Source organism: Tasmannia lanceolata, unplaced genomic scaffold (assembly GCF_043159265.1).
Source record: "Tasmannia lanceolata isolate RefF3 unplaced genomic scaffold, GAP_Taslan_0.1 ptg000011l, whole genome shotgun sequence".
Classification (NCBI taxonomy): Eukaryota; Viridiplantae; Streptophyta; class Magnoliopsida; order Canellales; family Winteraceae; genus Tasmannia; species Tasmannia lanceolata.
In genome coordinates, this window is record NW_027518688.1 from 17,654,361 (window position 1) to 17,726,449 (window position 72,089).

Genomic DNA, 72,089 nt, shown 5'->3' on the forward strand with positions numbered 1-72,089 from the left:
TCAACGGATCTGATCACATACACACGGACAAGAGGACCCAAAAACATACGAGAAAAGCGCCAAAATCTCTAGAGCTAACACAAGATGTTGGGTCCCAAGTAGAACTCTAAAATCTAACCCGATAGTACCCAAGTCCTTATAAGCCCTTCCACATCCCTTCACTTTTCCGATGTGAGATCATTGATTTCACATGGAACCCAACACAAGATGATGAAGTACACACCAGTAGGGATCAATTAGTCCACCACGCACTAGCATTGCGTTTCAAGCAAAACCAAGGTTTATCTCTCCGTGCTCAATGAGTAAAAACATTTGCTCTTGTTAGGGATATGATCCAAATTTTCAAGAAAAAAAATAAATTGGAATACAGTATCTATCTCAGACCATAGTTAGCAAAACGTGATTCTGCAAAAAAACCGGGACGGTAAAAAGCTGAGTTTAATACGGTATTGGTTAAAAAAAAACATTGTAAAAAAAACAGAAAAAACAAGAAAATGAGTTTAAAATTTTGTCATTTACCAAAAAAAGGTGGTGGTAAAATTGGAAAGTTCGCCAAAAAAGTGTTTAAAATGCGTTTTAAACATGCTTAAAACGTCGGCCTTAAAAATACGGAGTTTTTTTTTTTAAGTTTTAAACAGAGTATTAAACGGCACACCAATAAAATGCATTTTTTTCCAAAAAAACAAAAAACATAGTTTAAAACGGAGTTTTGCTAACTATGTAGTCTCTAACACGTCTCATCTCAGTTCTCAGTTCTCAGTTGCTCTCATTTTCTATATTAAAGTCAATTTCGTATAGGATTTGCCCGGGATGATTACTCAACAAATCACAAATGTGGAATAACGCTAATTCCAAAATCTTTTCTATCCATGAACAATTATCCTGTAATCAAATAGGCTCAAAGTGGTTAATTAGTTGGTAGAAAAGGATTAGTGAGTATCAAAAGTCATTGTCTAGTCAACCATGACCCATCCAATTTGGTTTGAAAAGATGGGCCCCACAACCTAAAAGGACATGGTACACTAGCATGTGCTGGTGGCCCACCACCCATTTCCTCAAGAAAATGAAGCAAGGGGAGGTGTAGTATAAGGAGCACCATATACTTTCCGACAGGAATTATTATGGTGTGTGCACATATTGGGAAAAGCTACACGTAGGCCCACATATTTAATGATCCAAAACATTCATCGAATTACCACCATAAGTGGGGGCCCATTGGATGAACGGTCAGATTTGGAACTCATGTACCAAGTGTACGATGTTAGATTCATTAACCCGACATAAGAACACCCATATTCTTTGGTTTGTTAGAGAAAGGAAAGAATCCTTCCTTTTCCCAAAGAAGATGAAAGTGCAAATCCCCCAATAGGGTTTTTTTCCTAAGTTAAGATCGAGTGACACTCTTGGTCATGGGTGTGGATATCAAAATCTTTCACTTCCAAAATAAGAAAAGATCTTTGTTCATAGATGATTATTCATCTATGAAGTGATATATTCACACCCTTTTCTTCCTAGTGCCACCTCTCTCAAGTGTTATTTACCACCATAGTTAGCAAAACGTGATTCGACAAGAAAACGGGACGGGAAAAATTCGAGTTTAATACGGTATTGGTTAAAAAAAACGTTGTAAAAAACGGAAACACAAGAATGCATTTAAAATTGTCATTTACAAAATATAGCGGGGTAAAGTTGGCCAGAAAAAACGTGTTTATCATTTACCTTAGTAAGGTATCCTAGTCATTAATCAAAACAAAACTTAAAAAATTATAATTTTAACTTGTGATTTGTGAATCCAGAGCAACAAGGAAAACACACCAGCATCGGGGGGCTTCCTAACAGCCATCCCTGTCATGCCACCTACGCAACAATAGATTAATGGCCCTTTTGGAATGACACAAGTAGCCCTACATCTTTGGCAAAATGATAAATATAATTCTGTTTGCTAGGTAAATATGCCAATAATAGGAGGTTGTTTGGAACATAGCCCTCTTGGTTGAGAGCACTTTACATATTCTAATAGCATGGTTCAAGACAAATACAATGTATAAGACTAAAATGAGCATACATTCCTATCCACAAGACTAAAATTAGCTTCCTACCAACCCAACTAGGGGTGTAAACCAGCCGAGCCGAGCTTGGCCAGGCTCGGCTCGGCTCGTTAAGCTCAAAAGCTCAGCTCGGGCTCGGCCAGGCTCGCGAGCCTTACCGAGCTCGGGTTATATTAAGTTCACACCCCTCATCTTCCCTGGACAGCCCTATCTAGTGTAATTTGACTACTTTTTTACACTTTGGGGGGGTGGTCCAACTAACAAATGGGGTTCCAAAAATGAAGTGACATATTTTGCCTCCCCCTTTGACTCCCTGGACAACCCTTTTAGTGTATATATTAATATATAATATATATATTTAAATATATTAAATTCTTAACGAGCCTTAACGAGCCGAGCCTGGCCTAAATCGGGCTTGGCTCATTAAGCTTAACGAGCCTGGCGAGCCGGCTCGGCTCGGCTCGGCTCGTTAAGGATTCGAGCCGAGCTCAAGCGAGCTTCCGAGCCCGAGCCAAAATTGACACCCTTAAACCCAACAATCCTACACTCCAGAGAAAGTAAAAAGCATTTGGGTGAGTGTAAAAGCACGTCTTCCTTTCAAGTCAAAAGCTTCAATTACAGCATATCCTAACCCCCCAAAAAATGATAATGATGTAGGTTGACATATCTCATGCTGTGTTTAAAGACTCAAACTCGGCCATGAGTCGATTCAACAGGTCAAACTGAGTTGATTTAGACAAACCTCTACCAAGGTTACATGAGTCGACTCAAGCAAGTCATTTGGCTAATGAGTTAGCTTGTGAAAGCTTGTAAATTCTAAAAATAGTGATTGCTTGTGAAAGCTAATGAGTTAGCCATTTGGCTAACAAATTTTCTATGGAAATAGAAAAGATTTCCCTATTTTCTAGGAAAGTTGCAACCCTATAGACCTTGGGATTATTTTTTCCACAGAATATTTTCCCCCATATCCAAACAACCTGTGGAAATTACCATGAGCTGCTTCTCATGCCTCCAAGTTCTAATCAGAATCCATATCCAATACGAATAGATTTATCCCTGACCAAACTATAAGAATCACAAAATATATCCAAATGTGTCCATATTTTTTATTCTGATGCTCTAAAGAATGGAAATGGAGTTTGGTGTAAGAATGCGGCCAAAGTTTCATTCCAAAAGCGTGTTTTAGGTGGAGTTTTGTGGTGCAAAAAGGAGTCGCCGCCACGACGATGGAATGATTTCGAGAATCCTACTATTCTCGCTCCATTGAAATGATTTTGAGAATGGTTACCAAACACGCCCACCACCTGTCTACGCTTAGAACACCACCAAAACCACCCTGAAATTTATAAAAAAATGCCCCACTTCAGTCCTATGAGGGTTAGAACACCACCAAAGCCACCCTGAAATTTATATAAAAAGTGCACCACTTATGTCCACTTTAGGAGGTCCAAAAAGGGTTATTGATTGCAACTTGTCTAGCTCAGGTGATTATGAAGGTTTGTGTTTCCCTTCTATGGGCCTCCCCTGGAGTCAATTGTGAGAGAACCATTTTAACAGAGGAAAGCACAGAAGCGAAAAATCAGTAAATGAATGATAGAATGTGTGCTTAGAAGTATATAACCGGAATTGAAATGTATGATTGAAAGTAAATGACAAAGATGAAACATAAATAACATATGGCATGTACATTGCGAGAATCTTCTATAAATGCCAGTATATGAATGTAATTAAAAGTAAAAGGGATAACAGACACCAGACTACCTGAGTACTCTGGGCGAAACTTAAAAGTAAATAAAGTTGAGGATGCCGAAGGAAAAGACAACATTACTGAAAAGACTAGATGAATGACCCAAAGATCGGGCGATCAAAGGATGTCCACGTTGTTCTGAGGACTGCTATTTGTAGGCCATACAGGGATGACCTGTAACACCCCACTATGCCTAGCATTCATGGCCTGTGAACAGTTAGGTCGATCGTGGAGTTGCGAGGTCTAAGGTGGAGGAGAGACGTAGAAAGCACTGATGTTGCTTCAACTGTTTCGTCCACACGGCAGCTACAAATAGGTAAGTCTTCTTTATCCTGATTTCGTACAACCAATACACGCCTCTAACAGTTGGCCCATCTCTATTCATCAAATCCACCTCAAATCACCATCGATGTTTCCGCAAAAAAAAAAAAATGTAAGAATCTAACAAGTGTGACATGTCTCGCCTTTCTCTGGATAAAAGCAGGAATGTAGTCCCCTAAAGAAGAGAGACCATAATCTGTGAGTACATTTGAAAATTCACACAAGCTTGGAAACTCAACAGAAACATCCAAGACTTGTAAGCTAGAAGAACTAAACTGATCACTGTGGATGAACAATATAACAGTATTAACAATTGTTAAGGTAAAACGAAGCAGGAAATTTGGGAAGAGACCACCCAAGTTGTGAAATTTGATGCAGAGAAGAGAAAGGGGCAAAGTAGAATAGGGGGAAAGGAATTCGTGAGGAGTGTTTTCAAACCTCACAACTCCCATAAAGGCTTCATTTATATACTTATATCAAATTACAATGATCCCATTAGGGTACGCACTATGATAGGTCAGATCCTAATTATCGACGAATACTGTGTATATATAAATAAAAGAATGCAAAAGGTAACAAAAATTACGACAAACACTCCCTTTTAAGTTGGAGCACAGGTATCATTCATACCCAGCTTGAAACAAATAATGCTAAATTGACTACAATCAAGTGCCTTCATGAAATTGTCAACTTATGTTTAGACCTTACACATGAAGTAGATATTTGTCTTATGGTAACCTTTTCACTAATTAAATGATAATCCACTTCAATGTGCATAATCCTCTCATGAAATATTAGATCAGTAAGACTATATGTACAGAAAAGTGTTCCTGCGCTCGAGTGCAAAAAAATCATGTGGGCCCACATTTTTTGGGTGATCCAAAGCATTCATTTGGAAAGCCCTTCCATAGATAGGGTATGTACCAAAAATCAGATCCATAGGATCATCCTAACCCATCCAAAAGTGGAGGGAAAATTGGACAGACTGTCCACAAATCTGCCCATTTTTTCCCCTCCACTTTTGGATGGGTTAGGATGATCCTATGGATCTGATTTTTTGTATACCCTATCTAGGTAAGGGCCTTCCAAATGAATGCTTTGGATCACCCCAAGATTATGGGCCCACCAGCTTATCTATGCTTGAGCGCAGGAACAGTAGGCCCATATATGTGATGGTCTGATTATTAAAAGTATCAGCTTGTAACTTCAAAATGCATTTTTCCGTGAGCCTTCAATCACATCAACTCACATCATGCAACTACATTATGCTTCTTGTACTAAGTAACCAGATTTCAAACAAAAGTACAATGCCCTAATATTAAAGGTCTGTTAGGAGGTGATACAACCCTACAATAGAAAAACTTCAGTCACAAGGTCTGTCATTCTTCTTAAAAATAATTCCTTCGATACGAAGAATCTGCATAGTTATTGTAGAACTTCCTCTTCTATTTATCATTGAAAGAAGAATAAGTTAATGATACACACTATCGCACAAAAAGATAGAGAACAACATAGTTTTTCATGTACAAGGAGAAAACCGTAAAGATTTGCTTAGCACAAAAGGTGTAAACACACACACACACACGCACACACACACACACACACAGAGAGAGAGAGAGAGAGAGAGCATTTTCCAGGGAAAAAAACACAGAAATTAGATCAAGCCACCATGGATCTTGGGTTTGATAACATGTTGACGAAAAAAGAAAAGAGAAGAAATCTTGAAGGAGACCACGCAAGTCATGGGATCTGACGCATAGAAAAAGAGAGAAGAATAGCAGAGGAGAAGTAGAAGAATAGGGTAAGGAATGTGCAAGGGGTGTTGCCAAACCTCGCCACTCTCATAAAATCTTTATATAAACTCACTTAAATAAAATTACAACAATGGCACTAGGAAAACCATCATGATGGGCCCATCCTAATTAGCATGAATACCATGAAGAAGAAAACAAAGTCATGCAAAAGGCTACTCAAAATATCAAATCTCTCAACAAAAGTAAATGGTTTTTTTTTTCCTGAATGCCCTAATAAAATTACTAGTGCATGAACAGATTAAGAAAACTCCATTCAATGATTTTGATGGACCACTTGTTAGATGGTGAATATTGGAGTAACAACATTCTCTTTCTTTTTTGTTCTTTTTCTCGTTCTAATTGGGTCTTGGAGAAACAAGCTTTCATTAAACTGAAAACGATAAAAACCTTCGAGATTAAAATCGATAAAAAAAATATTGAAGCAATAAACTGACCTAGTATGGGAGGAGGAATGGCGAACTCCATCAATTTTGAGCCACCACTATTTACAACTCCATATAACTATCAGGTTCTGAAATAGAATCACAGGGACCAACTTGATCGAAACATCAACGCCGGAATTCTAGTTTTATCATGTATCGCATATATGAGACCTGGCTGAAAGCTGAATCTTTTACCAAAACTAAACTTGAGAAAGGCTTCCAACTGAAAATTAACCCAAGACGAGGGACGTTGGATCATTCCACTAGTGCTCAAACCCCAACCTAGCTCATTCTCAGGTGTATCAGACAGAGAAACGCCCCACCGCAAATATCTAGAACTGGAATTCTGCAACTCAACCCAACCTCCAATTTTCATACTTTCATCAAGCTCTGACTCTAGCATCAGAGAAATGGATCCTTCCGAGACACTATCTGTTGCGTTCCTAAACTTCAAACTGGTTAGTGGTATGATAAGTGGGCCCACTCTGACCTGCTGAGCTGGCGATTTGGACATTTGATGAAGACCCAAGAGAGTGACTTTTGTTCCCTCTGACGGTCGATGAATAACTTGTACGAGGGTGCTCAAGCAATGCCTAATACCAACAGGCTCCATCCCCAGGCAAGAAACAAACTCCGCTAAATGAGCGGTATAATTTGATCCTTTCACCACTAGCCCAGCACCACAATCATGATATTGAGTGAAGAGTGGTGGCCCAAAAGAAGAAAAATCAGTAAGACCTTGACCCTGTAAAAAAAAGAAAATTGGGTTATGATGGGAAAATAAAAAATCTGCTGGTACAGAACCTGATCTTGATATAAATGCATGATCATAGTTTTAAATTTTAGCCGAAATCCGAAATTTCGGCCAAAATATTTCGGTTTGGACCGAAACCAAAATTACATTGAAACAGAATTTTACACGATTTCGCCGAAATCCGAAATTCTACTGAAATTTCGTTTTCAACCCTTATCTACAAAATTTCTCCATAAATTTTAAAGATTTCCCCCGAAATGGCCTAAATTTCCACCAAGATTTTATACAATTCAGTGGAAATTAAAAAAAAACGAATTCTTTGTCAAAATTTTAGATGATTTCAGCCGAAAATTCCAACGAAAACAACATTTAAAACCTTGTGCATGATTGAAGCTTAACCTGTAAACGATTTGAATTGATTGCAACATCTTTGCATTGAGCTCCCACGGGAATTGCAATCAAAGAAAGCCAGTCATTAATATTTGCCAAATACATCACTTTTGTTAGAGCAAGGGGACTCCCAAAAATGTCACCATGGTGGCTACCACTGTTTTGCCCAGCCACAAGCTCTGCTACTAGACTATCTTTCTGCCGGATAATTGTCTCAAAAATGAACTTTGAATTGACACCTGTCCTAATTCCTGCTCTACTCAATGCATCCAGTGTCTGTTGACCAATGTTCCGCACAAATAATAACGCTCCAACCACATCAACCTCTCCCTTCATATGTGTACTTGTTTCCCGAAATGGACTTCCCTGAATTGGTTTATATAAGGAAACTATGCGCTCAATTTTGTCCTGTCTGTCCCTTAATTTCATCAAATCTGAAAATGCTTCTCGTTGCAAACGCTTTAAGATCTCAATCTGAAAGCAGTATAATAGAAGAGTTACAATGCTCCAAAATAAGGCATACATTATTTGTTTTTCATGAGGCCAGCAAACATGTCAACATAATACTACAAAGTACAAGCCAAACTCTTTGATTAAGTGCCCTTATGAATATGTATTAGAAACCTTTGGAAAGTTTTAATTTACAAAGCATAGTGTTGAGGGTTTTCATGTGGATCAAATAATTTAGCGATTCCACATCCCCTACAGTCCTGACATTCCAAAAATTTGGGGATATTTTTATCATAGTAGTTTATAGACGCAGAAAGAAACTCATCACCAGTGCAGACAAAAACTACATATACAAAATCATTTAATTAAATGTGCCCTTTTAAACTTACAAAAATATTAAAGCTAGTCTGCCATACCATTCTACTGATTCTGGGATATGTTATCAAGAATTTTCGAAATCCTTTTTTCAGAATGGTAAAAGATTTCATCCCAAGAAAAAGAATGAGGCGGTCTATACAAGGAATCAGGAGAACAAAGTTTAGAAAAAATACAGATACTAGTAAGGAACCATAAGGAAAGACAGACAACGGGGGAGGAAATCAAATAACTCCACCTCCGCCCTTGCAACACCTCTCGAGCTAATCTATTGGCCACTTCATTGGCCGACTGCCGAACATGAAAGAAAGATACAGAAGGAGCCCAACCTATCGAAAATCTCATCAAAGAAAGCAGCAAACCTCCAAGGATACGAATGGGACCCCTAAGCCATCTAATCATATTACGTGAGTCCCCTTCAATCACCACATAATTGAGATCAACATTATCAAGAAACTTTATTCCTTGATGAATTGCTCGCACTTTAGCTTCATTTGCATCAGCTACACCTATTGGACCGGATAAAGCTTGCTCATCCCTATGGACCCCCAAATACCAGAGGGGCCAGGATTTCCCAAGTTAGATCCATCGAAATTTAGCTTAAGTGATGCAGTGCAACATGGCAGCCACGTCATGCCTAGGTGGCTTTGGTGGAGTTCCAAGATGCATTCCTGCATTAAAGCTTCTAACCGATTTTGAACCAAGTTTTTGGGCTATTAAATGGAAGAATCATGGAAAACGGTAAACTACAGAGTTGTAGGTCTCTTTGAGATCTTTCCAACAAGTATTTGTGCTCGAAAATTGGCCCAGTGGTTAGAAAGTTATGGCAGTTTTAGTGGACTGTGTCTGTGAGTTCCCAAAACCAGTCAAAGTTGGTGAGTTCCAATGCAATTAATGTTATGTTAGTCCCTAAGTTAGCTAGTGGAGGAGCTTGAACGAATTTTCTTAGCTTGTCTTTTATTTAAAGGGTTAGAAACCATCTTTAGAGGGGATTTTGGATGTTGATAAACTTATGTAATTGATGGAATATCAATTGGGTTGAGCATTGCTCCCATTTTGGTTCTTCTTCTCTTGTTGTGTTCTTGAGTACTAATTTTCTTCTTCTTCCCTCTTAAGCACCCGCATTATCTGGTATCAGAGCCAACATTACTCTCTTGGGCTAGCTTCAAATTAGTACTCAAGAGATGATGAACTTCAAGCACTTCGAAGACAAGTTGAGCAACTTACCATGCGACTTGAACGCCAAGAGGCTCGTAGAGTGAGCCTGGTGGATCAAGCCGTGAAGGTTCTAGTGATGAATCCGATGTGAATCCCTTCTTCGCTAATACTCGTGAGGAGGCTAGGTTAGGAAGGTTCTATCGTGATTTCGACACCGTCAAGATTGACTTGCCAGAGTTTCATGGTTGTCTACAACCCAAAGAGTTTTTTGAATGGCTTAGTGCCATTGAGAAGTTCTTTGATTACAAGGAGACACCTGAAAGCCAACGTGTGAAGCTTGTGGCTACAACGCTTCGTGCCTACGCTTCAACATGGTGGGATAAAGTTCAAGAAATAAGAATCCGCAAAGGAAAGCATAAGATTTCTTCTTGGGACAAAATGAAGTCAAGGCTTAAAGAGAAATTTCTTCCGTTGGATTTTTCCCAAATTATCTTTTCTCAATTCAACAAACTACGCCAAGAATCCAAGAGTGTTTTGGACTACACCGAAGAATTCTACAAACTCATGGCTCGTAATGATATTCAAGAGGGTGAAGATCAACTTGTGGCAAGGTATATTGATGGCAAAGTTTGCTCATCGTGGTGCTAAGAAGTTTGTTGATGTCCGTAGCCTCTATCCTTCTTCCAAAGGTGAATCTTCACATGGTGGAAGTACAAAGTCAAGGTCCGAATATTTCAACAAAAATTCTACAAAATCAGCCACTACAAATCAAGTTGGAAATCAGCCCAATCGTCCCAACAATCCAAATACTTGTTTCAAGTGTGGTCAAGTTGGCCATCGTTTCAAAGATTGTCCAAAGAGGCAAGTAGTGGCATTCGGTGATGAAGAAAATGATGATGATTCAAATCAGCCCATATATGATGAGGAAGATGACAAACAACATCCGATGATGATTGTCTTCGTCCGATATTTTTAAGACTCGATGCGAATCTCATGACAAGGTTTGCACTATTGTGATCGATAGTGGGAGTTGTGAGAACATCGTATCTCATAAAATGGTGAACAAGCACAAGCTCAAAATCGAACCGCATCCAAAGCCATATCGAATTGCATCGTTCAAGAAAGGGTATGAGAGTAACTTTTTTCTTTCCAAGAACGAATTTGATCAAGAGACAAAGGGCAATGGTACATCTGATGCTCCACTTGTTGTTGAAGCTAATGAGGAGCACAAGGAACTACAACGACAATTTTATGAATTCATCACCAAAGAAATTGGATCCGATTGCATATTAGATGAACCGATTGATGTTGAAGTGATGGGTGAATGGAAAAATATTACATTGAATTTTTCATCTAATTACATCGATCCATTTTTATTTGATCCTACATTGAATCTCACAGTGGATATTTGCGTATTCAAACATGTTTAAAATCTAGACAAATTATCACATCGTCGTGGAGATTATGAAGCGGAGTTTAATCTTCGGAAGTTTCAATTGATGATCATTCTTCGATACTTCAAAGTTCGAGGGCGAGTTTTCTTGGACCAAGGAAGTTTGGCAAATTTCAAGATCATGTGGATGCCCCTTTTCGAGTGCTTAAGAAAATTGGGGATAATGCATTCAAGGTTGAGCACCCTCCAAATATCAATACTCACTCAACTTCAATGTTAAAGACTTGGAAACTTATCATTGAGAGTTTGAAGAGAACCGGTGGGCGAGTTCTTTCTCACCCAGAGATAATGACGCAGTGCCAACATGGCAGCCACGTCATGCCTAAGTGGCTTTGGTGGAGTTCCAAGGTGCATTCCCGCATTAAAGCTTCTGACCGATTTTCAACCAAGTTTTTGGGCTATTAAATGGAAGAATCATGGAAAATGGTAAACTACAAAGTTGTAGGTCTCTTTGAGATCTTTCCAACAAGTATTTGTGCTCGAAAATTGGCCAAGTGGTTAGAAAGTTATGGCAGTTTTAGTGGACTGTGTCTGTGGGTTTCCAAAACCAGTCAAAGTTAGTGAGTTCCAATGCAATTAATGTTATGTTACTCGCTAAGTTAGCTAGTGGAGGAGCTTGAACGAATTTTCTTTGCTTGTCTTTTATTTAAAGGGTTAGAAACCATCTTTAGAGGGGATTTTGGATGTTGATAGACTTATGTAATTAATGGAATATCAATTGAGTTGAGCATTGCTCCCATTTTGGTTCTTCTTCTCTTGTTGTGTTCTTGAGTACTAATTTTCTTCTTCTTCCCTCTTAAGCACCCGCAATATTATGGAAACCACGTGCAAGGGGCTCCCAGGCTTGAACGACCTTGAGCTCCCATTCAAAATCATAGCAAATCTCCGTCCATCCGAATCAGAGGTCGTGAGCCGATACAAAGTGGAAAGAAGATAAAGTCCCCACCCAAGATATAGTGATAGCAATCACCTAATTGTGTAGGAACACCACTCTTTTTTAATATCCTTTAAATACCCGTGTGTTACGATCTTTCCATAATACCCAAATAGTAGCTAGGAGAGAAACATTCCAAAGGATCTTGCCTTTCTTCCTCAGAACAACCTTCCACTAAATCACTAAGCTTAGCAGGGAAGAACCAGGGAATCTCAAATCTAGATAAGATACGGCTCCAGAATTCTCTGGCCACCTTTCAAATTCATAAACAGGTGGATCAAACCAAACAGCACACAAATTTATTTTCCAATTCAATAGTTTTCATACCTTGTTCAAAACTGTGTCAGTAATGGCAGGCTAAGTGATGCAGCAGAGTGAAGAAAAGTTGAGAAAAGGGGAGAGAAATAGACGAAAGGGAATAGAATTAGAAGTATAGGGGAATAAGAGAATAGAAGGGGAAGAATAGAAGAGAATAGGAGAAGAATAGAGGAGAAAGAGGAGGAAAAGACTTGGGGGAGAAGAAGAGAGGAAATTAGAGGGGAGAATCTCAATTCATTCAATTAATCATCAAAGTTACAAAATAAGCTGTAAAGAGGCCTATAAATAGGCAAACAACAACCTAGGAAATGATAACCTACTAAAACATGAACTCTTAAAGAAGCCTACTAAAATAAGAACTCTAAATAACCAAATGACTAAAATACCCCTAATAAAATACTAATTGGCAAATATGCCACTTATTTAGGCCTACTATTTGCATCATTTTCCCCCGGTTGAAAAGAACTCGCCCTCGAGTTCTAGTCCGCCTGGGTCAAATAAGAAAATAATCCAATGAAGCAGAAGGATACGCAATCCGTCTGAAGCAATCCTGATGGCTAATGCTCGAATAGCAATGAAAGTGATCTGAAAGGCTGGCGGCGGAATATGGAAGAAAGCATCCATGTAAAATCATCAAAATACAAGCCTTTCGTGAGAATAAGGGAAGTTGGGAAGATGGCAACGTACTCGACTACTCGTCCTGGATCGGCGTGATCGGCAAAACAGCTATGGGTGGTACCAATCGGGGAACATCCTCCACATAATCAACATCAACTGGCAGCTCAGTAGGCGCAGGAGAATCAACATGAAAGTCATCCGTTGGTATCTCATCAGGCTCAGTAGAATCAATATGATAAAATCAGCATCTAGGACTGAAGCTGGGATAGTGACGTCAGGCTGATGGACCTCATGATCAATCTGCAGACAAGATCATCTGTGTCGGCACAAGTCTCGGCAATCTGATCAATCGGCGCAAATATAGGGCAATCCTTTGTAATATGCTCGCGATCATCTATCTCAGGTAATGGCTCAACAATCATATCATTTTCTCTCTCTACCCTCTCCCTCATCTCATTTTCTCATCAGGCTCAGTAGAGAGAGAAAGTGTTGACGGCGAAACCCAATTGTGAGAGGAAATGGCTCGTATGAGGAGAGAGAAAATGAGATGAAGGAGAGGGTAGAGAGAGAAAATGAGATGAGGGTGAAACCCAATTGCAGCCAAGCAAGAGTTTTGTGCAATTTCCCAACCCAACTACCAACCGTAGCCTCCACCAAAACCACCTGAATTATTAAACCAAAAAAAAACCTGAAACTCTTACCGAACCCTCACTGTTTTGTCTTCAAAACAGCACCAAACCGAACCCTACAACCCATGAAGTAGTTCTCTCGACTCAGCCAAACCCTAAAACCCAAAACCCTATTCCCTAACCCTAACCCTTCCCACAACAGCCCTTTTAATTCTCATATTTCAGTCATCCATCTTCACCCAACAGATTCACCACCATCACCATCTTCTCCACCCAAAATCTGCAACTTTATAAACCCTAACCCAAAAGAAAGAAGAATAGAGGAGAAAGAGAAGAAGAAGACTTGGGTGAGAAGAGGAGAGGAAATTAGAGGGGAGAATCTCAATTCATTCAATTAATCATCAAAGTTACAAAATAAGCTGTAAAGAGGCCTATAAATAGGCAAACCTATAAATAGGCAAACAACAACCTAGGAAATAGTAGCCTACTAAAACATGAACTCTTAAAGAAGCCTACTAAAATAAGAACTCTAAATAACCAAATGACTAAAATACCCCTAATAAAATACTAATTGGCAAATATGCCACTTATTTATGCCTAATATTTGCATCACTGAGCACATCTGATAGCATCCACTTACCACATCCACCCAAAGGCCCAGATCTTCCAAATTTTGGAGACTATTATTTTACATTGCCAGAAAGAATACCAATGCCTGTTCTAATGGCCTCACATTAGCATATAACTGCACTAAAGACTAATAGGAAAAAAGAGGTAGATACGATGAAAGATTATTTCATAACAAATCCAATGTCTGTAACAGTGCCATGACCCAACCTATTTCACTTGTTCTGATCGAAATGATTATATGATCTGCTTCCGAAATGGATGTGGATATTGCAATGTGCTTCTGCATTGGATGTTGAGATAACAAACTGCAATCTCATTTTTTCCTGACATCAAATTGTTGCCCATAAATACATAAAACCCAATATTAGGTCTTCTCTTAAACATTGAGATGCCCAATCTACATTAGTGAAAATGAATTTATCAGTAAATTACATGAATCAAATCAATAAATACATATGAAACAGACCACATCTACTCATGACTTGAAGCCAAAGAGCCACACCCGTACGGATTTACCCGATGCTCCCCATTGACGCAAGTTTGAATCCCCCCGGCTTACCCGATGCGCATGGTTTACAGGTGATTGCGCAGATCCATATGGAATAGTCCCGCCCTAAGAATTGGGGCGGGGACACCCTATGTCATCAGTGAGAGAGAGAGAGAGACAACGTCTAGAAAAGCACAGACAATGGCCAGAAACCAGCAATACTATAATTGAACTACAAACATCGCCATGAACAGCATATAGATGATCCATGCCAATCTGTTAAACACAGAACAATTGAATCAACATGAAACTTGTGCGCGGAAGCTGAGAACCTGACCTTTTTCTTTTTTATAAAATCTCCTTAGTTCATCATGAACAAGTAGATCCATATAATATGCTGTCCTCTTAAGAAACATCACACAACCCCTGAGCCAAGGTTTTTTTTAATACAGTTGTAAGTATTTCTCAAAGAAGAGAAACCAAATATATAAAATGTTTTTTTAATGGTATTTTGCCTCCAATCTTCGACCCTAACTAGTTTGGGACAGAGGCTTAGTTGAGTTGAGTATTTTGCCTCCAAGCTTCTAGATATATTTTCTTACTACGAGTGTTAATGATCCTTCTCCAGGACGATTCCATGTTTCACATGTCATGTTTTCCGAACATGTGCCTTACTCTACTCATTATAATAGGGATTTTGAGATTCCCTGTGATAGTGGGACATTATGTTCCCGTTTCACCTTAGGGACAGAACTATGGATGATTTTAAGTGAGACAGCATGTTCAACGTCAAAAAGGAATTTTTGCCTCCAATCTTCAAGACATACTTAGGTTGGACTAGTATATGACTTATATACACCATTGTATGGTGTAGATAAGTCATGGTGATATATAATTTTATATATATATATATATATATAGAGAGAGAGAGAGAGAGAGAAAAGGGTTCCTGCGCTCGAGCACATATAGCTTATCTGCGCTCGAGTGCAGGAAACAGGGGTGGGGCCACATTGTTGGGGAGATCCTAAGCATTCACTTGAAAGTCCCCATCATGGATGGGGTGCATACCAAAAATCAGCTTCATTGGATCATCATAGGGTGTCCATTTGTGGGAGTGAAAATGGACAGATATTGTTTGTCCACTAATCTGCCCATTTTTTCACCCCACAAATGGACACCCTAAGATGATCCAATGGAGCTGATTTTTGGTGGACACCCTATCCATGAAAGGGCCTTCCAAATGAATGCTTTGGATCCCCCCAACAATGTGGGCCCACCCCCGTTTTTGCACTCGAGCGCATAAACCCTCTACTCATATATATATATATATATATATATATATATGAGAAAACGGTTCCTACACACATGTGTAGATAAGTTATCTACACGCTAGCTTAAAATAGAGTGGGGGCCACATTATTTGGGTGATCCAAACCTTTCATTTTTAAGGCCCTTACATAGATAGGGTGTCCACAAAAAATCAAATCCATTGGATCATCCTAACCATTCGAACTGTGGAGGCAAAAAATGGACTAATTTGTGAAGGTTTAAAGACATCCATTTTACCTCCACAAATCGTAGGGTTGGGATGATCCTATGGATCTGATTTTTTGTAGACACCCTATCTATGTGAGGGCCTTTAAAATGGATGGCTTGGATCACCCAAACAATGTGGGCCCCCACTGTATTTTAAGCTAGTGTGTAGAGAACTCTCTACACATATGTGTAGGAACCGTTTTCTCATATGTATATATATATAAGTTAAGTGAAGCTACGCATACGTGTAGCTAACTTAGCTACACCGACGGCTTAAAATACAGTGGGCCCACATTGTTTGGGTGATCCAAACCATTCATTTGATAGGCCCTCACATTGATAGGGTGTGCCCAAAAAATCAGCTCCATTGGATGATCCCAACCCTTCAAACTGTAGAGCCAAAAATGGACAGATTTGTGAAGGTTTTTACACGTCCATTTTTGCCTCATCAAATCGTAGGGTTGGGATGATCCTATGGAGCTGATTTTTTGGGCACACCCTATCTATGTGAGGGCCCATCAAATGAATGGTTTGCATCACCGAAACAAAGTGGAGCCCACTGTATTTTAAGGCGTCCGTGTAGCTAAGTAGCTACACCTCTCTCTCTCTCTCTCTCTCTCTCTCTCTCTCTCTCTCTCTCTCTCTCTCTCTATCTATCTATCTATATATATATATATATATATATATGAGAAAACGGTTCCTACACACATGTGTAGATAAGTTATCTACACACTAGCTTAAAATACAGTGAGGGCCACATTATTTGGGTGATCCAAACCATTCATTTTTAAGACCCTCACATAGATAGGGTGTCCACAAAAAATCAGATCCATAGGATCATCCTAACCATTCGAAATGTGGAGGCAAAAAATGGACTAATTTGTGAAGGTTTAAAGACATCCATTTTACCTCCACAAATCGTAGGGTTGGGATGATCCTATGGATCTGATTTTTTGTAGACACCCTATCTATGTGAGGGCCTTTAAAATAGATGGCTTGGATCACCCAAACAATGTGGGCCCCCACTGTATTTTAAGCTAGTGTGTAGAGAACTCTCTACACATATGTGTAGGAACCGTTTTCTCTCTCTCTCTCTCTCTCTATATATATATATATATATATATATATATATATATATATATATATATATATATATATATATATATATATATATATCTGAGTGTGTTCAAAAATCAATTAGGTAAATTAATATTATGCCCAGCAATTTTGTCTAGAGCTCATGGGCAATTGGTGTAATTTGGCTTAAGTTAGATACATAAAGGAGAGGATACAAATGTGAGCCCTAACTTGAAGTCAGTCCTCCACAAAAAATTGTTTGGTTTGGCTTATGGGTGTTGCTGAATAACAAGTAAGAGTAGTTTAGGCATTACCTCTATATTAGAGAGTATTGTAGACATTGTACCATGGTTGCCCAATTCGGGCCTATATATACATCATTTACATGAGGAGACTCCCCATCCCTCCATTCCTCTTCTTCTTCTCTTCTAACCCTAACTATATTTCTAATATAGTATCAGAGCAAAGATCCTTTTTGGGAAGGAAGAAAGAAAGAAGAAGAGTCTATCCTCCATCACGCCATTACATCTCTCTCGCGCGCTAACCCCTTGTTGTTTTCTCTTTTCTTTCTTGGGTTGTCGACAACCCAAACCCTAAAACCTCTCTCGAAAATCCCAAAAATCTCTTTCCCATCTCTCTTTCTAGAACTCTCATCTCTCGGTATCTTTTTGTGTTTTGTGTTTTGCTCAATACGGCAATCGCAATCTCCTAAATCTCTATTTTATCTCCCCTACTTAAATCTCTCTCTCTCTCTCTCTCTCTCTCTCTCTCTCTCTCTCTCTCTCTCTCTCTCTCGGACCATATCTCTCTTTCTATTTCTATTTACGGCAAACCCTTTTGGGTTGCCGTTAATCTCCACCAAAAAAAAAGGAAAAGAAAAAGAAAAACCTTGCCGTAAAACCCATATTTCTCAGTGTTTGCCGTAAAATCCATCTCCTTTTTTTCTTTTTATTGTAGATTCCCAAAACAAAAAATGTCAGATTTGTTTTTGGGTTGCCGTAAGCCTCTCGAACCATTTTTTGGCGCTCCTCCACTCACAAATCTCCATACAAAACCCCCAAACCCCAAATCTTTCCTTTCTTTCTCTTTTGAATTCACATTTGGGAGGAAATCTTCTTCCCAGATCCATTTAGGCATCCTAAAATCCTTTTCCATTCCCAACTCTCAACTATAAATCTCTTTATTTTCTCTTTTCTATATTTTTTTTTTGGCTTCTACGGCCTTTGTCTTTGTTTAGATCTACCCCCCAAAATCCTTTTCCATTCCCAAATCTCAACACTAAATCTTTTTATTTTCTCTTTTCTATATTTTTTTTTGGCTTCGCCTTTATCTTCATCTCCAAGGTGCACCCCAAGTGTTTGATGAACGGCCCAAGAGAGATAGGGTGCCTTGCGAGGTCTTCTTTTCGTTGCAATTTGAAGGCATTCGGCCTTCAACTTGAGGAGGAGTGTTGCCATGTAGTTCTTTGTTGTCTTTTCTTATCTGGGTACGTATTGTCTTCTTTGTTGGTATTGTCTTCTTTGTTGTCTTTTCTTGAGGGAGTGTTGTCTTGTTTTCTTGTCTTGCCTTCTCTAGGCTCATGTAGTCTCGCCCGAGGGGGAGTGTTGTTGTGTTCTCTCTATGTTCTTCGTCTTTCTTAGTTGGTTATCTGCCCCGGACCACGTATTTTTCGCCGTTGTTGGTTGGTGTTCTCTTCAGGCGACGTTTTCCCCGTCGACCTTGTCACCAGACAATGGTTTCTCCATTGTTGGTTGGTTCTTCAAGCGACAATGTTCATGCCGTCGACCTTGTCTCCAAATGATGATTTCCCCATCGTTGGTTGGTTATCTTCAGGCGGTTGTATCCCTGTTGACCTTGTCTTCAGACGATGATTTTCCCATCATTGGTTGGTTATCTTTAGGCAACGATGTTCATGCTGTCGAACTTGTCTCCAGACGATGGTGTCCCCATCGTTGGTTGGTTATCTTCTTCTTCCTTTGCTTCTTCTCCAGGCAGCGATATCCTGCCGTGGATCTTATCTCTCCAGACGACGGTGTCCCCGTTGTTGGTTGGTTCTGATCACCTTTCCGGTGGTTTTTCTTCTTCTCTTAGCGTTGTGCTACTCTGCTGATGTCTTTGCAAGCCGGTGCAATTTCGTTGTCGCTCGTACGCACCTTTGGTGCCCCTTTTTGCTCGATGGATCGTTGTTATTTCCCTGCCAAGGTGTCTCTATTCGATACTTCGTAGTTTGCAGATTTATTCGCCGGGCTCTCATTCAGGAGGAGGCCCTGTTCTGATCGCTCACGCCATAGTGTTGCTTTAGGGGGAGCTGCTCTTTTTTTGTGGCTATTGATCTCAACGATTGTACTTTCATGGTGGCCGTTGTCTTGTTTGTTATGCTTTTCATTATGTATTCACCACACCAGCTTGAGGAGGAGTGTTGTACCGAGCTGGATGTGTGTATTAGATTATTGTACTTTTTTATTATTTTTTAGTTGTTTGTTGTTGTTTCTTTGTAGCAAGCTGGAGTTCCATAGTATATACACTCTAACTTGAGGGGAAGCGTTGAATAATATGTAAGGGTAGTTTAGGCTTTACTTCTATATTAGAGGGTATTATAGTCACTGTACAATGGTTGCCCTATTTGGGCCTATATATACATCATTTACATGAGGAGCTCCCTAGCGGAGACTCTCCATCCCTCCGTTCCTCTTCTTCTTCTTCTTCTCTTCTAACACTAATTCTATTTCTAACAGGTGTGATTGAGATTAGACATCTTTGTATGTGACTTCTGTATACGTGTATCTAAGACAATTATGTACATTACTATCAAGGAAGCAAGGGTACTGTTCGGTGGCCCACGCACCCGTATCGGGTGCGTATTGGGTGCGGGTGCGCCCGGGTACTCCGTGGGCAGCAAACAATTCAAAATTGTTTGGGGCTCACATTTGGGCTCAAAATTACATTTAGGCCCTATTCATTTGAGATTGTGACAACCGATTGAGAGCCCAAAACTGATTATTGGAGTCAAAATTATGTTTAATTTTGAGTCCAATAATCTGTTTGGGGCTCACATTTGGGGTCAAAATTACATTTAAGCCCTGTTCATTTGAGATTGTGGCACTGACAATCGATTGAGAGCCCAAAACTGATTGTTGGAGTCGAAATTATGTTTAATTTTGAGTCCAATAATCTGTTTGGGGCTCACATTCGGTTGGGAGTTGGGACAATCCCAAACGAACAGGGCCTTTAATTTTTTAATTTTTATAAATATATAATAAAATATAAAAATATATTATATTCAACGTACCCCCAACATGCCCGTATCCTTCTTTTTTTTAAATCACGTATCCACGTATCCATATTGTGTCGTACCCGCACCCCGTACCCGTATCCGTGCTTCATAGATTACTATAATCCCAACAATCTTGAGTATATAATGGGAAGTTGAGGTAATTTGACTGAATTTAGAAATATGAGGAATGCTTCAAGTAGCATGCATCTCAATGCAATACAATGAGGAGTGCCCATTAAGGCATAAAGGGTCACACCCTATTGAAGCACCTCTCTAGAAATATAGAGAGCAGACAAGTGTAACCCCTAACTTGAACTCCTCATTCATCAAAGAGTTCATGTGGTTTGCCGTATGGTCCTCTTCTCTTCTCACCGTTTCTACTTTCATCAATTTGCATGGATTTCACATGGTACAAATCTAGCGAAGATCTACATCAGCAATTTGTGAAGAAACTTCAAAGAATTTTTGAAAGGGCATCAATCAAACCGTAGAGTTTGATTCATTTTGCTGTGTATGAGTGACTTTGATTTAGACTTAGAAGCTAGATCTGAATTTCGTAAGGCCTGATTTATATGATAAGGTAAGGGATGAAGCGAGCTCATGTGAGAAAGGAGGAGAACTTTTGTGGAAAGACGAGAACCCACACAATTTGTGGGGCTGGTATTTCAATTGTATTCCTCGATATAAAGTACAGCCATGATCACTAGTATATAAAGACATCTAAGTTGCATAATTACAAGACTGCCATTAATGATGTGATAATGACACACCATAAGGTCCTTGTGTAGGCACCATACTGACTGTGTGTGTGTCATTTCTAACACTCCCGTCAAGTTGGATTGTGTCTTTGAACATGTTCAACAGTTCAAGTTGACATATAGATGGATATGATGATCACTTGTGAGTCCTTTAGTGAAGATGTCTACAACTTAGTCTTTGCATCGTTGCCTTCACGGTTTGTGTAACTGAATGACCAAAAGAAGAGAGTAAAACTATGTTTGTTTTGGGATTGGAAGGATCAGCCAATTAGGATCAAAGGACAATGAAAGGGTACGTCCGACCAGCTCCCATAGAAAGTACATAATGAAAATGTGCAACTGCATGCGGACACACCTGTACGGATTACAGGTGACAGTTACCAGAATGGCGGGGGAAAGTGAACAGTACCCGACTACATAACATAGAGTGGAGCTTTCTCGCCACTTTCTACTCTTTCTCTAACAAAGTGAATGTCTATTTCTATGTGTTTCAATCTGGCATGAAACACTAGATTTTGTGATAATTTGATTGAACATTGATTGTTACAATAGAATTCTTCTGCACAACCCCTTGGAAGCATATGTATCTCCTGGAGTAGTTGTCTTGACAAATCATTTCTCTAGTAGTAGAAAGTAGAAACCATGGCTCTACATTTTGCTTCTGCATCAAATCTAGCAATTGTTGTTTCTTAATACTACATGAAATTGGACAGCTAATCAAACTGTGAAACAACCAATTACTCCAAAAGCTTAAGCTGTTGGAGATGGTGTTATTTAATCTTTTATACTTTTAACACTCCCCCTCACGCGTGGCCCCTCTTTTTAGGGTTGGCATACACGTGGCACATGTGGCCCTCTTTTTAGGTTGTCCCTTACATGTGGTTTTTTAATATCAAGGAGATTTCAAGCCAGAAGGTGTAGCTCTAATACCATGTGAAACTACCAATTACTCCAAAAGCTTAAGCTGTTGGAGTTGGTGTTATTTAATCATTTATAATTCAACACAAACATCACACAGTACCCAATAACTGATCTTCAAGTATCAGGATCTCCTCCCCTGTCAACATCTGAGAATTTTTCCAACTTTACTTCTCTCTTTTCACCCAGTCCATACAACTGGCCATGACAAGTTCCCTTTAAGATAGCTCAGATTCTCTTAGTGGCTTGTAAGTGTTTTTGTCTTCGATCAGGCATGAATTGCAACACTTGATTCACTGCATAGGTGAAGTCAGATCAAGTAAAAGTCAAATATTGAAGTCCACTAACCATACTCTTGTAAATCTATGGATCTACCACTTTTTCTCTGACTTGTTTGCTAGCCTTCTTATCATAGATTGCAAGGGTTGCAATAGGCTTGCAGTCCAACATATTAAACCTACTAAGGAGATCCTTAGCATACTTTTTACCAGTTAGATCCGTCCCTTTCTTTGTTGTTTCTACTTCGATGCCAAGAAAGTAATGAAGATGCCCCAAATGCTTCATGTCAAAATTTTCCTTAGTCCACCTTTACGCCTATCAATTTCTACAGTATCTCCTCCAGTGATAATGATATCAACAACATAAACAGTCATGAAACTTGTACCTACTTAATGTGTTAATGAAAGAACCAATTGCCGCATACACTTTTGTATCTATCCTCTGACTTGAAGCACATAAGTCTACAGAATACAGACATATGTTGAGCCTTATGGTTGCTCCATGTAGACCTTTTTCTTGAAATGGCTGTGCAAGAATGCATTTTTTACATCCATCTAATTGAGTTTCCGCAAAAAAATATTGGCTAAAGCCAGAAGTGCTTGTATTATAGTTTCTTTGAATACAAGATTGAAAGTTCCTTCATAATTTAGAATTGATCGTATTTTAGTTGCTTTGAATACAATACTGAAAGTTTCTTCAAAATCAAGACCAAGTTGTTGGCTGTATCCTTTTGCAACAAGTCTAGTTTGTATCTATCTACTATTTCATCGACTTTTGCTTTATCTTATAAGCCCATTTTCATCCTACTACATTCTTATCATTGGGACAAGCCACCACTTCCCAAGTGGATTTTTTATGTAACAGCTTTTAAAGGCCACTCAATCCAAAAAATAAGGTATTTACAACCCACTTCCTATCCTACACACTCCTTGGGAAGATCTAAGTATGGATTTCATGTTGGATTTGCCTGCAACTAATCGAGGACTGGACTCTAAATTCATGATGGTAAATCGATTTCCAAAGATGAAAAGTTTCTTGCCGTAATGGAAAAACTACGATACTTAGCATGTTGCCCAGATTTTTTTCAAAAAAGTTGTGCACTTGCGTGAACTTCCAAAAATTATCAATTCAAATAGGGATGCGAAGTTTATGAGCCATTTCTAGGGGACATTATGGAAGAAAAATGGAACCAAGATTAAGTATTCAAGCACCTATCATCATTATATTGATGATCATACAAAGATAGTAAACCAAAGCCTTGGAAAACAATTGCAAGGTATACTTGAAGACAAAAACATTTAGTGGGACTCATCCCCTCCCCAAGCCAAGTTTGCTTACAATGCTTCAGTAAATCATACTACTAGCAAGTTACCACTTGAGCTTCCCCAACAAAAATCCCAGACCAGGTTTTAGAGTTGGCCCTTTTATCGTAGTAATAGTCACAACAGGGATTCACAAGCTTTTGTTGAGAATATACATAACACAGCCAAACTCACGTGCATTGGTGATGGTGCAACCTCGGAAGGAGCGTTTCCCAATAGGAACCTACAATAAGTTCAATGTCGCAGATTTGTTTCAATTCCATCCAGACGACGTCGAATTACACATTCCCCTTCCGAAGAACAAATTATAGATATGCTCAACAAGAATGTTACATGTTCTCATGGGACAATACTATTTGATATCTAGTCCAATGGAAGGGAAGAACAGGTACTGGCACTACTTATGTGACAGAAGACAGAAGAGGAACTACATCGAAACTATGGATATGAGGAAGACAACTCGAGGACGAGTTATTTCCAACTCGAGGAGAATGATGTAGAAATTCACCATAAAGCCCACACATATTAAAACTTACTTTAGAAAAAAAAAACAAAGAAACAGGGAGGAAAGAGAATCGAAATGAATATGAAGTTATGAACTAGTAACATCATGCTGACATCTGCACGATCCATTGCTGATGATACCAGAGGTCCCACATGTGGTCACAACCTAATGGAAATCTGCATACCCATGGCTCTTTTTTGGAATTTTTCTAGAATTTTCTACATTTGTTAGGACGGGCTTTAGAGATTTTTATTTGGAGTGAAAATCTCACTTATGTGCCTTTGTGCTTAGGAAAGTGTGTTGGCAAAATATTTTGAGAGCATCATAGGAGTTTTGCTAAAATACTATTTGATAACTTGTCCAACAGCTCCTATGCCTTCCATGATCCCTCGATTCATCCCCTCTCGCTCCCTCTCTCGACCATAATCTTTTTCATCTCAAAGGCAAGACGATCCCTCTCCCTCTTCCTATCCCTATCTCTTTCAGGCCCTCTCCCATTTTCTCTATCCAAGCAACAACAAGAGCTTGCACATCAAAATTTCATCCTTCTTTTGATGAAATTATTGCGCCTCATATGATTATTGGTGTCATTGCTCCATATCTTCCAAACCAGAAAAAAAGATTGATAATGAGTAAGAGAGTTGTGAGGACTGTGAACATTCCAACTGTGAGGGCTTTTATGACTGTTGTGATGAGTTAGATGACTGTTCTCCCTTAATCTTGAGCACTATAGATGGTGGGTCATAAAGAGTAAATTCATCAAACATGTTCTGCCTAGATATCAGAATCTTTCATGATTTGAGTGAATACCAGCATTACCTCTTACAATTGTCATCACATCCCACCATAATGCAAGCACTGCCCTTCAAAGACTAGGAGAGATGTCGGAAAATGATTATTCACACATACAACAGTATGAAATAAGTCTATCAATAGACTTTGAGGAATAATGCTATGAAATAACATGAAAAAGCCCAGAAATGTAATATGTCGATGTTTTTGTTGTACAACACCATTTTGGGCAAGCAAAAAAGAATAATAAGTGTTTCCTGTTTATGCATCTTGGTTCAATCCTACATAAGGAAGGAGAGATTGAAGAGGATGTTAACCACATAATAAGAGCAGGTTGGTTGAAGTGGAAGCATGCTTCAGGAGTTCTATGCGATCGTAAAATACCTACCAAGTTGACGGAAAAGTTTTATAAGACAGTTGTGAGGCCAGCCATGCTGTACGGCTCAAAATGTTGGGCGACCAAGAAGCAGCATGAGCATAAGATGAGTGTAGCGGAGATGTGAATGCTTAGATGGATGTGCGGCCACACAAGGTTAGATCGAATTAAAAATGAAGACATCCGTAAAAAGATGGTGGTTGCACCAATTGAGGAGAAGATGAGAGAGCCCCGCTTAAGATGGTTTGGGTATATCCAACGTAGGCCTTTGGATGCTCCAGTGAGAAGAAGTGACTCGTGCCAAGTTGATGAAGTAAAAAGAGGTAGGGGCAAACCTAAAACAACTTGGGTATGAACAGTGAGGAAAGACTTGAGGGCTAGGAATCTAACAGAGAACATGAGCTTGGATAGGATAGAATGGAAGAAATTGATCCATGTAGACAAACCCAACTAGTGTCAAGATGAGACTCAGTAAATTTGAGCCGGGTAGATCCTTGCACCTTCTTCATGAAAATTTTCTAAAACTCTCTTAAAACATGATCATGAAGATGATTGATGTGTTTTGTATCCAAAACTCAAATCCAAATCAAAATACAAATGCATGAGGTATCCAAATGAGCCCTAAGGCCACATTTGGATACCTCGTTTTTTTGTATTTGGATTTGTATTTGGATTTGAGTTTTGGATACAAAATACATCAATCAAATTCATGCTCATGTTGTATGAAAGAGGGAGGGAGGGACGTCTTGTTGCTGTTGCAGCAAGGTCGAGGAGCAGCGAGGGTGAAGGTAATTGCCACAAATATGGATTTCCAAATAATGCCTTGCAGAACAGATCTGGAAATCAGATCTTTTTTTCCTGTTGTGAGTCTGTGACTGATTTGGAAATTTAAGGATTTGATCGAGATCCAAATCTCAACTGCCAAATGTGAGAAATCCAAATCTAAATCTTGTGGGTATCTAAACGTGGCCTAAAAGACTTTAAAATCCCTAGCTCAACACTACTCCATTGTTCAGAATAATTTGGTAGAAACTAATAAATAGTTTTGATTGACACTCTAAAATCTGAAGTTTAAAACCCGTACGGGTGGGGCTCTTTGGCTTAAGTCATGGGTATGCTCCCCATTGACACGAGTTCAAATCCCCCCGGGCTTACCCAATGCGTGTGGTTTACGAGTGATTGCGTGCATCCGTAGGGAATAATCCCATCCTAAATAGGGGTGGGGATACCCTATGTCATAAATAAATAAAACCTCTACTGTTTGAACACCCAAGTGGAAGTTGAAAATGACCACTTCAATGTGTAATCTTCTTAAGGAGGAGGTGTAATCATATAACCCGCCAACGAATGATGATCTGAGCGCATTTTTGTAGGGTATTTTCTCAATTGGATTTTTGAGGAAGGCCCTTTTTGAGCATTTGCAGACTGGAATAAATAAATGAACAAATAGGTACTATACATTATTCTAATTCTCCCTCTTTGGTTGCAAAAAATTTGGGGTAAAAATAAAAGATTTCTAAAACAACCAACAAAATGATCATTTCAAAAAGATAAGATGGGTGAATAAGTCTTGGGTTCTATCATGCAATAAAGCTTAGCAAACACCCATTTGACCCAAAACATAGAAAGATTGAATCAAATCAAATTAGATAAAAGAGAAGAATAGAATAGAGAGAGAGAGAGAGAGATGCTTACAGGGTTGCTACGAGAGGAATTAGAAGCTCGATGATGAATCACACCCTTTACGAAATCTTCACTCGATTTGGCTAACGACTTGAATTTATCGATGGCAGTAGTTAGGGGCTCCATTGATATTGCAACTAGAAGCTATTAAGAGAGTTTTTCCTCACCAGTAAGCTAGAACTAGAAGCTCCTTCACTCCCTCCTCCTTTTATTTTAATGAGGACGGAATTACAAAAATCTACCTATCTTTGCAACTATTTGCTAAAGAGTCCAACTAGGGGGACGATTAACCTTAGATGGACCCTTAACATGGGTCCCCACAATGGGACATGTATGTGTAATCGTGACCGTTGATAGGAATTACTATAGCCATGGGGATCTATACATGAGCGTCTTGACTGCACCCCGAGCTGGAGCCCTGGACAAACTAAATATGAGTCCATCGTATACCAAGTTGGCGAAAGCCATGTGGCACAACATGATTGGCTATCTGTCATCCAACCCTAGCCCAACCCAAGCCTCGGTTTGAGGTTGGTCAACCCTAACCCAACTTGCCTCTAAATTTCTCAACCCTAACCCAACCCATGTAACTGAAATCGGGTTGGGTTGACTTGGGTTGGTTCAGGTTCATCTCTAACCAAACAGTAAAATACAATAATCCAAAGAAAATCAAGATAAAATTTGGGGATGGAGGTCGGGTTCAGTTCAGGTTGTCAAGGCCTCATCCCTAACCCAACCCAACCCCGAGCCAAGATCTTGGGTCGGGTTGAGCCCGACCCAAGTTGCACCCCTATTAAACCCGCCAGTTATTTTTCAAAATGCACTGTGCGGGGTACAAGTTGTATGATCCGAACGCCCATTTGATGGGCCACGACATAAATATGTTGTTCCCCCAAAATCATTTCCATAGGATGATCATAGCCCTCCAATCTATAGAGGAACTGCATGTTATGGAAATCTTTATAGATCGAAGGGTTGGGACCATCCTATGGAAATTATTTTTGGGCCACAGCCAATTTATATTATCGCCCACAAAATGAATGGTTTGGATCATCCTATGATATGCCCCATAGAGTACGTATGGAAAAATACCAAATCGTACTGGCTTACACCATATAAAAACTCGTGAATGGTTAAGACAGATATAACCGAGATACATAATTATGAGATTTTACATGTAGCCCATGAAGTCCAGTATTTTTCAAAAAGGACTGTGGGCCCAGTTCATAGGATGATCCAAATTGTTCATTTTTAGGCCACATGTAAATAGGCTGCACCCTGTAAGTCATCCCCATAGGATGATCCTAACCCTTCAATCTACAATGGGATTGGCCGTTATCAAAATCTATATAGATCGGAGTGTTAGGACCATCCTATGGGCATGATTTATGCGGTGCAGCCTATTTACAATGTGCCCAGCAAATGAACACTTTGGATCATCCTATGAAGTTGCCATGGGTCTATAGTACTTTTTGAAAATATTGGACTTCACACTAGGGGTGGACATTCTGGGATAAACCAGAACCGAACCAATCCCTATTGGTTCCCAATATTGGGAACCAGGACCGACCATGGAACCTTGGAATCGATCCGAACCAGAACCGATCTTGATCGGTTCGGTTCCGATCAATTCGGTTTTGGATTTACCCAACTTATTTACAACAGCGCCCCCCCCCCCCCCCCCCCCCCTTCAAAATTCAGCCCCCCTCTTCTCTCATTTTTAATGAAAATCAAGAAAAGAATATTAGTTTTAACACTCCCTTCAGCCTTCACTCAATCTAATGGCCCATATTTGCTTAATTTTGAAAATCTAAAATTTGGTATGGGATTTGCTAGCCTCCTTCACCGAAGCACCTTCGCGCTTCATCCTTTGCAAGTGATGACAGAAGCATATGTTGACTTTTGCTTTATTCATTTAATTCACCTGACATGGATGTCATCACTTGCAAAGGACAGAGCGCGAAGGTGCTTCTATGAAGGAGGCTAGCGAATCCCATTTGATATTTATATACACACTAGTAAAAAAAACTCGTGTGATGCACGGGCTGACAAAGAACTGTACAGTTGATCCAAACCGTCCATGTGATAGAACACAACAGAAATAGGTTGTGCCCGTAAAATCATTTACATAGGCTAATCCTAGCCCTCCAATCTATAGAGGTTTCCATAATATGCTGTGCCTCTTAAGGTGCCCGGAATTCGTCAATATTTTGAAAGGCATCTTGAGTCAATAGTATTATCTAATACTTCACAAAAATCTGTAGTATTATGTAACATATGTACCCAATCCGTAATTTTGCAAAGTTACTTTGTCCACTTTTTTTATTAAAAAAACATAAAGGAGGGGGGCAGGATTGAAATTATGTGGCTTTAATGGGTGCCTTTGTTAAAGGCATAAAGGAAGGGGTAGGATTGAAAATATGTGGGTTGAATGGGTGCCTTTGTTAAAAAAAATCAAAAAAAGTGATGTGTAATTCTATTAGAATTTTGGTAGAAATTCAAATAATTCTCTCAATTTCTCTTCTGCTATATAGTATCTACTACAATATAGCGGGAGGAAAAATAAATTTCTTTTCTTTTTATCTGAGATTTACACGTCAGCATTACTCTTTTACCATTAACCCCTTTGCTGATATCTAACATTTATCTCTATGAGAAATTATTTGAGGGTAAAATCGTAATCTACATACGAAAAGTACTGACACTAGTACATGTCTATGACAATTACGGCAAAAAACTACCAAGAAGAGGTAAAGACATATGACAATGACCAAAGAACTAGCGGAGGAAAAAGAAATTTCTTTTCTTTTTTATTTGGGATTTACACGTTAGCATTACTCTTTTACCATTGACCCCTTTGCTGATATCTAACATCTATCTCTATGAGAAATTATTTGAGAGTAAAATCGTAATCTACATACGAAAGGTACAGACACGGGTACCTGTCTATGACAATTACGGAAAAACTACCAAGAAGAGGTAAAGACAAATGACAATGACGAAAGAACTACTTTTTATTACTCATGCAGGACACTTGCAAAATATTGACGGATTCTGGGCACCTGCAATTATGGAAACCTCTATCAATTGGAGGGTTAGGATCAGCCTATATCGATTGGAGGGCTAGGCTAGGATCAACCTATGGAAATGATTTTACGGGCACAACCGATTGATGTTGTGTTCCATCACATGGACGGTTTGGATCAACCTATAACCCTCTATAGATCAGAGGGTTCAGATCAACCTATGAAAATTATTTTTGGGGCACAACCCATGTAGGCAGTGGCCCATCTATTGGACGGTTTGGATCATCCTATGGTACAGACCATACCGTACATTTTAATAAAGTGAAGAGTGCAATCATCAAAATACGGTGAGTAGTGCCATTATAAGATATGGTAGTGAGGACATTAGCATTATATATAATTTGAAACCATCGTTGTTGCTTAGATGTTCCCACACGGGTCAGGTTCAACCCGAATTTGGGTTGGGTCGAGTTAAGCTTTTTCGCAAATTGGGTTGGGTTGGGTTGGAAAAAATCAACCCGAATTGGAAATCGGGTTGGGTCGGGTTGGGCTGTCAGGCAACCCGACCCGACCCGACCCGAAACCCGAATTTAGGTTCCATCTGAAGAAGTTCTGTATATGTGTTTTTCTTTTTCAACATTGAAATAGTCTCCACAGTCACAATGGACGGTTTGGATAATCCTATGGTGCGGGCCATACAGTACTTTAATAAAGTGAGGAGTGTGATCATCAAAATATAGTAGTGCAGATAACATTTCCCTTTGTTAATTGTTAATCCCTGTTTGGTTTGGATTTTGAGAACCGATTGTGAGTTAAAAACTGATTATTGGTCACTCACTATTGGTTTTCAAAATCCAAAACAACCCGGCTTGAGTTGAGGTGGTCAACAATTGGTACCATATCAAATCGGGTCAACCCGACCCAACCCAACCCGAATTGGAAATCGGGTTGGGTCGGGTTGAGGAAATTGCAAATCGGGTTGGGTCGGGTTGAACCCAGTTGGGTTGGAAATTGGATCGGGTCGAGTTGGGTTGGAAATTGGGTCGGGTCGAGTTGGGTTGGAAAATATGGGTTCCTCGAGTTGGGTCGGGTTGACACCCAAGTTACATCCCTAACGATGACGAAAAAACTACTTTTCCTTATTCACTATGTGCGGGTCAAATTATGGAAATGTTGATATTACGAATGCAGGACACCAATAAAAATATTGACGAATTCTGGGCACCTTAAGAGGAACAACAATTATGGAAACCTCTATAGATTGGAGGGCTAGGATCAGCCTATGGAAATGATTTTACGGGCACAACTTATTTATGTTGTGTTCCATCACATGGACGGTTTAGATCAACTTATGATGTAGTCTGTACAATTCTTTGTCGGCCCGTGCATCGTTTTTTTTGCTAGTATCTACTATAATAAGCTGGGAGGAAAAGCCCAGGCTTTTTTGAATTTTCTAGAAATTCTGTCGAATTTACACCTCAGCCAAAATACAGAAATGCCTCATATGCCCTCACATTCCCACGCCTTCAAGTTTCAAATACCCCCTGCCCTCAAATCCTTATCACCTTTACACGTCAGCATTAGGGGTGGACATGGTTCCAGTTCGAACCGAGGAACCGAACTGAACCGGCACATTTGGTTCGATTCGGTTCGGTTCCATTTCGATATGGTTTGGTTACGGTTCAGAAATCCGGGAACCGGTGCAAATTCGGTTCGGTTTTGGGTTTAGGATCCCGGAATCGAGAACCGAATTGGTTTAATGTGATTTTTGCTTTGGATATTAGGGCATGTTTGCTTTAGATATTAGTGCCTGATTATTTCCCAAATTTGTAGTTTATGGCTTCATGCATTGCCAAAATTTGTGCATGATTATCCCACCTGTTTGTACTTCTTCATACTTCATATAAGTTTTGCATTGCCCAAATTTGTGCATGTTACTGTTACTGTTAGTGCTTGTAATTCATATATAAACAGGGCCATTGGTGAAGGTTGGGTAAACCCAGAACCGAACCGAACCGATTATATATGGTTCTGGTTCGGTTCGGTTCCACACATATATGGTTCGGTTCTAGTTCCAATTTCAAGGAACCGATTATATATGGTTCGGTTCTGGGTTTAGCCCAAAACCGAACCGAATCGAACCATGTCCACCCCTAGTCAGCATTACTCTTTTACCATTAACTCCTTTGCTGCTATCTAACATCTATATCTGTGAGAAATTATTTGAGGGTCAATTCGTCATTTGCTTTGTCATTTAATACGGAAAGTACCGACACGGGTGCCTGTATATGACAATTACGGAACAAACTACCAAGAAGAGGTATAGACATATGACAATGACGAAAAATACTATTGATATTACGCATGCGGGACAACTTGCAAAATATTGACGGATTCCGGGCACCTATAGAGAAACAACAATTATAGAAAACTCCATCGATTGGAGGGCTAGGATCAACCTATGTAAATGATTTTACGGGCACAACCGATTGATGTTGTGTTCCATCATATGGACGGTTTGGATCAACCTATAATGTGGTCCGTACAATTCTTTGTCGGCCTGTGCATCGCTTGGAGGGCTAGGATCGGCCTATGTAAATGATTTCACGGGCACAACCGATTGATGTTGTGTTCCATCACATCGACGGTTTGGATCAACCTATATTGTGGTCCATAAAGTTCTTTGTGGGCCTAGAAAACTTTTTCTTTGGCATTTTTTCATTACTTGGTAAATGGTTATGCATACTTTTTTTCTTATTGTTTCTACATATTTTTAACTATTTTTTTTATATCATATTCCATTTTTTTGCCGTGTTGTGCATCGCACGTCGGGTCTTACTAGTAGATATATATAGCAGAAGAGAAAATGAGAGAATTATTTGAATTTTTCCCAAAATTCTATTAAAATTACACATCACTTTTTTTGACTTTTTTTAACAAAGGCACCAATTCAACCCACATATTTTCAATCCTACCCCCTCCTTTATGCTTTTTCACAAATGCACCCATTAAAGCCACATAATTTCAATCCTACCCCGTCCTTTATGCTTTGATAAAAAAAAAACAGTGGACAAAGTCAACACAGTGACGTTTTTTCTTTGCAAAATTACGGATTTGGTACATATATTACATAATACTACGGATTTTTGTGGACATATTACATAATACTACGGATTCAGGATGCCTTTCAAAATATTGACGAATTCCGGGCACCTTAAGAGGAACAACATATTATGAAAACCTCTATAGATTGGAGGGCTAGGATCAGCCTATGGAAATGATTTTACAGGCCCTATTTCTGTTGTCTTCCATCACATGGACGGTTTGGATCAGCCGATGATGTGGTTCGCACAATTCTTTGTCGGCCTGTGCATCGCACGGGTTTTTTTTACTAGTGTGTGTGTGTGTGTGTGTGTGTGTGTGGGGGGGGGGGGGTTAATGTTTCTAGTCGGCCGACTAGAAAAGTTTTCTAGTCCGGCCGACTAGAAAAGTTTTCTAGTCCGTCCGCCAAAAAATCAGTGTGGGCCCACAGTTTTTGTGTGATCAGAAGCATTCATTTAATAGGCCCTGACATGGATAGGGTGTGCCCAAAAAATCAGCTCCATAGGATCATCCCAACCCTACGATTTGTGGAGGTTAAAATGGATGGGTTATAAGACTTCACTAATTTGTCCAATTTTTAGCTCCACAAATCGAAGGGTTGAGATGATCCTATGAAACTGATTTTTTGGGCAAACCCTATCTATCTTGGGGCCTATCAAATGAATGCTTTGGATCATCCAAACATTGTGGGCCCACTGTGTTTTGGGTCGGCGGACTAGAGAAGGTTCTCTAGTCGACCGACTAGAGACACTTTTCTCTCTCTCTCTCTCTCTATATATATATATATATATATATATATATATATATATAGGTTCTGGGTCCGAGGACCCCAAATCCAAAACCGAACCGAAAACCAACTTGTCCAAAATTTTGGAATCGGAATTGAACCACATATTTTCATATCCGAACCGAACGGAATAGGCCAGTTTGGTTCGTTTCTTCGGGTTGGACTCGAACCATGTCCACCCCTACTTCACATGCACAATGTGTAAAAACTCGAGAATAATTAGGATTTAATAGCCGAAAGAGATCCTTTTAGGGGGGGTGGAATTTATTAAATCACTTGCAGTCTTGAGCCATGCATAGCATGGCTATAAAATAGTGGCCCTACTCATCATAACAAGAGGTGTAAAAAGTGGGCCCAACTATATCAAAATCCGAGGTGCAAATTGTGGGCTCCACCTTATGTATGGCCTGGGAAAGATGAAGGCCTCACCTATCAAAACATTAAGTGTAAAATTTTTAGCCTCAAGATGCTCTAACAACCATTTTGTGCCTCTCTTGGAGCAAATTTCTAGCTCCGTCCCTGCCCAAGAGGAACCAATGTCAATGTTTGGACAATGCGAACCCCAAATGCCAAGCGAACACCTCGGTTCGACAAGACCTAGTCGACGGGAGCCAAAGAGCTCCGGGGACGGAACTTGGAGGTTGGCCACAAGAGAGATGTGTGCACCATAGAAGATAAGCGCCAATCACGGTAAGAGAACACGAGAAAGAACGCCGCCCGAAGGGTTAGTCCAGCAAGGTGAGTCAAGCTACTTCCTCAGGTAGATACGACCCTAGGCAAGGTTTTAAATTTCGGCCGAAACGTTCTAACAACGAAACCAAAACGTTTCGAAACTGAAATTTCTGAAATTTCAGCTGAAAATCCTCTATTTCGATAACTTCTACCAAATTTCGACCGAATTTTCAGAATTTCGGCTGAAATTTCGGTTTCGATGAAGCTCGAAATTATAGCTGAAACTGAAATTTAAAACCTTGACCCTAGGGAAGGGGGCAATTTGTGGGGCAAAAAAACCGACCTCCAATAAGAGACCGCCACGTGTCAGGGAGGTGGTCAATGGACCCATAAATGGCTTAAATGGAAAGCTAGGGTATAAAGGTCATTCGGCACCCGGGGAGCCGATGTGGGGTATCCGTCTTTGAAGGAAATTCATTCAATTGGGCTCTAAGGAAGGCAAATCTTCGTAATTGCCTCCGGCCCCAAACCAACCATAAAAGAGAACCCAATGGCCAAGGAACGCATCTTCGATCCCCCACTTTTAAATTTTAGTAAGTGCTTTCCTCTACCATACGAACAGGGCACAAGTGTTCAACCTATGTCCCACATAAGACACCATGCCCAATAGGCAACATCATTAGTGTGTCACCGGTTTAGACTCAGATCAAAAGGTTTTGTCACATCGTTGGGTCCATTTTCCATGTCAGCCGTTGGATGATCCCACACGAGTTGCTGTTCACCCCATGTCGTGATATTCGATAAGAACTCCAATATCTATTAAACTTGGAAGTGAGCATAACTCATCCCTCACGAAATATATTAATGAGGGATTTTCTAAGGCAATTTCACATATAACGATTTTGCAGTTCACCTTTGAAGGAGAGAATTATAGCAGATTTTGTCTTATTCATTTTATTCATCTGAGGTGGTTATTCTCTCACGCAAAAGTGTCTTCATTTAAGGGACGAAAATGACATTTCATATGGCTTGGGGGTTTAAGACGAGTCCATTCATTGAAGGGTATTTTGGACATTTCAACATTAACTCCCCACACGAGAATTAGCTAGTATGTGTTGGTAGGTAGGCGACCGCTTGATTTAAAATGACCAAACCACCCTTCCATTTGTTTCTAATGGTAATATAAGAGAGGATTTTCTTTATATTTTTCTACAAATCACAGGAGTATTTTTGTACACCTATCACATCAATATGCATCACACCACATTAGCGAAAATCCCGGACCGTTTCAATAAATCAAGAGTCTATTTTAGTCATTTTACAAAAAAAATATTAATTAATTACTAATCTTGGTTTTCCCTCCATAACTCTCAATTTAAAACTCAAAATAGAGTATTTAAAAAATTATAACAATCGAGTTCATCTTGACCGTCCCATGAGAGCACCTGACGTCAGGAAGACACGAGCGCGTACCCCACTCCTGCTCCTCATAAATCCGTGCCCAATATAAACACGCCACGTGTACATCTGACTCCGCCATATCTAGTGTTTTCTTGTTTGTTACTTTGTTTGCAATATTTGCAAACTCGTTCTTGAAATTTTGGCGGGCAATCGTAAGAATTTCAAAAAGGACCAAACCCTAGACAGGCCCCACTCTCTCTCTCTCTCTCTCTCTGCTTTACCTTCTAGGGTTTTTCTAGGGTTTCTTCTTTGCAAACCCTTTTCCCTTCAAGGTGGGTCTCTCTCTCTCTCTCTCTCTCTGCTTTACTTGCTAGGGTTTTTCTTGGGTTTCTTCTTTGCAAACCCTTTTTTCTTCAAGGTGCTTTTCTCTATTTCTCTCTCTGATTTAATTGTTAGGGTTTTTCTCGGGTTTCATCTTTGCAACCCTTTTTCGTTCATGGGCTTACATTTTTTTTTGCCTATTTTTTTGTTTGATCTTGACCTGGTTTCGTTTTCTTTACTGGGTTTTCATTTTTATTGCGAATTTTGGTTTTCTTGATGTTTGTTTGTTCGATTTGGATTTTGTTTGTAGCGAGAAAATGAAGTTATTTTATATGGGTTTTGATCTTTGTTCGTTTTGACTTTCTTTTCTTTGATTACAGAGGAGAAGAATAGAGATGCGAAGAGATGCTGATGATTATGTAAGTTTTGATGATTTTAAGTATTTTTAGGGCAAACTGTTTTTCTTTATTTAACTTCATCAAATAAATGACGCCTTTCGGTTTTTTAATCCGATTTCATGTAATTATTTTTATCTTGGCTGTAATGAGAATGTTAGCAATCATCTCTTGTTTTATGATTAGGTTGTTATATTCATTTCAAGATTTCTTATAAAGTTTATTTTGTTGGTAGTTTATCAGATCGATTATGTTTTTTTTAAAATTTTCCTCAGGGGGTTCTGTGGCATTTTTGTGACTATGTAAGATATAATTTCTTGTTTTCTATTAAGAGTGTTACAGTCATTCCAAGATTTCTTCGGTGGAAAGTTATCAATTTATTTATATTTGGACTGGTGATTTTAGAAAAGCACAGGATTTTGTGAGAATATGATGCTGTTTTGACAGTATATATATTTTTTTCCGTAGAAGCCCTCTGTGCTCAGTATGTAATTTGCTTGTTTAATAATTTTAAACGAAAAATGATATGTGCAGACAGGCACAAGCAGAGAACATGAGATGGTTTGGATATGTTTTAATTTTAATTTTATTTTCTATGTAATGGTATTTGATCATGGTTCAGTTTTAGCTATTCTTTAGAAGTCTGGTGTCAGTTAACCCTAGGTATCCAAGTAGTGGGGGTGGTTAAATTAACTGTCTCTTTGAGTATTAAACTCTGGAATGTAATCTGGTATGGGCAGCAAAGTTCTTTTTTTTTAAAGAAAAACTACAGGGTGTCCACCCTGGAGTGGATTCTTTTGGCTACTTGTTGCTCATCTTCCCAATCTGCAACTATAAAAAAAACCCAAAGAAAAGTGCATTTTGTTTTAATTATTGAAGTAGGTTGTATCGATTTCTCAGATGTTATTTTTTCTTCATAAGAGAATCTGAATCTTTTTCAAAAAGTGAATTTTTATGTTTTTCTCAGATGCCTAGTGGTTTGTAAGATTGTAAAATGTTTGAAGATTTCAAAGATCTTTGGCATGTGTTCATTTCTTATACTTAGAACCGGCGGTTTATTTCTTGATGGGTTGGAAATATGATATTGTTTTAAGTTTTAACATTATATTTTTTCCACAAAAGTCCTGTGATCTGTATGGAATTTGCATTTTTAATAATTTTTCTTCTCAACTTATCAGAGTCATCATTTTAAATGAACCCCCCCTCCCCCTGATAAAAGTTCATTTCATTTTATCCATTGCAGAAGGTCTCCCATCTTATTTTCTTCATAAGAGAACTTTGCTCTGAATCTTTGCCAAAAAGAGAATTTATATGTTTTTCTCAGATGCCAAGTGATTTGTAGGATTGTAAACTGTTAGAGGATTTGATACATCTTTGGCATTTATTAATTTTTTATAGTTAGAAGTTATAACCCGTGGTCTATTTCTTTATGGGTTGGAAAGATGGTATCTTTCATCGTTTGAGCTATTCCGTGTTTTATCTTTTATTATTTTTTCTGATATAGTGCAGTTTAGTCATGGTTCACTACATGATTTTAGTGTGATTGGAACCCGGGGTTTATTTCTTGATGGCTTGGAAAGATGATATCTTTCACGGTTTGAGCTATTCCGTGTCTTATCTTTTATTTTTTTGATATAGTACAGTTTAGCATGGCTCACTACATGATTTTAGTGAAAGAAGCAATCTAGTATGGGTGTATTCCATTCCAGATTGCTACTCTTATTAATAATTTTATTGATTGTTCTTCATCCTATTGTTAAGTTAACCTTGGATATGTTATGAGTTCTAATGGGTTCATTCTATTTCCTTTTTGAAGATTGAAGAGTTGTTAAGAAAGAGTGCTGCGTAGGTGATACCAAAAGAAAAGAAAATTAGTGGCATAGTGCTTATCTCTTTGTATCGGGAAAACTTCCCTAAAAAATCCATGGCATTCAAACAAAAGAGAAAATTGAGGAATGCAAGAAATAGATATCTAAAGCCCGGCGCTCTTGCCCAGCTCCGCTATAACAGATCTACCACCAGATCATGTACAGACGTAGGCAACACAAGGGTTGTGATGTTGGGTTCTAAGGTGGAAAATGATGTACTACTTCAAACCAACTCTGTCAATCGGAGTTTGATGTCGCCGGAAAGGACCAGTTTGTGTCCCATGATAGGAACCCCGAAAACACCTCGAATTGCCAATTGTGGTTCTGAATCATTACTTGAATCTCTTCCCATGGATATACTGGTATTCCATATCCTAGACCCTTATTTGTGTTTCTTTGTTTTATTAAATAGTAGATTGATTTTACAGTGGATACTGACCTATTATGTTTTGTATGTTTGAAGGTTAAAATCATTTGTTATTTGCATCATGACCAACTGAGAGCTGTTTTTCATGTTTCTCAGAAGATTAGGATGGCTGTGAGTGCTCTCTTTTTCTTCGTCATCATGGATTTGTATATGTAATGGTATTTAAAGTTGGATGATGGGTATTGATGTTTAAACTTTGGACAGGTCCTGGTTGCTAGAAAATGTCATTTCAATTATACGACTCCAGATCGGTCTCGGCAAGAGATGTTAAGAACAATGACACCTCTTCCCACTGAACATTGGCCATTCTTAAGGTATAAGAAGAGAAAAATGCACGTGGCTTTTAACTGATATGACCAATTTCAGCTAATTTTAGTGTTTATTTTCAAATATTTGCGCAGGAGGGACAGGAAGGGTTTTGGGGGTCCTACTCCTCGCACTCCAAAAGCTCCTAGACATGGGCCTCGCCCTCCGTCACGACTTAACATGATGGAGATGCGAGAGGTTTCTGCTGTCCTCTTTCAGGAATCCACATTTCCTTTGAGGTGTATGGTGCTGCCTAGCTTGCCTAAGCCCCCTTGCAAGTCTTTGGCTTCTAACAGGGTTCTTTTCTATGAGGATGAGTTATGCCAGGCAGTTGCGCAGAACAAGCTTCGTTAATATTTCCTACCATCTTTGCCCTTTTCTTTTCTTTTCCTTATGTATATAAGTCCTTTCCATTAACACAATCACATCTAGAGAAGCAGTTTCGTAGTTTGGTGTGGCTGCATTTTTTTTTGTAGTTTTGTATGGCTGTATTAGGTTTTATGAAAAGCTAAGACCTGAGTTGAGAGTAAGAGAATGATTAGCATAAGTATTTTTCTTGTATAGTCTTATTTATATTTATTTCCATTGGAAGGCTATTATCTACTTAATATGTAATCTGTATTGATATTGATACCGCGGTTTCTGAAGTAGCATTCTTAGCTATAAATTTATATCTTGTTAATCCTCTGCTTCAGAAGACCAGTATTCATTGGATCTAGTTAATCAATATGGCTTGTGCTATTATTATGACAATGAAATTCTGGTTTGGCTTCTGGTGTTTTGTACTGATTTGGTGCATGAATTTTCTACCCATTTATTATAGCATCTTTTCTGCTATTCTGGCAGTGCAAATCTTTTCATGGTAAGCAGATTACTTGCGGGTGTTTGGAAATTGGAAGCAGCTTTATATGGGGTTACTGCCTTTGCTTGCATTTCATAGAAAAATTGGTGCCCATAATTGTATACCATGCTTACAGAAAATCAAGTGATCAACAAACTAGATTAATTTCTAAGGTCAATTGGATCTTACTATATAATGTCCAGCTAGTCTTTGCCTTGGTCACCTTGAATGAGAAGTCTGACAAGGTTTCTGCCTGCAATACTATTAACTTGACATTCGTGTTCATATTTTCCTATACGTCTCATCAAATCCTGTTTACCCTTTGTTAACTAGTCTTCTAATCAGTTTTACATGCACTAGCTTTCTATCCCTAAGCTTGAGTTTTTATATATCTAGGCTTTCTCATCACTTGAACAGTATTTGTCAGTCTAGTAATACAGTTCATTTTATATTTTTATTGGGGTGTTGTTGTAGAAAATCCCAGTTTCTCTCTGTATTGAACATTTGCTATATGAATTTTGTCCGAGTCATGTACTAGATTTCTTTTTGAGTAGGGTTTTTAACCTTTACTCCTACATTATTGGCCTTGTTTCCATACCTTCGACAGTTCCAATACTATTTGGAAGGAACCCAGATCAGATGGGCTTATTATTAGTTTAGAGGGTGGAGGGAAAGCATTCACTTGAATTCCTTTTTTACAGTTCTTTAAGGAAATTGCTAGAGTTTGCCATGTATTACTTGTTACTAGCAATGATAGGCCATGCCCCCAAAACCCCCTCCCTGACTGAATGATCCAAATTCTCCCCGAACTGGAGATTTCCATGTGGGCCTTAGGCTTTTATCTCTCTAACCTTCCATTTCTATGTAGGCTATGAATCTGATGGATTAAGATCTTCCAAAGAGGAAGATTTTTGCAGCATGGTGTATTCAAGTAGAGCTCAACAAATGATTTGTTTTGATCATTGAACAAGTGACTCACCTATTTGATTGGTCTTATATTTATTTAGAAAAGCAAGGGCATGCGATTCCTCTTTAATAAATTGTAGTTCTCTAATCTAGTATTAGAGGAAATTATCGCTTGTTGGCAGAATAATTAAGAAAAGGATCCGTTTAGTATGTTGGCGCAGGCTTTTCTTATCATTTTAGGAAGGGCCTGTGTCTTCGATTAAGAGGAACATTTGAACAGAAAACGTCTATAGCCTCCTTAATGGCAAAGAAATTTTGGAACGGGAAAATGATATATGCTGTCCCTTGTTTGATAATGGGGCTCCCATGTTTGCAACTTTTTTGGAATTTTAACACCTAAGCGAGTGGCTCTGTTGGAACACGGGAGTGCATGTGTCATTTTCATATTGTTATGATGGAAATTAAAAGGGCAGTGATAAAAGGACCCCATAGGCCAATACATATCTTAAATCGACCCCCATCTCTCTCTCTCTCAGCACTGCCTTATAGGGGTCGATTTAAGATATATCTGGGGTCGATTTATCACTGCCCTATTAAAATGGTAACATAAGGGCTTGTTTGGATACGTGGATTTTAGAATCTTGAATTTCCTCAAAATTGTAGATGCGAGATGAGAGAAGAAAGAGACCAGCTGTCGTTTTTTGATTTGTCGCCGTTCTTCCTGACAAGAAGAGAGCATGAGATCGTCCAATGTTCCTAGGTTATGGGGGAGAGATTTCTAAAATCTGGATTTCTTACTTAAAATCGAAGAAACACTATCAGGACAATATACAGTAGCTTGATCATTAATCCTCTTTTACGCTTTTTTCGAACTAAAACATGGATTCTAAACTCCACGTATCCAAACAGCCCCTGACTGTTTGGTGTGTTGCTGTGTTAGTGGGTTGCTTTTCCTAGCGGTTTGGATGAAAAGGAGATCAACTACCACAACAAAAAAGTATAACAGTATGTCCAGATTAAGTTACTTTTCTTTCTGAAGTAATCTTGGGAGATGGTAATGATAAGTGCACTCTCTATGCGTGGTGTAAAATGATGGGCCCCACCCCATAAAAATGAAGTGTAAATGGTGGCCCCTAATCTATGCATACTTTGGGTGGAAATAGTGGACCCACTCATCAAAACATGATGTATTAAATGGTGGCCCACATCATAAAAAGTTAAAAAAATCCAGGGTCTAGTAGATTTACAAATTTTCTTGAAAACAGAAAAAGAATTTTTATTTTGGAAAACATTTCTATGATAAAAATTCAAAGGCATTTTTGCTGATTAATCCCTTAATCATGGGACTCCAAGGAAAAATTTCCATAGAAAATGAAAAATTCACCTTTAATATACGTTATAGATGAGGCTGTTTCAACTCGGTTAGGAGTAAATGGTTCCACAAAATCAGCCCATTCACTTTCTTAGAGTCCAGTGAACCAATTTCCTCCTCTCTTCTTTTCTTCATTCCATTCATTTCCCTTTTAAAGAAGACTAATTGAAGACTTTCAACGCTCATGCTATTGGAAAGAGCTTTCAACATGGAGTGGGGACTCCATAACGTAAAAAGCAGTTTTACAGTTAGCTAATCTCAACTGGCTTATTTGGGACAACACAATTAGCTGCGACAGAGGTGAAATCCACTCATTATAGATGGACATATAAGTTGCAATTTTTTAGCCACGAGCAGGTGAAAAGGGAACGGAAAAGTGAAAGAGCCCCAACATTTAATTTTCTCTGATTAGTTGCATGTTGTTAGTCCAAACTATCAGGAGACCACTTGACTTATCTCCCCCTTGTCTACCCACATGATGCTAGCAAACTACTAGCAAAAAAATCACTAAAGAGGCAGACTTTTTATGGGATTTTATATGATGCCCGTACACAAGCGGAGCTCCAACTTTTTCAACTTTCTAAGAGGTTGCTGTTGGATCAAATATATATGAATGGCAGATTCCCCTAATTTCTCAGTTTTTTTATTAGTAAAAGCATTTGAGATTTATGCTCTCTCTCTCTCTCTATAGGGGTGCAACTTGGGTCGGGTGGGGATGGGTTTTCCAAAACCCTACCCTACCCTACCCGAGAATTATCTCGGGTCAGGTCTAATTATTTAAGAGGAAAACCCTATATTTGTAAACCCGATCCTACCCAAGATAGTTTTAGTGGTCGGATTTTCATTGTTTTAGCGTTTGATAGTGGCTAATTTTAAAGATTGTATAATAAAACAAATCTTCATACAGAAAATCTCTAAATTTATGCCATCAAGTGTATACATTTAAGAAGCACACTATATTTTAACAAAACAGACATGATCACCTCAATGAAAATATTTGTATCAATATTTTGGAAAATAATCGGCTATGTTATTCAAGACATTTAAGAAAGTCACATTTCACACATATGAGTCAGATTGGGTTTCGGGTTTTAGGTTTTTTTTTCTCTTAAACCTGGCCCTACCCAAGATTGAGTTAGTTTTTCCAATTTAAAACCCGACCCTACTCAAGACCCATGATTTCTAAACCGGACCCAAGTTGCAACTCTCTCTCTTTCCTATTGACACCCCCATTAACCTCTTCTCTTATCTTGGTACCACACCTCGAAACTACTTTAGTTGACAACAAAACACCTTTTAATTCACCATTACCTAACTGACTAACTCTCCCAAAATGGTCGACTAGTCTCACCACCGTCCGCTGACTACGCATTAGTTCGCCGTCTTCGTGGACTAAATCCTTTTCCCTTCCAAAAACCATTTTCCACAACCCTTTTCCACAACCCTTTTCCGATACTTCATATATATATATTGACTCGTGGGTTTTACCTTCTTTATCTGCAACAAACCAAAGAGTCGATGGAGAGGCTCATCTCCTCTTCTCCTCTCCCTTCCAAAACCCTTCTCCCCCCTCGAATCTCTCAATTTGAAGTACCAAAGCTCGGTTTTTTGAGTTTTACACTATCGAATTTCAGGCCCGTTGGCTTGTTTTTCTCCAAGCAGGAAAACCCACCTTCTCAATCCTTATCTTTTGATAAATTTGCAGTTCGATGTTCGAAAGGAGAGTCTTGTTCTCCCATCCCCTCATCTGATAGGTCGTCGAACGCGTACCCTTTTGTCGAATCGGTGGAAGAAAGAGTTTCATTCCCCTTATTACTGAAGGTATGCACACACTGCTTTTTAGACCAATTTTTTCATTTTGATTTGATGAGATTTCCATTTGTGGGTGTTTCTTGTAATTATTGCTAGATTCCAACCGACCCTTTTGTTGTTTTGGCTTTTCATTCATTTTAACGACTTGGGTTCTTCTTCTATTAGCCTTTTTTCTTTATATTTGATCGAAATTATTGTGCAAATATTCGAATTTTTTTTACGAATATGACTGGGATAGGTCTTGTGATGGGGATAGAGGCCTTTAAATCTCTGCTTTTATAGAAGGATCTCATAATTGAGGTTGTTTATAGCCTATTTTTATTTGAAAAATGAAGTGGCTTAGTTGAATTGTAGTGATTGGGAAATTATTGTTGTTGCACGTGAAGCTCCAAGAACATTTGAAAGGTTTCTAAGATTGATCTTAAAGGCTCTGGGTAGGGGCTGATTTTGTTGAAGTTTCCTAACAATTGATCTCCTAGGGTTCAGGGGGGTGCACCATGGTATACTTCAGTTATTGTATGATTTTGTTGGGCTTAAAATAAGAGGTGATGATTGGTGGATGTGAATTGCAATCTTGATGCTTAGAGTTCTGTGAGGGAGTTGAAGTATCCAATGGGATTATTTCGCATGCATATTTTATGTAACTTTGGGTCTTTTGGCCCACTAATGATGGTTTTCTTTTGTTACTGGCTCATCGTAGTATAGAGCACTAACTCTTCATTGGATGCTTCTTACTAATGAGTAGATACACACGGCGTTATCTTCATTGTGTTCTACTAGATCGTGCTTTTAGAACTACAGGACCTCTAAGGTTCTGTGACTTGGTTAACAAACTGATTGAGCTGATAGGAATGTTAAAAATGGCCAAAGTTTCTTATGGATGTTTCATTTGTTTGTAATGCTATTTCATTGTAATATGTCAGCCTTCGAGTATCATCCGTATCGATTTTCATGTGTGTGAGTGTATACGTGTATTGATCATCCCTTCATATGGATGTGTATTAATTTCTTTGGGTGCATTGAGATAAAATCATACCATCATTGTTTTTTCCTCTTATGGTTATTTAGAATAATATGAAAGTAATGTATCATATTGAGATCATTCTATCACAATTCACAAGTACTTAACCAAATTCTCCATCCGCTTCTCGATAAGTTTGTTCATTAATACCCATCAAAAAAAGTTTGTTCATTAAACTTTCGGGCTGGCATTTATGTAAAGGTGCTTCATGGATGGTTGTGTACCATTCCTTCATTATTAAATCCTTTTTGCGCTTATCCTTCACATTCACAACATGTTCAATATGGGAGACAAGCTGATTTTCAGAATGCCAATGCTCACAGAGGGATATGAGCCTACTGTGACAAACACCTGGACTGGATATATTAGAAACATAAGGGAATTATGGTGCTCTTTAGATATTTTTAATTTTTATTGTGGCCGAATATAGAGGAGCTTGTGGATTCCATAGCAATACAACACTGTGAATGCAGTCTAGAATGAGGATTAGTGTAAACTTAATCTACCTCGTATTGAAGCATACGGTCACAATGCCGTGATGACCTCAATAGAGGTCTCTAAAATGCTTCATGTTATCATAGTCTTTCACCCAAAACTTGCCTGGTGGGCAATTGTGAAGCAAAGTCCCATAGAGTGTGGACACGTTGTAGTACATGTCAGACCTAAGTCTAGATTGGGAAAGACTTATTGAGGTCCTGGTTTATATGTGGACTTCAGAGAGTTGATGTTCACAGGTTCATCAAGCCCAATAATCAACACATATCATTTCAGTTAGCTATGTTTGGCTTTAAGTGGGCGGGATATGTTTTGGCATTCTTACCCTTCCAAATTTTGTTGTTTCTTTTGCCCCAAAGGTGTACTATAATTTCATGTACAGTTCAATTCTATAGTTACATAATGTGTATTGATGGAGATCCCATGTGAGATCATGTTATGGCTGAAGAGGGAAAGTGCCATAGGTTGTTTTGTAGGTATTGAAATGGCCAGTTGTACAGACTGATCGAAAATTCATTCAGCGGAGGCAAGAGGGAGCTTAAAAGTGGTCCCATGTTACTGATTGGTTAGCCAAGGGGTCTCTATAGTCTATACTGTCCTCCAGTGTGAGGACAGTGGGAGCTTTTACGCCTTAATTTGATTGATGCCCAAAAAGTATTGGGGAACTTTTGTTGTAAAGAGACTTTTGTTGTAAAGGATAAAATTGATGAGTTAGATCACAGAAGAAATTTGTATAAATCATGGATGCATTGAGATTTGTTAAGGAAGAGAATGAGAGAAAGAAATTGTGAGTTAGGGAGTCTCCCCCTCACTGATGTATTTATATATAATGAGAAATGTACAAAAGACGGATATGCCCATAGGCATATACATACACTAATGGAAGGAGATAGGAGTTTCCAATCTTATTATGTAGATAAGAAAAACTTCATATATTTTGTAATTTTTTTTTTGTATATTGCATGGGAAGGAAATATTTGCAATCATAAGCCTATTCATCATACGTAATAGATGAAAGGGCAGCTAAACTCTGTCACTATGTCGCTTTGTTGCCACTGAAGTAGCATGTATTTCGATCTATTTTGGATGTGGACAATGATAAGCATTGGGTTGGAACATGAAACACTGGATGGACTATGACACCAGTGACGGTGTTCTGCAGCCATGATAAAAAGCTGAAAATAATTTTCATGCAGAAATCAAGGCTCATTTGGATGGGGGATGGGTTGCGAATAGTGTTCATAGATGTGATATGATGATGTTGGGACCAATTGGATAACAACTTGCATTTATTGACCTACCAAAAATAACCCAAAACAAAATTTCCATTTATTTGTGTTCCTTTCTCAACACTCAACCAAACACCCGTTACATCATTTAATGGGTCATAATGCCTGCAAATGGAGAACATGTTTGGGGACTATGTTGTTAGGGTGAAGAGTTGAAAGTTAACAATATTGTATTTGTTTTGGGTATTGAAATGTTTAATAGCATATTTTTACCATGGATAAAAGGGAGATCCTAGAAGGGATCCCATTCTTGCTGATAGGTTAATGAATTGGGAAGTTTATGCAGTCGTTCACTGCTTGGGGGCTTTTATTACTCAACTCAACTCAACTAAGCCTTTGTCCCAAACTAGTTGGGGTCGGCTAATGAAATCTTTAGAAAATTTTCATGAAGAAGGTGAAAGATCTACCCGGCTCAAATTGACTAAGTCTAATCCTGACACTAGTTGGGTTCGTCTAAATGGATCATTTTCTTCCATTCTCTCGGGAAGTGGTGTTTCCAGTGGTGGACGGGTGAGTAACGCGTAAGAACCTGCCCTTGGGAGGGGAACAACAACTGGAAACGGCTGCTAATACCCCGTAGGCTGAGGAGCAAAAGGAGGAATCCGCCCAAGGAGGGGCTTGCGTCTGATTAGCTAGTTGGTGAGGCAATAGCTTACCAAGGCCATGATCAGTAGCTGGTCCGAGGTCATGTTCTCTGTTATGTTCCTAGCCATCAAGTCTTTCCTCACTGTTTTGATAGCTTTTATCACTCTTTTGGTAATTTTTTTCGATGTCCTTTTAGCGAAAATTTTCCCGATTAAAAGAAAAGGAGCCATAAATGAGGGTGAACGTTCTCATAGATATTTATAAAGAATTTTAGATGCCCTAGACCCAACCTTGGAGTGATTCCTTGACAGTGAATGGTGTAATGTCCAATATCTATCCCTATCATAAGTAAGATCATATTTATTTCTTATTTTGCTTCTTTTATCTTCTCTTTTTCTTTTATTCTTTTCTCAAATCCCCATATTCATCTTCTTGACTTGGTGGGGTTGAAACCCTAATTTTGGATCAATTTCAATCATTCTAATTTCAATACCTTTGGTACTGATTCTTACAGAGTTTTGAACTCTAGATTTGGTCCTTTGATCAATCCCATTCCCTTTGCTTCTCCAATCCCTCCCTTGGTTGTTCTGCATCACTTTGAAGCATAGAGCTATGGTGAGTACTGTTTTACAGAAGTGAAATTTATATTGAAGTAATCACGAAGGATGGCATTTGTTCACAAGAATGAAACTATGTTTCTGTTTCAACTATAACTCTGACCTTTCGTTTGTAGAGAAACGTGACTCTTTTCTAATTTGGTTGTGTGATTCCATCGTGAACCTATCTAGATTGGTGAGATACTCTTCTAGTTGGGTTTAAGAGCTATATTTGGACAACAATGTAAGACATAAAGATCTCTGAGGAACAGATGAATCATTGTTCGAGGACACATGGAAGATGGATTAGATTTCTCCACCCAGCGGATTTGAGTTCTTTCAAGTGGAGGAGTATAATTGGGACCATCCAGAATAAGAAGGAATCCAAGAGAAGATTCGTCTATATTTTTTTTTTGAATGATTAGCTGGGGTTAGGCAGGACCCCCACCAGAAATTTGAGGTGAAATTTCAGCTTTTGAATCTTGGTTAATTGAATCTCCCGCTCCGGGTATTATTTCGAGAAGAACAAGGCAAAAGAAAAAAAAAGGGAAAGGGCAGAAGAAAAGAGAATGAGAAAAACAGTTGATGTTGATTTTAAGTGGCCTTTTTATTTTTATTTTATCTTGTATATTATAATTAAATCCTTGTAAACTTGTATTGATGTGTTGTAACAGTTTGAGGGTGCAATGTGTCTATCTCTTATTAAATGAGAGCACCAAGGTTTCTTTCCATGTGTCACCCAAGTACTTGTACTCATCTCTCATCTTCTTTTGTCATGTGTCACCAAAGTAGTTATACTCGTCTCTCCTCTTCTCTTGCCATGCCTCACCTGATTAATTATTGTTATCTCACCTCCTATCTTAAAAGAAGGTTCAATGAACAAATTAAAAGGAATGATGGAATTAATAAAAAGAGTTGAAGCCTTTTGCAAGTAGAAGTGATTTCCTCCCCTCTTGATCATGGGTGTGATGCTCTAGATCCAACCTCGGACTAATTCCTTGGCAACTAATGGTGTGATGCCCTAATATCTATCCCTCTCCTAAGTAAGATTATGTTTCTTCCTTTATTGTCTTTCTTTTATCTTCTCTTTTCTTCTACTTCTTCTCTAAAACCCCAGATTTTCTTTCTCGAATTCGTGGGGTCGAGACCCTAATTTTGGATCAATATTAACCATTTTAGTTTCAACACCCTTGGTGGTGATTCCTAAAGAGTTTTGTTGAGCCCTAGATCTGGTCCTTAGATTATTCCTGTGAAACAACCAGTTACTCAAAAGCTTAAGCTATTGGAGAAGGCATTATTTAATCTTTTATACTTAAACACTACCCCTTACGTGTGGCCCCTCTTTTGGGTTTGGCCTACACATGGCACATGTGGCCCCTCTTTTGGGTTTGGCCATTGCATGTGGATTTTTGCTATCCAAGAAATTTGAACTCAGGACCTTTGGCTCTGATACCATGTGAAACAACTAGTTACTCCAATGCTTAAAAGCTATTGGAGAAGGTGTTATTTAATCTTTTATACTTTAACTATTCCCATTCCCTTTGCTTCTCCAATCTCTAAAACTATTTTTTGCCTAATGCCTTGGTGAATATATCAACAAGCTGTTTATTGTCTTAACACAGGGAGTAACTAACTTTTTGCTCATTGCCCAATCTGAGATAAAGTGACAATCAACTTCGATATGTTTGGTCATCTCATGAAAAATAGGAGTGCTTGTGATCTAGGTAGCTGCCTGATTGTCTCACTTCGATATGTTTTATGGTCTTAACACAGGACACAAAAGAAATTAGACTTGAACCAAGTCACAAATCATTATTCAGTATGTATAGTTTATCACTGTATTGCTCATTAACCTATCAGAGTTTCATGCACACAACGATACAAGTATACAACAAAGTATTTTTGTATGCTTTTTTTTTTGAATAGTATTTTTGAACGCTTTCTACAATCTACACTAAGGGGCCATTTGGATACACGGATTTTAGAATCCAGGTTTTTAGTTTGAAAACAGTGTAAACGAGGGTTCATGATCAAGCTGCTGTATGCTGTATTTAAGTGAGAAATCCAGGTTTTAGAAATCTCTCCCGCATATTGAGATTTCTAAAACCTGGAAACATGGGATGATCTGCTACTCTCTCGCTGACAGAAAGAAGGGCGAGAAGTCAGAAAATGACGGCTGGCCCGCCTCTTCTCGTGTCTCTTATCTACAATTTTGAAGAAATCCCAGATTCTAAAATCCGCGTATCCAAACGGCCCCTAAATATGCAAATATTTACCAATTTGGGTTGAAATTCTGGTGAATTTGTGTTGGGTTTTCTGGTTGGCTAGGAATCAATCTGAATCCAACCCAATTTTGATCTTGTTGAGTAATTTCGACTCTAATCCAACCCCACCTGCACTAAAATCGGGTTGGGTTTGTGTTGGATCCCACCAAGTTGCACCACTATTTTTGTACCGATGTACAAACTAGGGATACAACTCGTATTGGGTTGAGCTGACTTAGGTTCAATTTGAAACCTTAAACCCAACTCAAATTTCAATGAACCCGGCCTGAATTCTACTCATCCCGAGTTTCAAACCGAGCTTTCCATTACTAACCAGACCCATAATTTTTTCCCATCCCAAATCCAACCTGGTTTAGAGATTTGGATGGAAATTGGGTTAAATAAAAAATTACATGCGTAAGGTCATGGCTTATGGAGCAGCTATATTACTCTTTTATCTCCTTGATTCTTTGCTAGGTTACAGAGTAACTTTGTGCAATAGCCCCAAAAATTGAAAGTTGAAGGCCGAAGATTTAACAAGCTCAAACCCATTTGAAAGGGTTTGATGCTATTACAAAAAGCAATGGAGAAAATGATGCTATTACAATTGGGCTTCGACAGAGGGCCATTGATTTCCAACGTTTTTGTAGTGTTCTCTTATCGAAACCAACACCTTCCCCCTTAAATCTTGCATTATCAATCTTCGTTTATTTGTTAGCTGAAAGAAACCACGCACCAAAACAATATGATACACAATCAGTCTGTTTTGGATTGGACCAGGCCCAAGTTGCACCCATAATACCCTACTTGCCTGGTGGTGTAACTAAAATGCTTACATCTCTTATTCTAGTTATCACTAAAAATTTCTTATTTTACATGTTTCAGGCCATTCCTGGAGCAGTTATTTTGCTCTCAGCACTAATTGGGATCTTAATCCAGCCGATTTTTGCTCCTACTGCCTATGCTACAATACATTCTGCGGCCAAAACTTGGGGTTTAGTTGGGGGGAGACTTGTTCGGAGTGAGTTACTAAGCAGCGCTTGGACTGGTTTCTTTGCCGGTTGTTTGCATACACTATCGGGACCGGACCACCTTGCTGCCTTAGCCCCCCTCTCCATCGGCCGTAGTAGAATTGAGAGTGCTGCCGTTGGAGCACTTTGGGGCTGTGGCCATGACGCCGGCCAGTTGATATTTGGACTATTGTTTCTACTCCTCAAAGACCGTCTACACATAGAGATCATCCGAACATGGGGAACAAGGGTTGTTGGTCTCACTCTGCTTGCTATCGGTGCTATGGGAATCAAAGAAGCCTCAGAGGTCCCCACCCCTTGTGTTGCCCTAGAGAATGGAGACTGCGATGTCGGCAATTTTGAATCCCTCGAAAGTCCACCTGGCGGAAAGAAAAAAATTGGGTTTGCGACCTTTGCGACGGGCATCATTCATGGGCTTCAACCAGATGCACTAATGATGGTTTTGCCGGCACTCGCTCTGCCATCACGCTTGGCAGGTGCAGCTTTTCTAGGTATGTTTTTGCTCGGGACTGTGTTTGCAATGGGGAGTTATACTGTTTTCATAGGTTCATGTAGTCAGGCGTTGAAAGAAAGGGTTCCTAGAATAACAGAGAAACTTACCTGGGCTTCTTCCCTTGTAGCAATTGCCATGGGAGTCGCGATTCTCATTAGTCAGGTCTTTGGTTTTAGTCTGTATTGAGCCAACCTTTATCATTTTTTAGTCTGGTTGTCATTCTTGTCTTTCCTTAATCTTTAGCTTTATAAATTGATGTAGAAGGGAGCCTGATGTTTGTTAGCTGGCTTTTGCTTCCTAGATTATTTGTTTCACAGGTTTATAAAAAGGGAGCTTTTACAGTCCCTTGTTTCCAATAGATTATGTTTAGTATTTCTACAGGCTTGCTGGTCGTGCTTTCTTTGTTGTTTACTTTTTGTTTATTGTGATTATATTCATTTGTTTTATGCTATCGCCTTCTTGTAGACATGATATTACTCTATGCCGTTTTTTAACCCTAATTACCTTTCCCATTTGAATTTGTTTTTCATTATTATCTCTTTTACCATGTTTAGATTAGGATTATAAATGGATAACTTTAGGGAACTGTATACTCGAGGAAAGGGGCTCCCGCAACTGAGACTTTATCCATCACCATGATTCTACAACCCAAGCACAAAAGGGTCAATGCATTGGCCAAGAGATGTTTACATCATTAGAAATCTAATGAGACGTAAACCCAATATATACACGCAAATAACAATAAAAAAGGGACAAATTGCCCTTAAGAACGCAAAAAGACAAATACAAGACATGAGTATGACAAGGTTACGGCAAAATATACAAACTTATGATCTATCTCTTGTATACAGAAATGACAGTGGAAATGAGAGAACAACATTTTGATGTTTATCCCTGTACGATCAAGCTTTTATACATTTGATCCATTTATGAAATATGTGGCAATCTGAACCCTAATTTGGTTGTTGCAAAACCGAAGAGTGGGCAATTACAAGCAAGAATTAAAACATCTAAGTAACCAACACAACTAAACAATCTTGGCTATTGTAGACAGTTATGGATGGGCATTCTGCCTTATACTGTGTATACTGGTATGCACATATACTTATAATCAACATATCTCCTAGGAAAATGTAGAGTTGGAGTGGTGATTGTTTAGAGTCCCTGCCCAGTTGGTCTTGTTTTAAAAATTGTCAGTGAGAAGAGAAAGTTCAACCGGGTACTTAGAGGGATGCAGACATAAACTGATTGGGTATGTTCATGCCATTAGTAATATAAGAATGAGAGATGGTGATAACAAGGTTCATACTAGCTCATCCGACTTTGAAAAGAGTTGCGATCGTTTACTTTCAATATCTTTTCTTGCCCCGATTAGTCGGGGGCCCGTCGCTCCTTCGGATCCCATCTCCAATGTTACCCTCCCAAACTCCTTTGTAATACTCTCGATGAAATTCAAGCCGCGGTCTTTTCTCTTCCAAGAGAGGAAATGCTTGGGCCAGATGGATTCCCCATTGCTTTTTCAAGGAGTTTTGGGACATAATGAAGTTTGCTCTCTTAGATCAAATCAGAGCTATTTGTCATTAGGCTTGCACTTCACATTAAACATAGTTTATCAACAGATTTCAAGAACTGCCATTGGTAAGAGCTAATGATTCAAAGGTTGTTATATGTTTACCTATCAATAAAATAGAAAGAAAAAACTCAAAATTCATCAATTTCAACCGAGATTATTAAAAGCTTTGGATGTATATCTCTAGGAAAATTATTCCTCAGATGCGACTTCTCTTCCTCTGTATGTATGACTAGGATGTCTATCTCTAGGAAAATTATTCCTCAGATGCGACTTCTCTTCCTCTGTATGTATGACTATGGAACTCAATCTAGGAAGATCATTCCGAACATGGAACCTAGATGACTACTATATCATGCATGTACTAGCTAAAGTGATGTTGCTCCATTGGCTTCGTCTGGTTGCAATCTTAGGTGGTGAAATAGATTCATCTCATTTACTTAGCTGGTATGGACTCATAGGTTCCTCTTATGGGCCATTAATCCTTTGCTGAATGATGGTACTATGGTTTTTCCTTAATACCGATTCCACTAGGCGGTTTGCTGTTCTCGAGCTTTCAGTTTTTAGTTGGTTGTCTGCTATTGGACTTAGCCGTGTTCTTTTTCAGCTGTAGCTCCCTTTCCTCCTATTTTCTCTTGCCGATTGTCCGTGTTGTTATACTTTTAGCTTTATATTAATGAAATCTTGCTTACCCAGCAAAAAACAAGGCGAGGTGAAGTGGGCACTATGTCGAGTAGAAGTAGAGTGAAGTGGTATGGAACTGGGGTGTTTTGATTGTCAAAAGGGGTTAAAAGTGAAGTGAAGCCTTAGGTGGGTGCCATTATCACAATGAAGAGCTATAGTGGGCATTATTATCAAAACGAAGAGGCTTAGATGACTGGCATTATGAAAATGAGGAGTATAAAGTGGTTGTCATTATCAAAAGGAGCATTTCCACTTTGTTGAGGCAGAAAGTGCAACGAATGAAATACATAGCCATCCTGGCTGACAAGGAAATGAAAAAAAAAATTAAAATAACAAAATACATGAAACCCCCTGGTTAGCAACAAGATGCAATGGCAATTCATAGAAAGTGGATTTTTTGCTAGGTTTTTGTCAACTTCCCCTAACAGGAAAGCAACCAGACACCAGAGTATGCGAGGCATGAGTTTAACATTTTTTTGCTATGGGGGTCTCACATGCTTTTTGTGCTGGATGAAAACTATCCAAGAACACATACTTGGAAGCATTTGAACAAGTATGTGGACTCAAATCATTGCACAGTACTGCATACTTCAATTCTCCATAGCACACCACTCTTTTGTTGCCTCTTGAATCCTCTAGGAACCCGGGGTGGCACCTTAAATTTTATTAATAATAAAGAGAAGTACGTTAGAGGGGGACACACAAGCCTTGCCTGCACAGAAAGAAAATACAAGGCAACCTGGGTCAATATGATTGAAAAGGAATCAGAAAACACTATCTGACTCGCAAATAAGGAATACCAAGAAGATCACATCTCATAGCCCCCTCTACTAATTTCAAGAAGTTCTTCCCATCTTCAAAAAAATTTACTGGACTTGGTCTCATCCCAAAAATACCTAGTTACCCTCCCTATATTGTTGAGAAATACATGGTTTTATATAATAGAAAAGTACAATCATCTCATCCCAAAATATGCTATAGTTAGGGAGGATTAGGATTGAAGGCAATCATCTCCATTGAGATCTATCCATCTCAGTCTACACATTTTTAAAACCCAAAGTGTATGATCATGGTATGACAAAGTTATCTTATTCTATGATATGCAGCTGGTTGGATAGCGCTTGAAATTGAATTTAATTGCTGCCTGGTTGTAAGAACCACACACTTTCTCTGTGTCACCCTTCTTGAGCGCTCTTTAAGATGACAAACATCCTTAGAGGTGGAAGTCCAGACTGATCTTTCAAGCCCTTAGATTGTTTAGTTCCTATCAAGATCAGAAGCAGTCTAGTTTTACGACTTTCCTCATCAAGATGTCTAAACTATTGGTATACTCCTACCAGGACAAGGAATCATAAGCTTTAAACCATAATATTATTTCAGGATCTGATATTACACGCTCTGTATTTACTTTTTGTCATGACAATTTTCTCTTTATTACTTGAAGATAATTGAATTTCGAGGAGACATGATAGCCTCTCCCATTGTCCTTACACTTGTTACCAAACATGATCCAAAAACCTATGGGTCCGTTGGATGCACATAATATGCATGTATAAGCTATATAGATTACCATTTCTTTACTTCCTTTTTTTTCTCCTGATTTGAGTGGAAAATCAAGCAGTGGAAAATGACTTGCCTTTGGAAAAGTTACAAGGACTGCCATGTGAATAGTTAATGGCAACCAAACAATGCTAGGGAATGGAAAATGTGTCCTTTTACTTTGATTTCCCCACTTTTTGGTGCATTCAAGGGTTCATTTGGTTGCACAATTTCTAGGCTGTACTAAGTGTTTTGGTTGGTTTTGGGGTGCCACCTCATCTATTAGTGGTGTTTGGTTGCATGCTTTGATTCAAACTACTAGGATACTAGCCTTTTCCTCTCCCTTTTCTGCCCATGTGGCATGACTTTTGTCCCCCACCAAACAACTTGAAAAAAGAAGTTTTTTTGCGAGTGGTGTCTTAGGATTTAGCTATCTTCTCTCTGTATTTCCTCTCTCAATAGTAGTAATGACACCTCTATTCCCCCCTTCTTGTAATGACACTGCACCAACAACTACTTCAGTTGACAACCAAACACTACTTACCACTACTTTACGAGGAGACTACTTCATTTCTATTACAAGAGTTAACTACTGTTCTAATTCACCACTACTCTACAAGGCAATAATGTGCAACCAAACCTGCACAATTTGTAGGGTTTACTAGTTATTTTGATTGGTTTTGGGGAACCATGTCATCTACTAGTAGTATTTGGTTGCATGTTTAGATTTAAATTACTAGGAGACTACTTGCTTTGTCTCTCTTGTTTGTGCATGACTGCTTGTGGCATGACTTTTGTCACCCAACCAAAATACTTGAAAAAATTGGTTTTTTGCTAGTAGAGCCTTGGGATTTAACACTCTTCTCTCTTCCCTCTTCCGCACTAGGGAATTACTTCAGTTGACAACCAAACACTACTTATCACTACTCTATAAGGAGACTACTTCGCTGCTATTACACATGTTAATTATATTTCCAGTTCACCACTAGTCTGCAAGGCAACTACGTGAAGACGACCTGAACCGGTCGTCTGGTTGCAATCTCAAGGGGTAAAAAACTGGGAAAGAAAGTAGTACTCATTTTCCTTTTTCAGTTGTTTGGTTACTATTTATGACTTTCTGATCCACCTCATTTTACTTGTGGGAAGAGCGGGATTCTATGTCATCTGAAAGACACCTTTAATTTCTGCTCCCATTTTCACCCAAATTGAGCGGAAATTGGGATTTCTAATGGTAAAGACCAAGAAAACAACAGCCGTTGATTTTCGTGCTTCTTTATCTATAGCGCGAGATGCTTGTTTGTCAAATGATGCTCTACATATTCAACGGTTTGGATTGTATGATGATGTCCCATATAGAGATTGAAAAAAAAATTCAAAATTTAGTATATTAAACTAATGACGGTAATGTGCGCATTTGAAAGTTTGCCTTCTGATAATGACACCCGCAACTAATTTATTCTTTCTACAAACAAAATGGCAACCAAACACATTATTCCCAGACTTTTACCAGCTTTTGGCATTTCCCCCCCCCTGTCCGCGACGTCATTTCCAGGAAAAGATGATTTCTATGGCAACCAAACGGAGCCTAAAAGGCTTGAGGACTATGTGTTCTGATGAAAGAAAGGGAGTTGACACCCTTAAAATTGTGATAAATAGCAATTGTAGTGTGAATCCAAATCAAGCTCCAACTCGGCTTGATTTGAAAAATCGGTTTAGTCGGGTTGGGTTCGTGTTGATCCTTGGGTTGAGGCTCGGGTTTAGTTGGGTTGGGTTCGTGTTGATCCTTGGTTTGAGGCTCGGGTTGGTTCAGATTAGGGTTAAAGTAATGCTAACTTGGGTTGGGCTAAGGCCTCAACGCGACACAACCTGGCCCGAGTTTCACCCCTAGGTATGACCCACAATGCCCTATAAGGATGCATTGAAGGGCAAGTGGAGTTACTGGGTGTGGTCATATTTAGATAGAAAGAAGGCCATGGACCTATGATCATCTGACTTCTTTCCTGATATTTGGTTTCCCTTTTTCTCATTATATAAAGGACTTTCGTAACTCTCTTATCCTTTTCAAAAATTTTGCCTAAGAAACAAGAAATGCCTAATTTGCAAAGATGGAACACGGTTGATATGGTCTTCAACCCATTAGGAGTACCTTCGCGAATGAATGTGGGGGCAGATATTTGATATTTGAATGCTTTAGAATTTTTTCTAGTTCATGGTCTGTCTTGTCGTCCTTTGACTGAGGGTGCAATTTGGGTTGGGTTGGGTTGGGTCGGGTTGCACTTTTGCTAAAAAATGAATTTGAATGAACCCAAACCTGGCACAATTTTACAGAAAAAATTAACCCAAATTCCCAAAAATAACCCGAGTTAGATTTGACCGATTGGTGGTGTAATTACCCTTCAAAGAGTGTAAACATTAATATCCACAATCCTAGTGCCTTGAAGCTTAGTAACATGTGTTTGCAACTCCTCCAACTCACAATTGAACTTCATAAATGCTTGATTGCATGGTTATAAAGTTGATTCAGGAATAAGTCAGTGATACAAATACTCTAATGCCATAATTTTTTTGGTTCTTGGGACTTTTGTGGAATTTCCGCAGGAAACCCACATTTGGTTGCTAGTTATATAGTGGGCAAAAAAGAATCCCACAAACCAAAATAACCCCGCACGAAACCCAAAGCTGGAAAAAAAAATCCCAGGAACCAAAATAATCCCACACGAAATCCGAGGAACCAAAATAACCAAAAGAAGAACTTTTTTCTTCCCAACAATTCAAGCAACCAAACAAAGCGGATTTTTATTTTACCGGGATTTTTTTCCCACCATAGTCCGGTCAACCAAACATGGGATTTTTATTTTACCGGGATACTTCAGGGAGTTTTTTTTCCCACCAATCTCCCAGGAAGATTTTTGTTCCACAAAAGTCCCAAGAACCAAAATAATTCTGGCATCCAAACGGGTCGGGAAATGCTCGGAAGAGTTGGGGAATTTTTTGGAAGATGCATTTTTCTTTGTCTTCTACACGTCTAAGTACCTTGCACGTACTTATATTTCGATTAGGTCACGGCAAAAAAGCATAAAACGATGGTTATACTAGAGGAATGATAGATACAAGGGAGCCCTTGCATAAAGACCCAAAAAAGGGCTTTTGATTGGATCCACGTCATCAAATGTAACTGATTTTACTTTTTCAACCGATCTTAAATGTAACTGAAAATGATGTGGATCCAATGAAGAGCCCTTTTGCAGCTCTTTATGCAAGGGCTCCCTTGTATCTATCATTGCTCGTTATACTAATATACATGTCTGTTAACTTAGGACATGAGTTCAATTTTCATTTTGAAAAGCAACAGAAAGATAAATCAAGAGAAATCAACAAATTATTCATCAAATTTGCATTTAATTTGAAAAATTTGAGTTTATTTATTTTTGACAATTTGAACAACTTTTATTGAACACCAAATTGGGTTATAGTTTCTGTTCTTGATCAAACATGTACCTTAAAATACCCTTATTTCCATTAATACAACAAGTGGTTCCAGTAGTATCAATTTAGGAAAGGAATCCAACTTTGAAGGATCCAGGGTGCGATGATTTCACATGCTCTTTCAGTAGGATGGATTGCATCCCAGAAGAAATAGTTGGAGGGGTTTGAGCACGTTGGACTTAGCTCGTTGCAAAGGATTGCCACTTCTACCAGTCCAGTTCCACAGCACGCAACTTTTACTTCTTGGAAACCTGAAAAAATGGAGGGATCAATGAAAAACCAACATAAAATTAAAGATTTTTTGCTTATAAATCTCTAGTTTGAAAATTATTTCTCAGAAACCATCATAAAAATCTAGGTTTTTTTTTCTTTTAAATTACTAGTTTGGAAAAGTATTTCCCATCTAGTATGGTTCACCGATAATAAGGATTTAGATAGCTTGATTGTGGAAGGAGATTTCCCAAATGTGATTAGATGATAGACCACATGAATTTACATCTCTGCAGAGAGAGAAGGGGGGGGGGGGGGGGGGGGGGGGGTGGGCGTGAAAATATCATCGCCCTTTATAAAATCCTTCACCATTAAAAAAAGAGGGATGCTTCAGTAGGGTGCGAGCTCATTTTAATACAATGTGATCGCCCGTGCCCACTATGGCAAATTGGCTCCTACGTTCGATAGATCCGAATCGGTTTTTTAATGAATTCTTATGTGATGGGCGCATATGTATGAGGGGGCCACTTGCTCAATGATCCAAACCTTTAATTTTCTAGGCCTCGCTATGGATGTGTCATGGAGGAAAATCTATCCATATTAGATGATTCTAAGTTTCTAACCCCCGATTTTGAGGCTTTCTTGATGAAGATAAATTATATGATGCCCGACCGTCAAAATGTAAAGGGCGGAAGGAGACAAAATCTGCTGCCTTGGTTTTTGAACCAGGGAAAAGTAAAAAATTGTGCTTTCCCTTGGATTAAAAATCAAGGGAGAGAGGGTTTGTCTCTCTCCGCCCTTTATTCTGACGGTCGGGCATCATATAATTTCTCCTTGATGAATACATATTATTGGTTTTTTCTCTCTTGTTTTTAATTGTCTTACTGACTATAAGGCCCGTTCGTTTTGGATTTTGAGCTCAAAATTATTTATTGTGCTAAAAATTAGTGGCCACAAATTAGAGGGCTAGAATTGTCTCATAGATCTGGATTTAGCCCCATGATCTAGCCATAACAAGGGATATGAAATAAATGGTCTGGATCATTGAGAAAGTGGACCCCACTTGTACTCCTGCCCTCCCATATTTTTCCTTAGAAAAATATACACATCCATCATATAAGAACCATTCTTTATCGGCCTTAATTTGGATCTGCATGGCCCAAAATATCAATTCAATCATTCAATTTTAAGATAAAAAATTGTTTTTTTTTTGTTTCTCACAACATGGAGCAGTAAAAAACTATATACATATTATTGGATGTTATGATTTAATTCATTTGGGGTTGTGTTTTGGACATTGGTCATTGGCTATCCAAGGCAAGGCTCATTAGATAAATGGCTCATACCAGTTATAGGTGGGATCCACTGTGCCATAGGAGGCACACCTTACTGTATCACAATCTGGTTGTGCCTCACCAAAGCATTCCTATCCCAACTAGTCAATGAGCAAAAAAGTTTTTAACTTTTCCAAAAGGTTTTAAGTTGTCTTTGTGTATAGGGAAAAAACTTATGAAAATAATTTCCATGGGAAGTAAAATTCCACGTTCTAGTAGGTTTGTAATTTTCTTTGAAAGCAGGGGAAAATTTTTATTTTGAAAAAAGAATTCTAAAGAATTCTAAATTCTTATGTTTTGATAACAAGACGAGATCACCTTGTCTTTTATAATTTAATCAGTTGTTAAAGGCTACACTGCATGGGTGCTTCTAGTTTGGGAAAACCAGGTCCATCAGGTATCGGAGGTCTCTTAGGAGATGAGAATAGCACCACTAAATGGGCATTCCAGGTCCATCAGGTATCGGAGGTCTCTTAGGAGATGAGAATAGCACCACTAAATGGGCATTCCGTGGATTGGAATCAAAGATTCCAAAGTAGTGGAAGTGACGGCAATTCTTCAAGGCCTAAGACGGGTGTCAGATAGAGATATGAGCAATCTTATAGTGGAAGGAGATTCCTTGAATGTCATAAGGTGGTTGGAAGGCCGATCTTCTCCCGCAAGGTGTATTTCAGAGATTTTTGATGAGATTTTAGATAGGTAGATAGGGTTGAAGGCCGTACGCTTATTGATCAGGGAGGTCGGCGAATGAAGATGCGGATCGTCATGCTCGGGCAGAACTGTCTAGATCCGACCTAGAATTTTTTTATTCTCTTCCCCCATGAGGAAAAGTCAAGTTTGTTCATTTGGATATTTTGTATCTGTATTTGTGATTGGCCCCTTGACCGCCTTGGTCAGGGCCTTCTTTTTAGCAATAAAATCTAACACTTTTTTTAAAAAAAAAAGAAAAAAGAAAAGAAAGGCTACTACAGTTTCAAAAAATTCTCTTAGCACCCAATTAAAAAAGAAAAGACAAGATGACTTTGTCTTGTCCTCAAAACATGGCAGTGCGAATACCAGTAGCCTTAAAAAACTGTAAAAGATACAAACAACCAAATTGATAATCAAATTGAATTGATTCAATAAACTTTTTAGTTGAATCGAGTTTTTGAATTGCAGTTCAAAATGATTCTCGTGTTCTAATTTAAGATCTTATGTGGGCAATCATTGGTTTAAGATTGATGGTCTAGATTGTTGAATGAGATCAAGTGTGAGATTACTAGAGTTCCCCTTTGAGCAAAGTGATCATTAAAGGGTTTTGTAAACGGGCACATAATCAATGGATTTCGTCCTTATTGAGACATGAATGATTAGTATATCTCTGAGTCGGTTAAATAGATTGAGCAAATTAGACGTTCTATATATTGTGGGTGGAACTTTAGGAGATTTTTTTCTATAAATAAAGGGGTTAGTCTTTATTGTCCTCGAATTGACCCTAAGGAGATCTTCCCATCAGAGATCAGTTGACTAGAGAGGTAGTCAAATATCCAGCCCAGATTTATCACCACCGTAGTGTTGACTTTTTATGTGAAAAAAGTCTTTTTGTAATTCAAACTTACAATGTGGTGTTTTTAGTCATTATATGTATGCTTCTGGGCTTCCCTCCAAAAAGACTAAAGTCATGAGAAAACTTTAGTCCTAGATGGGAAGTGTGAGAGGATGAGAGTAGCCATATATATACTTTCACTCTCTTAACCTTGTGAATAAGCAAGAGGTCATGGGGATCCTACGCGCACGGATCGCCCACTTGGGTCCGGTGGGCTTTTGATCTTATCACACACGCGCGCCGCCCGGCGCGGCTCGGCCGGCCGCGTGCGTGGATCTAAGGCTTTTCTTTTTATTTATTTAATTTTTCCTTTTAACGGTCAAGAATTTATTTATTTTTGTTTTAACTCTTTTTTTACTGTTTGAGATTCCTTAATCGTGGTTTAATGACCGTTTGGAAAACGTCTCTCACCCACTAAAAGAGTGCGATGTTTCACCCCAACGTGTCGATTACCTTTCTATATAAATCGGTTTTAGAGAAAACAGAAGGACATCCTTGACGGATTCTTCTTCTGCTCTTTATCTTCTCTGGTTTTCTCTCTGGTTTTCTGCTCAAGGCTTTTGGCAAATATAAGCGAGTTCTTAGGCATTCGGGCTGCGTGAGTGCACACCCCTCGAGTGAGAGTTGTTGTATCCTGGAGTCCTGGAGGCATACGCCGAGACGCCCATCTGCACCGTTGATTCGTCATAGTGGGGGCGAGATTTGCCTTAAGGACAGCAAAGATTCTTCGTGCCTCAACTCGATTAGTGATCTAACGATTTCTTTTTCCTTTATAGATTATTATTGCAGAAAATAGTATTATTGATCTCTGTCTTCAAGTTGTGAGATTAATTTGTTATAAGGTATTCTCGAATCCTAAATTACAGATTTGCACATCAATTTTTCTAACAATCTTAAGGCAAATCTTCAATCCGTGATCTGTAATTTTTGGAATTTCAATTATTGAAAATTAATCATCATGGCTTCTCAAACCGAAAGACCGGAGAAATTTGACGAATCAGATTTCGGTAGATGGCAGGAAAAAATGCGATTCTTTCTGACTTTTCTAAACCTAGACTATATCTTGAATGATCCTGACTCATTACCTGATGAGGAAGAACCTGCTAGAACTCATCTCACTGAGAAAAGAAAAAGAGATAACTATCTCTGTAAAGGTCATATACTGAGTTGTCTCAGTAATCAATTGTTTGATGTATTTTTTAGAATTGAGTCTGCAAAAGTGCTGTGGGAAACTCTAGAGAAGAAATACCTAGTCGAAGCAGTGGGTTCTAAGAAACATCTAATTGGAAAATATTTTCGATATCAGATGGTAGATGGAAAATCCATTATGGATCAAGTGAATGAGATCCAATTGAATGTTTCTGACATTCTTGCTAGAGGGATCAAAATAGAAGAATAGATCCAAATTGGTGCAATTATTGAAAAACTACCACCTTCATGGGAGAAATTCCAAGACACATTATTGCATGACAGAAATGATTTTTCTCTTCAAGACTTGTTTGTTTATCTTAGAACTGAAGATGAAAATCGTTTCAGAAAACAGAAATCTAAGGCCTATGAGTTTAACTCTAAGGCAAATCTCACTGAATCTTCATCTGAAAAGAAAACTTCTTCTAAACCTGCATCTGGATCAGGAAAAGGTCATTTCAAGAAAAATAATAAGGATTTCAAGAAAAAGAAGGGTAACTGCTTTGTGTGTGGGAAAGCAGGTCACTATGCTAACAACTGTCGGAAAAATGATAAGAAGAAAAACCCTCAAGGAAACAATGTGCCTCAGGCTAATGTGGCTGAAGATCAATATCTGTCGGCCGTAGTATTTGAAGTGAACCTGGTTAGTAACGTGAAGGACTGGTGGGTGGACACTGGTGCCACCAGACACATCTGTAGTGACAGAAGTGTATTTTCTTCCTACGAGCTTGTAGGGGATGGAGAGCAGCTTTTCATGGGAAACTTGTCATCATCTGTTGTGACGGGTAAAGGAACAGTGCTGTTGAAGCTTACATCTGGAAAAGTTCTGAAGCTTTGTGATGTCCTTCATGTACCAGATATAAGAAAGAATCTGGTGTCTGGGTCACTTCTGATCAAGAAAGGTTTTAAACTGATTTTTGAGGCTGATAAATTTGTAATTACTAAAAGTGGTGAATTTGTGGGAAAGGGTTACTCTAGTGAGGGCTTATTCAAACTGAATGTAACTGAGAACATTATGAGTAAAGGTTCATCTTCTTCTGCTTATATTACTGATTCTTCTTGTTTATGGCATGGTAGACTGGGTCATGTTAACTATGCATCTTTAAAGAAAATAATGACCATAGGTTTAATTCCTAAAAGTGATCAAGTAGTAGAGAAATGTGAAGTATGTGTGCAATCAAAGTACTCTAAGAAGCCTTTTCACAAAGTAGAAGAAAGAAAAACAGAACTATTAAATTTAATTTACAGTGATGTATGTGACTTAAACAATGTTTTAACTAGAGGAGGTAAAAGGTATTTTATTACATTTATAGAAGATTTCTCTAGATATTGTACTGTTTATCTTATTAGAAATAAAGATGAATCTTTTGATAAATTCATTACATATAAAACTGAAGTAGAAAATCAGTTAGAAAAGAAGATCAAAATTTTAAGATCTGATAGATGTGGTGAATACACTTCTAATGCTTTTAGTGAATTTTGTGAAAACCAAGGCATAATACATCAAGTTACTACACCATACTCTCCACAGCAGAATGGAGTTGCTGAACGTAAAAACAGAACTCTAATGAACATGGTAAATTCTATGTTAGGAAGTTCAGGATTACCTCAAAATTTATGGGGAGAGGCTCTTCTCTCTGCTTGTTATATTCTGAACAAGATATCTTTTAAAAATTCTGACAAAACTCCTTACGAGTTATGGAAGAATAGAAAATCACATTTTAAATATCTTAAAGTGTGGGGGTGCTTAGCTAAAGTTAGGATTCCAGATCCTAAGAGTACTAAGTTAGGTCCTAAGACTGTTGATTGTGTATTCATTGGATATGCACAAAACAGTAGTGCATATAGGTTCTTGATTTATAGGTTAGATCATGTTGATACGCAACCTAACACCATAATAGAATCCAGAGATGCTGAATTCTTTGAAACCTTATTCCCTTATAAGACTATTCTAAGTGAGAACACAATTAAAAGACCCTTTGAATCTATAGATAAAGACCATCTAGTGTCTGAAGAATCAATAGAGCCTAGAAGAAGTAAAAGGGCAAGAGTAAAGAAAAACTTTGGTCCAGAGTTCATTGCCTATCTTCTAGAAGGAGATCCAAAGACATATAAAGAGGCAATGTACCTTCCAGATTCTTCATTCTGGAAAGAAGCTGTCAAGAGTGAAATAAACTCCATTTTGAGTAATGGGACATGGATCTTGACAGATCTGCCTCCTGGTTGCAAACCTATTGGTTACAAGTGGATCTTTAGGAAGAAATTAAAAACTGATGGAATATAGATAAATATAAAGCTAGATTAGTAGCTAAAGGGCTCAAGCAAAAAGAATGAATGGACTTCTTTGACACCTATTCACCTGTAACCAGAATAACTACAATAAGAATTTTAATTGCCATAGCTGCAATCTATAACCTGGAAATCCATCAAATGGATGTCAAAACTGCATTTTTGAATGGTGAATTAGATGAGGAGATCTATATGGATCAACTTGAAGGCTTTGTAATCCAAGGCCAAGAGCAAAAAGTGTGTAAACTTATAAAATCTCTATATGGTTTGAAACAAGCCCCAAAACATTGGCATGAGAAGTTTGATAGTGTGATGCTATCAAATGGATTCATAATAAATGAATCAGATAAGTGTGTATACAGCAAATTTAGTGGGGATAGTGGTATTATTGTTTGTATGTATGTAGATGATATGTTAATCATCGGAACAGACATTAGTGTAATTAAAGGCACTAAAATTTTTTTATCAAATAATTTTGATATGAAAGATCTGGGAAAGACAGATGTAATCCTGGGTATCAAAATTAAAAGAAACCCAGAAGAAATAATTCTATCTCAGTCTCATTATGTAGAAAAAATTCTTAGAAAGTTTAATCAATTTAATTGTAAACCTGTGGCTACCCCATATGATTCTAGTATAAGATTATGTAAGAATAAAGGAAGTGGAGTAAATCCACTTGAATACTCTAGAGTTATAGGGAGTCTAATGTATTTGATGAATTGCACTAGGCCAGACATAGCCTATGCAGTAGGAAGACTCAGCAGCTATACCAGTAATCCTGGTAGTGATCACTGGGAAGCTCTAATTAGGGTATTGAAATATCTTAAAGGAACCATAGATTATGGTTTGCATTTCACTAAATATCCTGTTGTACTAGAAGGGTATAGCGGTGCAAATTGGATATCTGGATTTGAGACCAAATCAAGGAGTGTATATGTTTTCACTCTAGGAAGTGCAGCAGTTTCTTGGAAATCAAACAAGCAAACGTGTATAGCCAGATCGACTATGGAGTCTGAGTTTATTGCTTTAGAGAAAGCAAGTGAGGAGGCTGAATGGCTTAGAAACCTTCTGACTGATATTCCATTTTGGAATAAGCCAGTACCGGGTATTACAATCCACTGTGATTGTCAAGCTGCTATTGGAAGAGCAGGTAATAATGTATATAATGGTAAATCCCGACACATTCGTCGGAGGCATAACTCCATAAGACAGTTGTTAAAGAATGGAGTGATAACCATTGATTATGTAAAATCAAGTGATAATATATCAGATTGTCTTACAAAAGGACTAAATAAAAATTTAGTCATGAGCACATCGAGGGGGATGGGGCTGAAGCCCACTGTTTAGATCACCTATAACAGGAACCCAACCTATCTGATTGGAGATCCCAAGAAGTAGGTACAATGGGAAAAACAAGTTATTTGAGTGATCTGTTTTGCACCAAGTTGTATGTGAATTAAGTTTACTAAGCCTATCCCTATGATGTGGGTGCAACCTGTAACAAAAAGAGGATGAGTTGTAGGACTCTTAATGTTATCTATAGCTGACTAGCTGACTAGCTGATTGTCAGTGGGGTGCGTAGTTACATGGCACTCCTGATAGATACACCTATATGAGTGTGGAAGTGTGGCCGCTTCCTATGAGAATGGGTTAACTTCTCTAGAGCGCTCATGAAAACATGACATAGCACATGGCCGAAAAGTGCAACACCGTATGAACTTGCTTATGCCTTCTGTGTTGTGTGTGTGGTATGTTGACTCAGTTTATTACTAAAAGTGCTTGGTTCAAGACGTATGTTCACCGAGTACTTGATAAAACTCGATATACCTACACTAAGTAAATGTTCAAGTCCAAAAGACACCTCTACTGATGCATAACACATCTTGCCTTGATCAAATCTATTTACATTTATGATTTATTTATTTCTTGTAATTTTGAATTAGTGAGGGATTGTTGACTTTTTATGTGAAAAAAGTCTTTTTGTAATTCAAACTTACAATGGGATGTATTTAGTCATTATATGTATGCTTTTGGGCTTCCCTCCAAAAAGACTAAAGTCATGAGAAAACTTTAGTCCTAGATGGGAAGTGTGAGAGGATGAGAGTGGCCATACATATACTTTCACTCTCTTAACCTTGTGAATAAGCAAGAGGTCATGGGGATCTTACGTGCACGGATCGCCCACTTGGGCCCTGTGGGCTTTTGATCTTACCACACACGCGCGCCGCCCGGCGCGGCTCGGCCGCGCGCGTGGACTTAAGGCTTTTCTTTTTATTTATTTAATTTTTCCTTTTAACGGTCAAGAATTTATTTATTTTTGTTTTAACTCTTTTTTTACGGTTTGAGATTCCTTAATCGTGGTTTAGTGACCGTTTGGAAAACATCTCTCACGCACTAAAAGAGTGCGACGTTTCACCCTAACGTGTCGATTACCTTTCTATATAAATCGGTTTTAGAGAAAACAGAAGGACATCCTTGACGGATTCTTCTTCTGCTCTTTTTCTTCTCTGGTTTTCTCTCTGGTTTTCTGCTCAAGGCTTTTGGCAAATATAAGCGAGTTCTTAGGCATCCGGGCTGCGTGAGTGCACACCCCTGGAGCGAGAGTTGTTGTATCCTGGAGGCATACGCCGAGACGCCCATCTGCACCGTTGATTCGTCATAGTGGGGGCGAGATTTGCCTTAAGGACAGCGAAGATTCTTCGTGCTTCAACTCGATAAGTGATCTAACGATTTCTTTTTCCTTTACAGATTATTATTGCAAAAAATAGTATTATTGATCTCTGTCTTCAAGTTGTGAGATTAATTTGTTATAAGGTATTCTCAAATCCTAAATTACAGATTTGCACATCAATTTTTCTAACACGTAGCATATTGAGAGATGAGTTCTTAATCATTCTTTGTATTCTAAATTTAATTCACGGTTAAATTATATTAGTTCTAAATAGATCAAATGTAGTATTTTAATTAGATATATTGTATTTGTGATCAAGGCATAATGAATTCCCCAATCCTAGTTTTACACTTAAACCACAATTTCCAAATTAAAAGAGCAACTTATCGAAGGCAAGGGAAAAAACACTACGTTTTATCATATATTCTAATAAACATGTACTGTCGACTATATTTGGGTTAGGATTACCATAATTTTGTGGATGAGTGATGATATCAAGAACGTTGCTGTGGACATCAATGTAGACGATCTTAGAGTCTTGGAGCTGTGCAGAAACAGACTTCAATTTGGAAGAGAGTTGAATGTTAAAGTTCACAGAAGCTGCAAACAGCTCTTTATCACAGTCCCTCTTAAGTCCTCCTCTCAGTGTTCTTTGTGCAGGTAAACATGCTAACGGAAACACACCTAAAACAGCGATCCTTTGAGCACCCAATTGATGCAGCTCCTGATACATGGAAATTACAAAGAAAATCAAGGTTACTCATGGTCGGAATCTCTCTCTCTCTCTCTCTCTCTCTCTCTCTCTCTCTCTCTCTCTCTCTCGATCTCAATAAATTTATAATGGCACAGAAAAAAAATAAAATTTAAGAAATAGTTAATGCATTGTACTGAGATTGTTCAATAGGGGCACCCTTGTAGAAAGGTTTTTTTTTTGCAAGGGTGCCCTTCACGGTAGTGTGTGTGCCCGCGTGTGCATGTGTTCCCATTATATGTACAACAAATAAGAAAATTTACGTGGGAAATGATATCAGCAAAACCATATTTTGATATTTGCACAAACCCAACTGTCTTTTCTTCTTTAATCGCCCCATGAGAGCTTTTTGGGAAAGGTAATAACCTTAGGGCCACACAAGTTTTCCCATAATATATATATATATATATATATATATATATATATATATATATATATAGAGAGAGAGAGAGAGAGAGAGAGAGAGAGAGAGAGAGAGAGAGAGAGAGAACATTTCCTACACACTTGTGTAGGTAAGTTACCTACACACTACCTTGAAACAATGGAGGCAAAACATGGACTAATTTGTGAAGGTTTATACACGTCTATTTTACCTCTACAAATCGTAGGGTTGGGATGATCCTATGGATCTGATTTTTTGTGGACACCCTATCTATGTGAGGACTATTCAAATGAATTGTTTGGATCACCCAAACAATGTGGGCCCCCACTGTATTTTAAGCTAGTGTGTAGGTAACTTACCTACACAAGTGTGTAGGAAATGTTCTCTCTCTCTCTCTCTATATATATATATATATAATTTTATTGTTTGCTATATAGGGTATTTAATATCTATTGAAAACTTAAATTCATAAGTTTAAATAACCTCATGCAACAGCCGTTTTGCGAAACGCCTTCCGCGATGGTCCCTAGCAAGTCCCACTGTTTTTTTATATAGATTTTTAGGAGTGAGAATGGCAATCCTAGAAAAGTGAGCCATGAAATGGCTTTCTTCAAAAGTACATAGCAAGTCCCTAATTAGAGATCGTATAGAACTATAGACAATGCTTTAAATAGTGTAGTGGCCTCCTAGTTTTTCTCATTAATTATATCTAGTACTATAGATACTTTAATAGATTGGTTGAGAAATTTAATAATTAGTATTTGGGATTTGCTAGGCAATTTCGCGGAAAGACATTTTGACACTTACATTTGTAGGAGAGAACATTCACCTCACGGCAGATTTTGTTGTATACATTTAATTCATCTTTGGTGGCCCTTCTCTATGCAAAAGTGAACCAGAAACCGGAATGGCTTTCCTTGAAATTTTGCGGAATGCCATTTCGTGGCTGATTTTTGCATGAGAGAACAGCCACGCAGGCTCACTTTTTAGCAGATTTTGTCTTATTCTTTTAATTTATGTGAGGTGGTTGTTCACTAGTGCAAAAGTTAGCCGCGAAATGTCTTTCGGTGAAATTGCCTAGCAAATCCGTCGTACTTTTATAATAAATGTCCCTTTACCTATGTTTCTTAATTTCCAAAACAAAAAGAATAGGGCTCAGGTTTTCCATGAGATTACTAGTTAAGAGAAGAATAGGGCTCATGCTTTCCATGGGCTTTGATGGCTTTACAGGTTTCTCCTTCCTACAACTACCTCAGAGCAGATGCAGAAAATAAATGCTTTTGCAAAGAAATTTTCCATGGACTCTGTTGGCAGTACCTTTTTTTTAATACTTGCATAAGGCCACCTTGTTTTTTCTTTCTTAGACAGCTGTCAAAGGTTATTTCAGCTACTAAAAAGCTTGAAGAAACCAATTACAAGTTGCTCCAAAAGCTTAAGCAGTTGGAGAAAGCATTATTCAATCTTTAAGGAGTACTTTAACACCCCCCTACGTGTGGCCCCTCCTTTTTTAGTTGCCGTACACGTGGCACATGTGGCCCCTCTTTTGGGGTTGGCCATTGCATGTGAAATTTTGCTATCAAGGAGATTTGAACTCAGGACCTTCAGCTATGATACCAAATGTTAGGTACCTTACGAATACGCTAAAAGCTCCAAAGCTGATGAAACGTGTTAGGCAAGGTCCTTTAAATCTGTTCCATACCAAGCTGGGTCCCACCAAGTCCCATACCTAGGCGGGCCCCACTCAGGATCATAACATACCACCATGCTTCCGCATCCGCCGTCCTCGGTGGCCCATTCTATGACGGCTTTCGCTCTGGCCCTTTTTCTAGGTAGCCCTTTCCACAGGTCGCCTCTTCCGCGATGGCCCACTATGTGGAAACTTCACTCGGGCGGCTTTCAGTGCCAATATCAATAGCCTTTTTATAATAATATAGGCATTTTTTAGAAGGAAAATGATATATTCGCCCCCCCTTTTTTTTTTCTTGGGACAGTCCCCTCTAGAGTAAAACAGTAGTCACAATTACACTAGGGCTGTCCCAAGTAAAAAAAGGGGTTGATATATCACTTCCTTTTTTAGACCTATAATTTGAGCTAATTTGGGGGTAAATATTCAATAATTTATTGAATTTACCTGAATAAAACTTGAAGCTGATTGGACGAGGAGATGGATGTACGAAGGGATATCATATTCTATTCTTCTGATGGGAGTGCTATCAAAGTAAGTTCTCAACAGGTCATTGTTCCCTGCAGATACTATGTAGAGACTATCCGAAACTATGCTCCTTGCTTTCTCATCTCCTGCAACTTCCTTCAATTTCTCAA

General features: G+C 38.6%; 4 protein-coding genes and 1 pseudogene across 5 annotated transcripts in view; 3 read left to right on the forward strand and 2 right to left on the reverse strand.

Annotated features, from left to right (window-relative positions):
- Positions 1 to 3,616: 3,616 nt before the first annotated feature.
- On the reverse strand, positions 3,617 to 27,279 carry LOC143886191 (GDSL esterase/lipase). Its single transcript, XM_077390142.1, has 4 exons — positions 27,081 to 27,279; positions 7,506 to 7,970; positions 6,365 to 7,097; positions 3,617 to 4,291 (listed from the first exon to the last, which is right to left on the reverse strand). Exons 1-3 carry the CDS (start codon positions 27,192 to 27,194, stop codon positions 6,453 to 6,455), a joined length of 1,224 nt encoding a protein of 407 aa, XP_077246257.1. The 5' UTR covers positions 27,195 to 27,279; the 3' UTR covers positions 3,617 to 4,291; positions 6,365 to 6,452.
- An 8,960-nt stretch (positions 27,280 to 36,239) lies between these two features.
- On the forward strand, positions 36,240 to 40,110 carry LOC143886192 (F-box protein At4g35930-like). 2 transcript variants are annotated; one of them, XM_077390143.1, is made up of 6 exons: positions 36,240 to 36,388; positions 36,758 to 36,796; positions 38,589 to 39,002; positions 39,104 to 39,178; positions 39,272 to 39,381; positions 39,469 to 40,110. In XM_077390143.1, exons 3-6 carry the CDS (start codon positions 38,697 to 38,699, stop codon positions 39,725 to 39,727), a joined length of 750 nt encoding a protein of 249 aa, XP_077246258.1. In that variant the 5' UTR covers positions 36,240 to 36,388; positions 36,758 to 36,796; positions 38,589 to 38,696; the 3' UTR covers positions 39,728 to 40,110. The 2 variants fall into 2 exon arrangements, with proteins under 2 accessions (XP_077246258.1, XP_077246259.1); XM_077390144.1 differs by having other exon boundaries at positions 36,382 to 36,474.
- Positions 40,111 to 43,890: 3,780 nt separating this feature from the next.
- LOC143886193 (chloroplast protein FOR GROWTH AND FERTILITY 2-like) lies at positions 43,891 to 52,458 on the forward strand. The gene is made up of 2 exons (XM_077390145.1): positions 43,891 to 44,313; positions 51,440 to 52,458. The coding sequence occupies exons 1-2, from the start codon at positions 44,011 to 44,013 to the stop codon at positions 52,262 to 52,264; spliced, it is 1,128 nt and encodes a 375-aa protein (XP_077246260.1). The 5' UTR covers positions 43,891 to 44,010; the 3' UTR covers positions 52,265 to 52,458.
- LOC143886983 (18S ribosomal RNA) lies at positions 47,614 to 47,798 on the forward strand (annotated as a pseudogene).
- Positions 52,459 to 59,268: 6,810 nt separating the features above from the next.
- LOC143886523 (GDSL esterase/lipase At5g42170-like) overlaps positions 59,269 to 72,089 on the reverse strand; it is a 13,969-nt gene continuing 1,148 nt past the window's right edge. The window contains exons 3-5 of the mRNA XM_077390530.1: positions 71,899 to 72,089; positions 69,103 to 69,358; positions 59,269 to 59,608 (exon numbers count right to left, since the gene is read on the reverse strand). The exon at positions 71,899 to 72,089 is cut by the window's right edge and continues 46 nt beyond it. Coding sequence (XP_077246645.1) covers positions 59,418 to 59,608; positions 69,103 to 69,358; positions 71,899 to 72,089 — 638 coding nt within the window. The 3' untranslated portion in view covers positions 59,269 to 59,417. The remainder of the gene's footprint in view (positions 59,609 to 69,102; positions 69,359 to 71,898) is intronic.

Bases quoted from the DNA above. Each gene is read 5' to 3' on its own strand.
- LOC143886192 (XM_077390143.1), top strand. From the start codon at position 38,697: ATGGCATTCAAACAAAAGAGAAAATTGAGGAATGCAAGAAATAGATAT. The intron at 39,003-39,103 runs GTATTCCATATC...GTATGTTTGAAG, and splicing joins CTCTTCCCATGGATATACTG to GTTAAAATCATTTGTTATTT. The intron at 39,179-39,271 runs GTGAGTGCTCTC...AACTTTGGACAG, and splicing joins CTCAGAAGATTAGGATGGCT to GTCCTGGTTGCTAGAAAATG.
- LOC143886191 (XM_077390142.1), bottom strand. From the start codon at position 27,194: ATGGAGCCCCTAACTACTGCCATCGATAAATTCAAGTCGTTAGCCAAA. The intron at 7,971-27,080 runs GTAAGCATCTCT...TACTGCTTTCAG, and splicing joins ATTCCTCTCGTAGCAACCCT to ATTGAGATCTTAAAGCGTTT. The intron at 7,098-7,505 runs GTTAAGCTTCAA...TTTTTTTTACAG, and splicing joins TCAATTCAAATCGTTTACAG to GGTCAAGGTCTTACTGATTT.
- LOC143886193 (XM_077390145.1), top strand. From the start codon at position 44,011: ATGGAGAGGCTCATCTCCTCTTCTCCTCTCCCTTCCAAAACCCTTCTC. The intron at 44,314-51,439 runs GTATGCACACAC...TACATGTTTCAG, and splicing joins CATTCCCCTTATTACTGAAG to GCCATTCCTGGAGCAGTTAT.